Source organism: Schistocerca americana, chromosome 5, assembly GCF_021461395.2.
Source record: "Schistocerca americana isolate TAMUIC-IGC-003095 chromosome 5, iqSchAmer2.1, whole genome shotgun sequence".
In the NCBI taxonomy this organism is placed as follows: Eukaryota; Metazoa; Arthropoda; class Insecta; order Orthoptera; family Acrididae; genus Schistocerca; species Schistocerca americana.
Window position 1 is genome coordinate 649,300,507 of NC_060123.1, and position 72,089 is coordinate 649,372,595.

Genomic DNA, 72,089 nt, shown 5'->3' on the forward strand with positions numbered 1-72,089 from the left:
GTATGGTCATAAAATCGTAGAAAAATAGGTCTACAGAATCAAGCCTTAATTATAACGCGTCTCGAAATTTTTAAACACATACAGTGTCTCTTAATAATATGATAACTATAATTAGAGCTACATGGTATGTGCCCATGAAAAGTTACTATCCCCCCTTTCACATATTTTTCTTTCCATCTGTAGCAACAACAGTAATTCACCATCGCTATTACACTACCAACAAACGGTGAAACAGAACAAAAACTCTTGATATTATAAACTTCAAACGCTGCAGAAAGCACACACGCACAGCGAAGTCCCGAAAACACGTGAAAATCCTGGTTTGATGTAGACAACATGAGCAGAACGCAATGCTCACTCCAGAGATATTTACTCTATGACAGATACCTACAACTGCGTGCCCAGCACGCTCTTACTCCAACACTATAATATTCTCAGACCAGAGATCTTATCGAGCCTATCAGAGACATTTATCGTTTATAGCATACTAGTTTCATTTTAATTTATTAATATTCTTATCTTATTCTGGCGCCACATACACGTGTGCCCCAGTATACTCCTTTCAATATGGACATGTAGAATGTTAATAACGTTTGCTTAATTTTGAAAGCTTTTAAGACTTTCCACATAAAAAATTCGGAGGCGTTACTTTTCAGCACACCCTAGAATAAATTTAAATTTACGAAGTCTTTTCTGAAGGCATTTGCCTGGAGGTAGGCTTGTACGGTAGTGAAAGTGAACGATAAACAGTTCAGGCGAGAAGAGAATAGATACTTTTCAGATATTTTTTCTCTAACAAAGCGCTGATGATTTCCTCCTGTAACGTCTTTTTTACTTGACAGAAACACACTGGTCCAATGGATGGTTTATTGAGATCATGTGTGACAGGAGGCGGGCGGGGGCGGGCAAAAACATTGCTTTTATGTCACATTGTTGAATTTCTGAGTCATAGGGATGCTTGAGGCGTTGTTTAACAATACAGTTGCACGGCGTGTTAGATTTTTTGAACTCAAGTACTTTTTAACAGCGGGAACAAAAGAACCAAATGACATTTTTTGAAACAAATTACCGTTCATTCACGGACTTTTTTGAGCTTTGTAACAAAGACGATCAGTTTGGCTTTAGGAAAGGCAAAGGCACCAGAGAGGCAATTCTGACGTTGCGGTTGATAATGGAAGCAAGACTAAAGAAAAATCGAGACACGTTCATAGGATTTGTCGACCTGGATAAAGGCTTAGACATTGTAAAATGGCTCAAGATATTCGAAATTCAGAGAAAAATGGGGTTAAGCTATAGGGAGATGCTGGTAATATACAATGTGTACAAGAGCCTAGAGGGAATAAGAAGAGTGGACGACCAATAACGAAGTGCTCGAATTAAAAAGTGTGTAAGACAGGGATGTAGTCTTTCGCCCCTACTGTTCAATCTGTAGATCGAAGAAGCAATGGTGGAAATAAAAGAATGGTTCAGGAGTGGAATTAAAATTCGGGGTGGAAGGATATCAGTGACACGATTCGCTGATGACATTGCTCTCTTTAGTAAAAGTGAGGAAGAGTTACATGGTCTACTGAATGGAATGAACAGTCTGCTGAGTAAAGAATATAGACAGAGAGTAAATCGAAGAAAGACAAAAGTAATGAGAAGTAGCAGAAATGAGAACAGTAAGAAACTTACCGTCAGGCTTGATGGTCACGAAGTAGATGAAGTCAAGGAATTCTGCTACCTAGGCAGCAAAATAACCAATGACGGACGGAGGAAGGAGGACATCAAAAGCAGACTAACACTGGCAAAGAGGGCATACCTGGGCAAGAGAAGTCTACTAGTATCAAACATAGGGCTCAATTTGAAGAAGAAATTTCTGAGAATATTCGTTTGGACTTCAGCAGTGTATTGTAGTGAAACATGGACTGTGGGAAAACCAGAACGGATGAGAATCGAAGCATTTGAAATATTGTGCTACAGACGAATGTTGAAAATTAGGTGGACTGATAAGGTAAGGAATGAAGAGGTTCTGCGCAGAATCGGAGAGAAAAGGAAAATGTGGAGAACACTGACAATTAGAAGGGACAGGATGATAGGCCATCAGTTAAGACTTAAGAGAATGACTTCCATGGTACTAGAGAAAGCTTCAGAGGGCAAAAAATATGGAGGAAGATAGAGATGGGGCTACATCCAACAAATAATTGAAAACGTGACGCCATCTGTCAGCAAGATAACTGTGCGCGTCACAAGGCGAGATTAGTTCAAATGGTTCAAATGGCTCTGAGCACTATGGGACTTAACTTCTGAGGTCATCAGTCCCCTAGAACTTGGAACTACTTAAACCTAACTAACCTAAGGACATCACACACATCCATGCACGAGGCAGGATTCGAACCTGCGACCGTAGCGGTCGCGCGGTTCCAGACTGTAATGCCTAGAACCGCTCGACCACCCCGACCGGCGGCGAGATTAGTGCTACAGTGGTTTCAGGGATCATGATGGTTAACTTAAGTTAATGTCTTGGTCACCAGATTCCCCTGATCTTAATCCGATGGAACACATTTGGGACACTATCGGGCACCAGTCCCGTGCCTCAGACCACCGGCCCGTGATATACGGAAGTGCTACTCGCACTTGCTGTAGTGCAGTGGACTGTAGTGTTTCCAAGTTATTGCTATGTTAGTGACAATTTGTGAACAGTGACCAAGAGAGCCACGGAAATGGAAACACACCACCGCATCACAACGAGGCTGACACGCCAGAAGAACAAAGTGAGTGACTGTTACAACACATTTTCGTGCAAACTTCAGTCCAGCTTCCAAAGTGACATCGCCTCTTACTAAGTTTTCTCTTTTTCCAGAGGGTGACCACAGCATTTACGAAAAGACTATGTAATATCAGTATGACCTTATTGTAAAGTTGTTTTTGTAATGCTATTTAGCCTGAAGATGAGGTATTCCCTCGAAACATATCGCTAAATAAAAAAGTAATACAATAGTTGACAAAGTTTGTGACTGGTAGGGGTAATTTAAAAAAAAACATTTACATATTTCTTGAGACAGTCACGGTCGAAAAATAGTCAAAATGGCTTCAAATTATTGTATACAAATTAATTATACGGTGGCTTTCCCAATTGGACACTGTCTCTTCAATATCTCATGGATAATGCAGTCAACAATGAATATGTAACCGTTTGGCTGTACATGTAGCAACAGAAAGTTCATAACAACACAGTAGGTTACGAAATAATACCGAACAAAGAAATCAATGATTAATACTCGTACTTTGAGTAGAATGTAATTGTTATGAACATTTGCTGAATCAAGTAAGCAGCTGTTGGTTTCCTATAGATTGACAATGCCGAAATATGACCATGCTAGCACACAATAGTATTAGTACAATAGATACAGATATGACATATGTGAATTTAATTTATTCTTTTCTTTGATTTCAGATTGCCAGAATTACTTTAATTTGCCTCCAGTCAACTAATAATAATGACTTTGCCTCTAAATATTATCGAACAACAGTCTCAACTTATTGAGGCTCCATTACTTATTACTTTCAATTATCTCTTAACAAGAAAAACAAAACTGGCAGTGATAGTATTTTAATACTTTTAATTTAATTGTTTAAACAACGACACTAGGGTATCGAATAACTGGAAAGAATGGGACCCTAAGTACGTGACAATGACTGGAGATAATGACAAGATCAGACACCTACAGTTTTTACGTACAACGCTTATTTACTTTTTGTTTGGCTGTTTCAATCTATACTAGATGTAGTCTCTTTAAGTTATTAAATTGATTTTTAAGACGTTTTTCCATGCATCTCTGTCCGCTGCTGTCTTCTGCCAGTTGAATCCCGCAACTTTCCTGAGTTCCTTATCCCAGCGATCAGGTGGTCTCCCTGGTGGTCTTCGTTTTTCTCTGAGACTCCACTTTAAAACTGATTTTGTCCATCCTTCGTCCGTGCAATATGTCCTGCCCACTGCCATTTTACGGTCTTAGCTAGTTCTATAATATTCTTTATTCATGTTATTGCTCTTATGTCTTCACTTTTCTGGCGATATTTCTTAACGAGACCTTACATTGACCTTTCCATAGCTCTCTGAGCAGTTCTAAGTTTCCTTTTGAAAAATTCATTTAAAGTCCAAGTTTCACACCCGTACGTTAAAACCGGAGGGCACACTGATCAAAAACTGTCTTCTTTAAGTAGAATGGCATGTTATAGTTGAAAACTGTTGCATTCCTTCCGTAAGCCCTCCAACCCAGTTTAATTCGAAGAACAATTTCAGGTTTCAGATCCCCTTTTGTGTCAATTAATTGCCCCAGATAAACATATTCTGTAACATTGTTGAGGATGCTGCCGTTCAGTGTTACTTGTCTTGCAGCTACCCACTTATCATGAATAATCTTAGTTTTTGAGTGATTTATTTTAAGTCGAACTTCCTGACAACGATCTGTTAAGTCTTATTATTGAAATTAAAAGTCTTATAATTGAAATAAAAATCAATGAGAATGTCGCTGGGTAATGCCTCAAAAAGTCTGTAACGTGAATGAAAATGAAACGACCTTACAGTTCTTTACAGGTGTTAAGCCGCTGTTTTCGCTGTCGCCGAGAATACTTCCATTGTTCCATGTGTAAGTAGGCTGTTTAGGTTTTTTTATTTTGGTAACGCCACGTAGCGCTCTGTATGAAAATCACTGGCTGTGCTGTGTGCAGTCTGTGGCTAGTTTGCATTGTTGTCTGCCATTGTAGTGTTGGGCAGCTGGATGTGAACAGCGCGTAGCCTTGCGCAGTTGGAGGTGAGCCGCCAGCTGTGGTGGATGTGGGGAGAGATGGCGGAGTTTTGAAATTTGTAAGACTGGACGTCATGAACTGCTATATACATTATGACTTTTGAACACTATTGAGGTAAATACATTGTCTGTTCTCTATCAAAATCTTTCATTTGCTAACTATGCCTATTAGTAGTTAGTGCCTTCAGTAGTTTGAATCTTTTATTTAGCTGGCAGTAGTGGCGCTCGCTGTATTGCAGTAGTTCGAGTAACGAAGATTTTTGGTGAGGGAAGTGATTTGTGAAACGTATAGGTTAATGTTAATCAGGGCCATTCTTTTGTAGGGATTTTTGAAAGTCAGATTGCGTTGCGCTAAAAATATTGTATGTCAGTTTAAGCACAGTCATGTAGAATTGTTCTAAGGAGACGTTTCATACATGTAATATTGCGGGCACACCTTTATTCGCAGTGACGAATTATGGGGCAGGATCCTGATGTTATTGGGGCCTCTTACACCTCCCTATACTCGTCACGCTACTGGTGCCTTGTTAATAGCAACAGCACCACACATATGCCCGACAGTGCGCGCCACTTGTGTGTGTTCGCTCTTAACATCTCACAGCCAAATTATGTCTCTTCCGCGCTCTGCTCTGGTGTTACACTCGCTTCCAGAGACAGCGCTCCTACACAAGTCTTAACTCTCCGCCAACTATATTGCTTTTGCTAACTTTCCCTAACGACATTAGCTCAGAATAAGTACGTCATACTACAAAATAATTTATCCAGGTTACAGCACATATCACATTTGTAATTAACACGTTGTGTCTAACGATTTACAGAATAAAACAAGTACGTCTTCTTTATAATAAACTTAATGGACAAAAATTTTAGATAGCACATCTGTATTACACTGACGTGACAAAAGTCATGGGGTTTCGACACTCACATGTACAGATGGAGGTAGTGAAACGGCAGTGCTTTGGAGGAGCTGTCATTTCTACACAGGAGATTCGTGTGAAAAGATTTCTAAAGCGATTATGGCACACGGCGAAAATTTACAGACATTGAACACGGGATGGGGGTTGGAATGACACGCACAGAACATTCCATTTCGGAAACTGTTGGCGAATTCAGTATTCCGAGATCTACAGTGTCAAGAGTGTGCCGAGAATACGAAAACCTCTCATCACGGGCAAGTCCCGACAGTCTTCACTTAACGACCGAGAGCAGTGGAGTTTGCGTAGAGTTGCCAGTGCTAACAGACAAGCAACACTGCGGGAAATAACCGAAGAACTCAGTGCAGGGCGTACGACGAACGTATCCGTTAGGACAGTGTGGTAAAATTTGGTGTTAATGAGCTATGGCAGCAGACGACCGTCGCGAGTGCCTTTACTAACAGTACGACATCGCCTGCAGAGCGTCTCCTGGACTCGTGACCATATCGGTTGGATCCTAGACAACTGGAAAACCGTGGCCTGGTCACATGAGTGCCGATTTCAGTTACTAAGAGCTGATGGTAGGGTTGGAGTATGCTGCAGATCCTACGAAGCCATGGGCCCAAATTGTCATGGAAGCTGATAGTGGCTCCTTAACATGGATTGGACTGGGTCCTCTTGTTAAACTGAACAAATCACTGACTGGAAATGGCTATGTTCGGCTAGTTGGAGACCATATGCAGCCATTCGACGATGGAATGTTTGTGGATGACAATGCGACATATCACCAGACCACAACTGTTTGCATCGAGCGAATGATTTGGCTGCCCAGATCGTCCGACATGAATCAGTTCGCGCACAGAATTCTGCACCGGCAACACTTTCTAGTTGTAGAAGGGTATAGGCAGCACGGCTAAATAGTTATACAGGGGCTTCCAACGAGTTGTTTACTTCACGCCACATCGAGCAAAAAAAAAAAAAAAAAAATGGTTCAAATGGCTCTGAGCACTATGGGACTGAATTGCTGAGGTCATCAGTTCCCTAGAACTTAGAACTACTTAAACCTAACTAATCTAAGGACATCACACACACCCATGCCCGAGGCAGGATTCGAACCTGCGACCGTAGCGGTCACGCGGTTTCAGACTGAAGCGCCTTTAACCGCACGGCCACACCGGCCGGCTATACCGAGCAAAAGGAACACGATATTAGCAAGTGTCGCATGACTTTTATCACTCCAGAGAACAGTGTCACACATCATCCTTCAACCATTTTCCACAGATACTCACGACAGCAGCATGTGGACAGACGATGAATTCTACCGTTTCCTAGATGCTCGTTCCCAGGTGTCAGGTCATAAAAATCTGCTGTTTGTAAGAGTCGCTTATGGCAGTATCGGACTTTGTCGTCGTTAGAATAAGTCCCCATTCGTCTCAGCGTCATGTGCTCACAACGACTCCAGACCGAGCGATGTGGCGCACCGGTTAGCACTCTGGACTCGCATTTGGGCGGACACGGTTCATACCCGCGTCCGGTCATCCTGGTTTGGGTTTCCCGTGATTTACCTAAATCGATTCAGGCAAATGCCGGAATGGTTCCTTTGAAAGCGCACGACCGACTTCCTTCCCCATGCTTCCCTAGTCCGATGGGACCGATGACCTCGCTATTTGGCCCCCTCCCCCATATCAACCAACCAACCAACGCCTCCAGACGTCAGTCAGTCTCGCGGTGGGCAGTGATCATTGTAAAATGGGCCTTGGGTGAATAAATTACTAATGCTAATGCTTGTCTGTAACCTGGGACTTTAACTATTGTGTTTCCATCTGCAGCTGTTTATTGGACAGGAATCAATGCCATCGAGATCGGTACCGTGTAATGGGGGAACGTTGGAACTTTCACGATCGGAATTTCTTTTGTGGATGGCACATGAAATTTGTAACAGCAATGCGGTGGTCCACTAGAAAAGCCTGATACTGATCCACAAGGCCTCTAGACCATAGTGTTCATCACGAATATTTTGACACCTTCAGAATATTGTCTGCATTAACAAGGTACCGTAAGCATGCTCATGTCATTGGACCCATACACTGTACGTAGCTGTCGATCATTGTCACGTTGTGTGTGCTCAGTAACGCTGTAAGAGGCATAAGCTCTCAGTTGGTCAGAGGAATTTAATCCACTGTTTTCAGGTTTCTTCAACCCAGATACTGCGAGTGATTAGGAAGTGCCAACTATTCCATATGTTTCTCATGTTGTCTGTGTTGTATACGGCTTTCTGCACAATGGTAAGGAGAGGTGAGCTACAGAATGGTGCGGCAACTGCCGTTGTAGGAGTGCTGGACACGAGCAGAAATGATTAGCGAACAAGTTATCACAGTAGACAGAAGATCTGCTTTAATTTGTTTTTCTCCAAGTGTACGAAGACTCATTACAGAAAATGCACCAAGAAACAGAGTCTTGCTATCCTAGTGTCAACTAGAATGAGGCTTGCTGTTCTGAGATGTAGTGCAGAGGCCCCAAGTGCAAGTGAACAGAGCAGTGCTATATATGGCGCAGAGGGCGAAGTCCAGAGCCGCTGGAGGTGTGGCGCAGCGGGCGCGCAGCATTGGGTCCGACAGATCCTGCGTGACTGCTGTCAGCACGTACCGGAAGCGTACAGTTCTTTTGTTGACTGTGACATGTGGGGTGGTATCAATACGCGATACCACATTCTGTTACTATCACCAAGGATTGTGACCTTCTGACAGAATAGCTTATTCATCTGCTGCGTTTTCTCTCGAGATCGAAATCATTAAAAATCAGTTTTAGTTTCTTGACATTTCATGCTCGTAGTGAACTGCTCTTCTGCAGTACAAGTCTTAGCAAGTTTAATGAAGTGTTGGAATGAAACGGTGGGCGTTTTGCTACCAAAATGAAGAGTTTCTTTTGTGCTGAGGTACAATCAGTTACTCACTTTTCCCATTGACGGCCAGAGATATGGATATAAATTCCGTGAAATGCTACCTCGTCTATCTTTCTTACATATGTTTTTAGAAACGTGATGTATCTTTTTTGTACAATGGACGTTTAATTAGTAATGCAATTTTTTTCTCTATCAGTTTCGGCTGAAAAAACGCGGTATTTGTTGTGGTACATCGCGGAATATTCAAGCTTCAGCCCTTATGGTTTCGTGATATTCCTGTACGGGTAGCGCTATCGCAGCCTTCAAAATCGCGTCTGTAATGCAGGTGCATTGCAAGCAGATGGCTGTAACTGGGTTTCATTTGGCGGTAAGCGAGAGCATTGCAGGTATACACAGGCGCTTGCAGAATGTCCACGGAGACCTGGCAGTGATGAAGACAAGGTGTGTCTTTGGGAGAAGCGCCTGCCATCATCGCAGCGCGGTCGCGCAAATCTGTCAGATCTTGTCAGGAAATTGAAGAAATGACTTCAGCGTGTTCGTCGCCACAAAAATTCAAACTAAACTCTTCTGCATGACAACGCGAGGCTTCTGACAAGTCCGCGCACCCGAGAGGGTTTCACAAAACCTCACTGTACTGTTCTTCCTCATCCACCCTACAACCCGGATCTCGCGTCCTAAGACTTCCATCTGCTGAGCCCGATGAAGATGCACTCCGCGAGAAGCAGTAGATGGCTGATGGGGAGGTTGTTGATGTAACAGGGTGTTGGCTCCGACGTCAACCAGCAGAGTGGTACCATGCGGTCACTCAGGCCCTCCCAGTTAAGTGGAGTAAGGCCGTCGCACTGAACGGAAATTGTGTTGAAAAATAGGGTTTTGTAGCAAGCAGAGTGGGGAATAATATAGTATGTAATGACAATAATAATAAGCCTCCTTTCAGAATAAAATGTTGCATTACTTATTGGACGCCCCTCTTAATTACATCTTAAATTTTCCACTTTTGTTTTCCCACTATTTCAGTATCAACTGATGGTTCAAGTTTACGTTTCCCTAAGATATCCGCATCGGACGTGTGTGTAGCGATCTCTTCTCTTGGAGCGGGTCACACCGGGTAATTACTCACGGAGCCAAGGCTAACACGATGCCTAAGCTTGTCCGCGTCCTAACCCAGTCCGCGGCTGAATGAGAAATGAGTCCTTCAGGTCGTTAACAGCGCCTTCTGCGCCTCTCGCTGTACCTAAATGGCCTCTTTGTCGCCGGGACAATTAGGCACGGAAATTACTGAGAAGGCTGTAGGTGGAATAATGCACGCGGCGCGCAGAGGAGTATTATCAGTTAGCCGGGGCTTTTCGGTGAAGGCAGACAGGCGCGGAAGGATTGTTTTGTGCCCGACCGGCTTACAAGATTTGGCGCTATCTCGGCAAGGCCCACGCCTCTACTCCCGATTGCATCTCTATTAGCCTGTAATTTAAGCGAGGAGGCGTTCGGCATTATGTATTCCACAGCTGCCCGCCCGGCACGAGAAACAATAGGCGTCCGCGTGCCACTAACCCATATTTATAACATCCCACTGCGTCCTCAGTCGCTCACTGACTCCGCTGTCACGTGTGGGACAGATTGGCAACATCTGCGCGCTTTTGCCTCAGTTTGCTTTCTTGTTTAGATGTCAAGAGATGTTTCACGCAACCGGTTTTTGCCTGTTTGGCGGATCGGATCAATCTCCTTCACTACAATATCCCTGATACAGTTTGTCGCAAGAGTCACCAGGCTCGTTTTGTCCATCGAGAACATCTCTCTGTGTTTCTCCTACTCAGATTCCAGGCATCCTAAACTGATAGGATCATACCCAGTTGTCACTATTTGCATTTCACGACAAAAAACTTGTGTTATTACTGTTTAAAATTAATTTTAATCAGTTACAGTGTGTACAGGTGAGATATGGGAGGGACGCCTGCTGTAGGGCAGTAAATATAAGGGACAGTCAAATGAAAACCAGACACTTGCCACAAAGGGACCATGGAATGTTTCCATTCAGCAATAATCACGACATGCGTTAAGACATTTATACCGCTGGGAAACGAGACGATCAATTCGTGTTTCGCAGAATGCTGTCAGCCGCTTACAGACTCACAACCACACCCACTCTTGCACTTCCTCATACGACTGAGACCGACACCCACGCGTCTCCTTCTTCAGATCGCCAAAGAGAAAAGATATGAAAATAATTAGAATAAATAATGAAAGGCATCTCCTAACATTACAGGAAAATTATCATATATGCAAAACAAAGGCTGAAAGAAACAACAACTAAATGAAACTTCCTGGCAGATTAAAACTGTGTGCCCGACCGAGACTCGAACTCGGGACCTTTGCCTTTCGCGGGCAAGTGCTCTACCAACTTTTTTTTTTTTTTTTAATTTCATTTTTGTTCGTTTTCGTTCGTTGCATCTGATCGGGGCGGACGTTGTAAGACACCGTTTTAAGTTCGTTGTTGATCTATAAACTCAGTTTTTTATTACAGAGGGCGGCTAACTCTCTGACCGAGCACGCTGAGCTGCCGTGCCGGCTATCCTGGGGGATGTTTCCAGAATGAGATTTTCACTCTGCAGCGGAGTGTGCACTGATATGAAACTTCCTGGCTGATTAAAACTGTGTGCCCGACCGACCGAGACCCGAACTCAGGACCTTTGCCTTTCGCGGGCAAGTGCTCTACCAACTGAGCTACCGAAGCACGACTCACGCCCGGTACTCACAGCTTTTACTTCTGCCAGTACCTCGTCTCCTGCCTTCCAAACTTTACAGAAGCTCTCCTGCGAAACTTGCAGAACTAGCGCTCCTGAAAGAATGGATATTGCGGAGACATGGCTTAGCCACAGCCTGGGGGATGTTTCCAGAATGAGAGAAAATCTCATTCTGGAATATTATACCTATCTGTTCTCTATTCAATTCTCTTCTTTCCTTCTTTCTAAATGTTTAATTCCGTTTCGTTTATTAATTTCTCACTTGATTTTGTGTTAGTTATAAGTTTTTCTAATGCTGCACAAAAAAGGATATCAAATGGATGTAAACAAATAGAGCCCGCCTCCACGTGGCGGGACACGGGCAACGGTGTCAGTGGGGACGGGAGCCGTAAATATGACTAACAACTCACTGTTTACACTGATTGATCATGTAATAGACAGAAATCCCAACAAATGATTACACATGTGATTCCTCTCATAAGTATATACACGAAAATATAATAATAATAATTATTATTATTTTAAAAAAGTAATAAAAATAAAATAGATAATTTTAAAAAATCTCTCTCCCTCTCTAACACACACACACACACACACACACACACACACACACACACACACACATACACACACACACACATTGGCAAAATAGTTGAATGCAGAAAACTGAGAATGTTGGTAGGACTTAGAAAAACAAATGAAACTCTGTATTTAAAAAATGGCAGTTACAGTGATGTGTAACGTAAACAGTAAACTGAAAGTAAACTGTAAGATGTCCTCCTAGTTGCCAGATGAGAAAAAGCAGTTTGCTTAGATGCAATGAATTAGAAGTTACCTGCAAGTACCTTTCCATTTCATAAAAAAAACGTTAAGGAACTGTATTTAAATCTATAACCTAGATGTGAAACCATAACCTACCTGTAAAAATGGACAAATCACGTAATGTTTCAGGACACCCACTGAAGATGCATTGTAAAAAAGGCGAAACGCGTCTGGGTGCATAAATAAAAATAAAAACTTCGATGTGCAGCATGCAAAAAAGGCATTTTCTTTGAAACAACTGCAATTTATATGTGAAAATCGTACGGTCAAAGAGTTGGCTTATAAGGAGGATGTTACAGTGTTTCCTAAAAAATCGCTGAAGCGTAGCCATCGTCCGACAGGCAGAATGGGGCGGGCGTTGTCGTGCAACCGGATGATTCTGGCCAACAGCATTTCTCGGCGTTTTGACTTTATGGCGCACCACAGTTTCCGATAAGTCTCTTCACAGCATTGCGCACTGATTGTGTGCTCGACGAGCAGAGGACCCCTGCAGTCGAAGAACAAGATCATCATGACCTTACCGGATCTTGCCTCTCCCCTTTGCTGTCGGGCTGTTGGACGGAATCATCCTGTTGCACGACAACGCCTGCCCCCCCCCCCCCCCACACTGCCATTAGGACGAAGGCTTCGCTCTACCGATTTGGTTGGGAAACACTGCAACATCCTCGGAACAGCACCGATGCATTACCGTGTGATTTTCACATTTTTGGTAACTTGAAGAAAGACATGCGTGGACGTCGGTTTCACTCGACGAGGAAGTGCAAGAGAGGGTGCAGTTGCAGATCTGTCAGTGCCTGTTCGGTTTTCATTTGACTACCCCTCGTATTTGTTGACGTAGCTCGGTATAGTAGTAGGTGTAGTCTTCATTAATACCAGAAAATAATCTGCTGACGAAAATTTGTGTTGAATGTAACAATGCATGCTGTATCGTTAGTTGCCGATGAAAAGGGAAAAATGCTGTCAATAGGAACGAATTGTACGAGAGTGAGTGCAGCCCTTATTTAAGTTATAGGCAACTAGCCACACTGTAACAAAAACTAAATAAATGTTTCCCCGTGTTAACGTTGCCAGATCTCCAGACAGAAAAGTCTTCCGCTCACAACTAACAGTGAGTTTCTACATACTCTATTAAGTGCAAACACATAAGTTTTCACACAAATGAGATACATCGCTACCAGTTAAACAGAATTGGCGGAGTCTGTTCGCTCAAGTTTGATGCTAGCAGAGAAACAAACACCGAAGAGCCGAAGAAACTGGTACACCTGGCTAATATCACGTAAGGCCCCCGCGACCATGCAAAAATGGCGGAAGACGACGCAGCATGGACTAGACTAATCTCTGAAGTAGTGCTGGAGGGAACTGACACCATGAATCCTGTAGGACTGTCCATAAATCCGTAAAAGTAAGAGGGGGTGGATCAGTACGTTGCAAGGCATACCAGATATGCTCTATAATATTCATGTGCGGGGGGTTTGGTGGCCAGCAGAAGTGTTTAAACTAAGAAGAGTGTTCCTGGAGCCATTTTGTAGCAATTCTGGACTTGTGAGGTGTTGCGTTGTCCTGCTGGAATTGTCCAAGTCCGTCGGAATGCACAATGGACATGATTGAATGCAGGAGACCAGACAGCATGGTTACGTGCGTGCCACCTGTCAGAGTCGTATCTAGACGTATCATGGTCCCATATCACTCCAGCTGCACACGGCCCACACCATTACAGTGCCTCCACCAGCTGACATTCAGGGTCCATGTATTCATGACGTTGTCTCCAAACCCTCACACGTCCATCCGCTCGATAAAATTTGAAATGAGACTCGTCCAACTAGACAATATGTTTCCAGTCACTAACAATCTAACGTCGGTGTTGACGGGCCTAGGCGAGGCGTGAAGCTTTGTGTCGTACAGTCATAAAGGGTACATGAGTGGGCCTTCGGCTCCGAAAGCCCATATCGGTGATGTTTCGTTGAATGGCTCGTACGCTGACATTTGTTGATGGCCCAGCGATGAAATCTGCAGCAATTTACGAAAGGGCTGCACTTCTGTCACGTTGCACCATTCTCTTCAGTCATCGTTGGTCCCGATCTAACAACTGCGCCGGACACTTGTTGTCTTATATAGGCGTTGCCGACCGCAGCGCCGTATTCTGCCTGTTTACATATCTCTGTATATGAAAACGGACGCCTATATCAGTGTCTTTGGCGTTTGAGTTTAATATGAGGGGCGTTCAATTAGTAACACAACACTTTTTGTTTCTCGGCCAGTTTCTGTAGAAAAAATCACAACGAGATGACGGAAACCTGTCCAATCGCCTGTGTGCCATTCGGTCGCACACACCGTCAGGAAATTGAAAAAAAAACAAAAAAAAACAAAAAAAAAAACGCCTTCAGCGTGTTCGTTGCCTTAGAAATGCAAACTAATCACAACTCTCCGCACCCGAGAGGAGCTCACAAAACTTCATTGGACTCTTCTTCCTCACCCACCCTAAAGCTCGGATCTCGCACTTTCCGACTCCCATCTGTGTGACCCAACGAAGGAGGAACTCGACTGGAAGCAGTACGTTGATGACGGTGAGGCTGCTGATGCAGCAAGACGTTGGCTCCAACGTCGACCAGTAGAGTAGTACCATGCGGGCATGCAGGCCTCCCAGTAAGGCGGGATTCACACACTTCGTGAACTCACCGGTCCTTATAATCCACGTGATGTACAGTCATATATTATAGTGATATATTACAATACAATAAGGAGAATAGCATAAAACTGGAAAAAAATTAAAGGTTGGCTTTTGAATAGTATGTATTGTATACCACACGTAATACATCATAGCGTTTAGTAGCAGGAACAGTAGTATATACATAAAATCAGAATACTTTTTCTGGAATTTGTTAGGTTATTGTGTAGTCAGAATATGTGCCATAAAGATGCAATTTGAGCATTGTTTGGCGAAGTTAACCGACTGCTCAACAATGCATGCGCGATGTCCAGCAAGTACAATGGAATATACAGGGTGCCCCAGAAAGGGGTTTATACTGTTTGAATTTTAATAACTTGTGCAAAAATGACAAAAACTGTAATTTTTTAAACTCACTTAGATGGTCACGATATTACTGATGATGTTTTACTGTTAAAAACCTGCAGAACGGCCTCCATCGGTAACAATACAGCGTCTTCGACGCTGCGGTACAGATCGACACATATGTGCCATTGGAATGAATTAATAATCAGTAACCGTGGCCTCACTTATGTCATCCAGCGTCCATGATTTTGTGACGTAGACGTTCTCCTCCAGAGTTCTCAACAGAGAGAAGTCTGACGGTGTTAGATCGGGAGATCTGGGCGGCAACTCAAACCGGCCTATCCGTCTCACAACAAATGTTTCTTACATGAATTGTGGCATGTCACGATGAAATTGTAGCGGGGCACCGTACTGTTAAATGAAATGATCTTCATCTCGGTACAGTTGCTAAACACCTGGCGCAGTTCCTTCCTGAAACATGGTAAGGTACTTTACACCCGCCACTGTTCCTTCACAAAAAAATACCCTCCAAGTACTCAGACAGGCACACCATACCACGCTGATAATCCAGGAAGATAAACAATTTGTTCTGCCGTAACAGGCAGATATCTCCTTCCCAGCACTCACAGTTATGACGATTGATGGTTCCATTCAGTTTAAACGTTGCGCATGAGACCAAACAATGACATCATTCAACTGTTCATTATGGCAAATCTGTTCATAAAATTGAAGGCGCCATTCCGGGTCGCCCTCATTCATCGCGCGAAGCTTCCAGGGAATTAAGTGTTTCCACCTTGCTTGCTTTAAAATGCGGTCACAACCTAATTTTCTTACCCGTGATTGATGCGCAGCTTGTTGGGTATATCGTGAAAGCTTGTACCACTGCATCTCTTTCGTCCGCTACAGATTTCTTCCTAAAGTACCATTCCTTCTTCAGATCACGCACACTTCCTTCCCACTCAATTTTGTCGCATAATTTCTTCATTGTTACACGTGACGGTGGTGCTGTATCAAACTCTGCCCGCCATCGTCTCTGTTCTTCTTTCATGTTTACACATTGTCAATAACACTTTAAAATCCACTTTCTTTCCTCCAAGAACAATTTCCAGTCCTTGTTATTTACGTATAGTTACCGCCACTGAAATTAAACAAAATAAAAACAAAGAATGGCTACACACGATAGTCATGAGAGAACTATATAATGGCAGTTGGATCATGTCATCTCTTCTTCTCTATGTGTAAAAGGCAGTGTCCTCTCTGACTGACTCATCATCGCCCAGACCAAACTGCTATGGATAGAAACTTGAAATCGGGCGAAGGTGGTGATCTTATACGGGAGGTGTTGTTTAAGAAGAGATTTTTCAAAATTCCAACCCTAATGGGGTGGAATAGAGGATGAAGGGTTTTTTTGAGAAATGTCGCTGTTAAGGCAATTTTGAAGGTAGAAATTGGCATTTGGATCTCGGTCAGAAGAAAAGAAATACATGTTTCAGCATTTTTGGAAATTTAGCCTTATCGGGGTGAAATAGTGGGTGAAAGCTTTTACGAAAATATATCATTATTAAAGAACTACTAAAGTATTTTAAAACTACGTCTATGAACATGGTAGTTGAATTCTCGGTTACAAATAAAAAAATACGTATTGCAGTGGTTTTGGAAATTGACCCCTAACGGGGAGAAATAGGGGATCAGATTTTTGATGAAAATATTTTATTATTAAAGCATTTTTAAAACTAAATCTATGAAAATTTTAATTTGACTTCTCAGTTACAAATAAAAAAATACGTGTTTCACTGTTTTTGAAATTCAGCCCCTATGGCGGTGAACAGGGGATGAAAGTTTTCATGAAACCATTTCACTGAGCAGTACTTTTGAAGATGAATCTATGACAATTTGTGATTGTTTTCTTTGTTGTAAAATAAAATATACGCATGTCACTGTTTTTGGAAATTCAACCCTACAGGGGCGAAACAGAGGGTGAAACATTTTATGAAAATACAGGGTGTTTCCAAATGAATATATGAGTTTTAAGACTTTGTTGCATTTGTTACATTCAACTTTCAATTACAAATAATGCATCAAATTAAAGAGCAACTCAAACAGTTTTTCCTACGTGTATTCAGTGTGAGCACCATTCATCCCACATCGAATCGATAGGCGAGTTCTTCCCAAACTTTGATCAGTGTGTCTGGTGTAATTGTTGCGACAACGCTGCTTCTGAAGTCGGGTAGTTCAGTTGGTAGCGGAGGCACATACATGCGATTCTTTATAAACACACAAAGGTAAAAATCGCATGGCGTCAGGGAGTGTGTGAACGTGGAGGTAATGAAAAACAAGCCCTTGACATCCGGCCCCTTGCCACAATCCAGCGGTCGGATGCAGCATCGTTTAACCAATCGCTTATTGAGTTACGTCAGTGAGGCGGTGCACCATCTTGCTGACAAATGAAGTTCTGTAGTTTAGCTTCTTCGAGCTGAGAAAGACCCATAGCGCATCAAGATGAGAAACAACACTTACAGTTGATTCCAGACTGAAGCGCCTAGAACCGCTCGGCAGTTTGGAGAGGGTGTGGATCTTATATTGTAGGCATTTTTTCAGAAGGGATTGTCCGAAATTCCACTCTTAAGAGGGTCAAAGAGGGGATGAAAGGATTTTCGGGAGTATGTTGCTATTGAGCGAATTTTGAAGCTAGAACTACGAAAACTGATATTTCGTTTCTCAGTCAGAAATTCCAACCACTATGACGGTAAAATAGTGGGCAACAGTTTTTTTTAAATAAATAATTACTAAAGAACTGCTAAAGGATTTTTAAGGTTACATAAATGAAAATTTTTGTTTGACTTCTTGGTTAGAATTAAAAATCTATGTGTTTCAGTGTTTCTGGAAATTCAACCCCTAATGGAGTGCAATGGGGGGTGAAAATTATTAAGAAAATATTTTGTTATATCAAAAAAATTTAAAGCTAAATTTATGAAAACTGGTATTTCACTTCTCGGTTACATATAAATAAAGATTTACTAGGTAATGAAAATTGCTATGGAAAGATCTTCACGAGAACGCAAAAGGCATGATTAACAAAAACTTTGGACTCCAGCTAGCAGAATCGCTTTTAGGTCAGAAGTACATTTGGAAAAAAACCATGCTTATATGGCCTTAATCAGTGTGAAAAACTTGGAAGGTGCTGCAGTTTATGAACATCGTAAAAGGTCTATTAAATGAAAGCAAAAAACAATCTCTGCGGGCCATAGATTCTATGCGAGCGAAGCAGCGGGCGTTGAGGCAGTCATTAATTCGTTCTCCGTTACTTGTATTAAGCTTCAAACAGTTTAATCCCTTTTGTGGGACACCCAGCCCTTCGAAAGCAAGGAAAAGACAAATAGTGTAAACTGTTTCTATCGACTCAAACTTAGATTGTTCTTCTTCGCAGTCACTTCAAGAAACTATACACGATAGTGAAAAATCTTAAATTTTAACCCGCGAGGAAGTGACGAAATTCTTAACCCTACATCGTGCTGCGTTGACTTGGTGGTATAAGCGATACAGCTGGCTGAAACATTGCGACGCCATATGCTGATAACTGCGACAAGCCTGCCCTCGGCCTTAGGGAACACCTGCCGGTGTGACGTTTGTTCGCCTTGGAAGCGCAGCCACACCTTTGAACTTACAGCTAATTCAGTGTGACGCAACTCGTTTGCATCGATGAGAAGGACCCCGCCTCAACAACATTGTAACCGACAGTGAAAAAGAATTTCAGAGGGGAATAAAAATCTGAAGGAAGTCTAAATATCGAGCAAATCTAGGCACTTCTTGGAAAAACACAATGTCCACACAGTAATTATTTTGGATACTATAGGATTCTTCCTAATCTTCGTAACAATGTGTTACACCTAGTTGACGGAAGTTTTTTCACCTTGAGTTTCTTTCTAAGGCTCATCAGACTAAATCTGTATGTGTATCACTAATTGGCACTATGTGGTTTGATCGCATTGCACGTTTGTATTGTTGATTAGCTTCCAAATAACTAACAGGACTAAGCTAACGAAATTATCTTGATAACCGAATGTTACTTCCAATAATACTTTTTATTTTAGTTCAAAACACAAATATAATGTACCATGTTCCGAAACCAATCACACACAGCAGTTAATCATTGTTTACTCACGTAAGACCATTGCGAGAATGTAAATTTTCACACACAGCAATATTAGCAATGTGTGGGTGAAATTTAATAAAGTTTCTAAAATTAATTTTATTCTTTATGAAATTTGTGCAGTAACACTGGTTACGAAATCTCTCCACAGTTTGACTATTGCTGGTCAAATTCATTTAATTTAATCTCATGTTATAGGGCATTATGTCTGGAAATGAGACAGTAAAAGTAGTAGATGAGTTTTGCTATTTGCGTAACAGAAGAAATGATGAAGGCAGAAGTGGAGACGATATAGAATGAAGACTGGCAACAAAAATAAAAGCATTTTTGAAACAGAGGAAAAGTGTGAACATCGGATATTAGTTGAAGTGTTAGAAAGTAGTTTCTGAAGGTGTAGAGTGTAGTATTATAAGGAAGTGAAATGTTGGCGATAAAGAGCTCAGGCAAGAAGAGAATAGAAGTTTTTGAAATGTTGTGCTGTAGAAGAATGCTGAAGATTATATGGGCAGATATAATTCTTATTATTGAGGAAGTAATGGATAAAACTGAGTAAAAAACTTATGGCGTAACCTGACTAAAAGGCACAACATATCCCGAGACATCAACGAAATGTCAGTTTGGTAACGGAGGAAAGTGTGGTAGTAAAAGTTCAAGGGGGGGGGAGCAAGACTTCGATAAAGTAAAAGGGTTCATACGGATGTAGGTCGCCGTAGATGCATGAAGATGAACAAGCTTGCACAGATAGACTAGTATGGAAAGCTGCGTGAAATCAGTTATCGGTCTCCAGCAATAGCTTGTGTGTCATTAATTACTCTTTAGTTACCAGAAACTTTGCTGGAAACGAAGTATTCCGATGTAGCACCCTGAGCAAACAGTCCTGAATCCTAAAAAGAACTGCAAACACGTTTCCTTCGGCTGAGACCGGCAGCCACGTTTGACTTTTAACGCTCTACTCACGCTATGCGCAAGCATTCGTTATCTTCCAAATGTCTCGAAAGTGCTTCCCCTTTTCGCACACACTTATTCAAAGATCTTAATACCTGTCCAAGCCACAGAAATATCGCCTAAATCTTTCTGTAGCAGTCACAACGTGCATACTATAAAGAACCTCCTTATGGGCCACTGCTTACTGGCACAGTGCCACATGCCGAGCGCGACATATAAATCTACGCAACTATTTGGCGCTCCTTGTCATCTGGTCGTTGTGTAGTCACTGTGAAAAAGCTCCATCATCATTACAAGACACTTGGTTGTGATAGAAATCCTTCCTGGCAGCTACGCTTGTAAATCTCATCTTTTAATTCATGAGAGTTCGTTACACAGGTACTGCCCTTCACGCCGAATTCTAGCGAAGGTTTGGCTTTCTACCTGGCCGCACTCTTCCACAAAGGTCACTCCGTAAGTTGAAAGAAAGCCAGCACGTCAACGAGGTGTTGGTGACGCTGATTTGACTGCGAAGAACGGAGGCCTTGACTAACAGCACATAAATTTATATATTTAGTTCAGTACGTTTCTGCACACTGCTATTTAACTACCAAGAACCTTAATCTGATCCTGGCAGACGGGTTTAATGAATCACACCAGGATGACAACATCACTACTCTGCGTCCATCGCTCAGTCCATCTTCAGTACGAAAATAATCGTCATTTACAGACAATACAACAAAGTTTTCATACTGTTTTTTTCACACCTAGATTGTATTAGATACACTACTCGTTTTAGAGACACATAGGGGGGAGCAAACTACAGAATATACATTTTACGTAATACTTAAATTTAATGGCGATTCAGAAAAACTCGAGCGAAACGGCCATTAAATATATGGAAAGAATAAAAAAGCTGAAACATATTTTCATTTAAAATTAATAGATTCGTATTTACATTTATTCTGCGGGGCATTAAACAGTTCTTTACTACTGTAGGCACGTATTGTGAAAAGTAAACGGTTTACGGTGTTTCCGTATACTGATCATACTTTAGGTATACTGAAATAGTGTCGGCACTTTCATTTTCCGATTTTCATTACGCGTTATCTCAGATATTGTTAAGGATATGGCTTTGAAATTTCTACCCTACGTTACCTATTGTATGGTTAGTCTAAGTAAAACTAATCACAGATAAGCCAGACGCCAGACTGAGATTTTGCGGAAGAACCCTCAGAAAATGCAGTCCACACTCAAAGGAGTTTGCTTACAAACCCCTTTTCGACCAATACTTGAATATTGCTCGTCAGTCTTGGATCCATACCAGATACAGTTGGTTGAGGAAGTAGAGAATATCCAAAGAAGACTAGCGCGTTTCGTTACAGGTTGAAACCATGAAAGTGTCACGACGATGCTCAGCCACTACAGTGGCAACACCACAAGGGGTGCGTTCTGCATCAAGGTGTGGCTTTACAGTTAAAAGTTCCGAGAGCATAGGTTTCCTAGAAGAGTGAACCAATGTATTGTTCCTTCCTACGAACCAGGTGTAGAAGTATGAAACCGGAATTTCCGTATAGATGGTGCTAGCTGTCAGCGTAGGGCCTGTGAGACCGCGTCTGCAGCGCCGTCTGCTTCCTGTAACGGCTGACGACGAATGTCAACACACAGTAACCCAAATTACATACATCGGTATCTGTTTCAAACCCGTGAACATGTCAAGTTTTGCGCCTGCGAACCACGATTTGCGGACAGCATTGGTTTCCTGTTACTATTTGAAGGAAACTGCTGCAGAATCGCATCGAATGTTGTCGGAGCTTTTGGCGAACATGCTCTTGGCAAAGCACAGTTTCTCTAGCGGTCCAAAAAATTCAAAAGTGGTGATTTTGATGTGAGAAACGACGAGCGCGGGAAACCACCGAAAAAGTTCGAAGACAACGAATTGTAGGCCTTATTGGACGAAGATGAAATTTAAACTCAGCAGAAACTCGTGGAACAATTGAATCAGACACAGCAAGCCATTTCTCTTCGGTTGAAAACTATGGGAATTGTGCAGAAAGTGGGAAAATGGATTCCACATGAACTGAGTGAAAGACAGCAAGCAAATCGAAAGACCACTTGTGAAATGATACTCGCCGGATACAAAAGAAAGTCGTTTCTGCATCGCATAGTGACAGGTGAGGAAAAATGGATATATTTTGAGAATCCTAAGCGTCGTAAATCATGGGTGAAACCAGGCAAACCATTGGCATCTACTGCAAGACCAAATCGCTTTGAAAAGAAGACAATACCCTGTGTTTGGTGTGTTCAAAAGGATGTCATCTAATATTAGCTGCCAAAAGCTGGCGAAACCGTTAACACTGATGACTACAACAGCAAATGATCGACTTAAATCGAACATTACGTGAAAAACGACCGGAATATGGAAAAACGGAACACAAAGTCATATTGCTCCATGATAACGCCCCATCATAAACAAAACGCGTCAGGGGAACGATCGAGGCATTCAGCTGGGAAATACTAGGGCATGCGGCTTATTCTCCAGACTTGTCTCCGTCCTTTTATCATCTGTTTGCATTGCATCACTGATACACGCTCTCACTGAACAACGCTTCAGGTCGTATGAAAATGTACGAAAATGGCTCGTTCGCTTCAAAAGAACTGGTTTTCTTTTTTCGTTTTTTTTTCGTTGCATTCACAGCCTGCCAGAGAGGTGGGAGAAATGTATAAATAGCAGTGGAGATTATTTTGAATAAGATATTGTTTATCATTTCCAAACAGCAGACGTGTAATTATTGCAACCAAGTTTAGCTTCCATACTTCTACACCTAGTATATCCGCGGAAAGTCCACGAAGGTAAAATTAGAGAGACTGGAGCTCACATGGAGGCTTAGTAGCAGTCTTTGCTTCCGCAACACTATTCGCGACTGGAACAGGGAAAGTAGGAAGTGACAGTGGTAAGCTAAGTGAAGTGTCGGCAGAAGTGCCAACACCGTGTTGTTTGAGGAAGCCGAAATGCACGCTATAAGCTCACGCAGGATGGTGTGAGGTCTGAAACAGGATACGTAATGAATGCTATAAAGAAAAGTACGTAGCTTCTGGAATACTTAACTTCAATCCATCATTTGTATACATCGTTCTTGACGGTATGGTATAAAGAATATAAACTGTAATGGCGCCTTGCTAGGTCGTAGCCATTAACTTAGCTGAAGGCTATTCTAACTATCTTCTCTGCAAATAAGCGAGGCTTCGTCAGTGTTGCATCGCTAGCAAAGTCGTCCGTACAACTGGGGCGAGTGCTAGTAAGTCTCTCGAGACCTGCCGTGTGGTAGCGCTCGGTCTGCGATCACTGGCAGTGGCGACACGCGGGTCCGACATGTACTAATGGACCGCGGCTGATTTAAAGCTACCACCTAGCAAGTGTGGTGTCTGGCGGTGACACCACACTAAGTATCCTCCGCCACACACCGTTAGGTGGTTTGCGGAGTGTAGATGTAGATCTTGACTGATCTCCAACGGAAGCATGATCACGACGAAGTTCTCTAAATCAAATGTAAACATCAGTTGCAATTCATTTCTGAAGGTGATTGTTTACCGAAGTTGGACGAATGTAGGATTGCCTATTTTCTATTATATTTTTTAGTCTGCAGCTTTAATCCAACACACCACAATGGATTTCCCTGGTAAGTGAATGTCAGTCAAAAGCTACACATCACCGTCGTCCTACGCATCTCTTTGAAAAAGAGTTGGGGGACCTAAATGCTGGTTATCATTAAAGATTGCTGAGTGGTCTTCTCCTTAATCGTCGATATAAATGTGTCAAGTAATTTTTATTCATATCATACACGCTGGCGACATTATTGCGTTGAGTGGTAACAACATTGCTATTAGTTAAGCTCTTGTTATTAAAATACCACACCAGCGATCCTCATCCGACTTTATTTATTTATTTATTTATTTTTTGCCGCGCGGGATTAGCCGAGCGGTCTTGGGCGCTGCAGTCAGGGACTGTGCGGCTGGTTCCGGCATGGACTGGTAGAAGTCCATGCCTCCCTCGGGCATAGGTGTGTGTGTTTGTCCTTAGGATAATTTAGGTTACGTAGTGTGTGAGCTTAGGGACTGATGACCTTAGCAGTTAAGTCTCATAAGATTTCACACACATTTGAACCCTTTTTTTATTTTTTTGGGCGTGCCAGTTTTTTAAAAGTAAACCCATTCAGCCTGAAAATCGTATGTGAATGAGTTGTTTATAGATGTCGATGCTGGTGCTTAAGTGGAAAAACTTTCACAACAGTGGAAAAGGCTGTAATAGGCAGTCGCCGGAAAATTCAACGAAAAAAAAGAGAAATACAACAACCTTCAAACTCGAAAGTACTGTCATGTGCTTGCCGCCGCTGTGGTAACAGCTCGGCATAGAGTCGTTGTGTCGCTGTTCCATTGCGCCTGATGAACCTACAGACCAAGCACAATCGGCCAATTCTGCATAAGGAAACCTATCCATGCTTGGCCCGCCCGGCTAGCCGCGCGGTCTAAGGCGCTGCTTCCCGAGCGGGAAGGCCTGCCAGTCCCCGGCAGGAATCGGCGCGGCGGATTAGCGTCGAGGTCTGGTGTGCCGGCCAGCATGTGCATGGTTTTTAAGGCGGTTTTACATCTGCCTCGGCGAATGCGGGCTGGTTTCCCTTACTCCACCTCAGTTACACTATGTCGGCGATTGCTGCGCCAACACTGTCTCCACGTACGCGTACACCATAATTACTCTACCACGCAATATTTGGGGTTACAGTCGTCTGGTATGTGGCGTTTCAAGGGAGGGGGGGGGGGGGTCCACTGGGGACCGAACCGCACAATAAGTCTGAGTTCGGTGTGGGACGATGGTGGGGTGGGTGGATTGCAGTGACTTGTTGTGGGATTGTGAACCACTGAGGGCTACGGCGGGACGAAGCCTCTCCGTCGCCCTAGGTTCCACGTTTAATACACAATACAATCCATACTTGATATAAGTAATGAAAACTGCACCAGTCACTTGTTTGAATATGTGTTTTTCTGCCCCTCTTGCGTTTTTTCGAAGTTAGACTGCAATGGGAAAATCGGCCAAATGAGTTTTTGAGGGTTTTAAAATGCTAATGTTAAAAATGATTTTCTTTTGTTTATTTACTTAAAAGTATTGTGCCTCCACCATTATACAGAATATCACATACATTCAAATCATCACTTATGCTGTTTCTTTACAAAACATGATGCAAAGATATTATGACACTATGGCTTCACAAAGCGTTTGTACACAGACTTGCTACAGTGGTTTGAATTACGTTGTGTGTATATACAGGGTGTTTCAAAAATGACAGGTATATTTGAAACGGCAATAAAAACTAAACGAGCAGCGATAGAAATACACCGTTTGTTGCAATATGCTTGGGACAACAGTACATTTTCAGGCAGACAAACTTTCGAAATTACTGTAGTTACAATTTTCAACAACAGATGGCGCTGCGGTCTGGGAAACTCTATAGTACGATATTTTCCACATATCCACCATGCGTAGCAATAATATGGCGTAGTCTCTGAATGAAATTACCCGAAACCTTTGACAACGTGTCTGGCGGAATGGCTTCACATGCAGATGAGATGAACTGCTTCAGCTGCTCAATTGTTTCTGGATTCTGGCGGTACACCTGGTCTTTCAAGTGTCCCCACAGATAGAAGTCATAGGGGTTCATGTCTGGCGAATAGGGAGGCCAATCCACGCCGCCTTCTGTATGTTTCGGATAGCCCAAAGCAATCACACGATCATCGAAATATTCATTCAGGAAATTAAAGACGTCGGCCGTGCGATGTGACCGGGCACCATCTTGCATAAACCACGAGGTGTTCGCAGTGTCGTCTAAGGCAGTTTGTACTGCCACAAATTCACGAAGAATGTCCAGGTAGCGTGATGCAGTAATCGTTTTGGATCTGAAAAATGGACCAATGATTCCTTTGGAAGAAATGGCGGCCCAGACCAGTACTTTTTGAGGATGCAGGGACGATGGGACTGCAACATGGGGCTTTTCGGTTCCCCATATGCGCCAGTTCTGTTTATTGACGAAGCCGTCCAGGTAAAAATAAGCTTCGTCAGTAAACCAAATGCTGCCCACATGCTTATCGCCGTCATCAATCCTGTGCACTATATCGTTAGCGAATGTCTCTCGTGCAGCAATGGTAGCGGCGCTGACGGGTTGCCGCATTTGAATTTTGTATGGATAGAGGTGTAAACTCTGGCGCATGAGACGATACGTGGACGTTGGCGTCATTTGGACCGCAGCTGCAACACGGCGAACGGAAACCCGAGGCTGCTGTTGGATCACCTGCTGCACTAGCTGCGCGTTGCCCTCTGTGGTTGCCGTACGCGGTTCATCCGTCACGTTCCCAGTCCGTTGAAATTTTTCAAACAGATCCTTTATTGTATCGCTTTTCGGTCCTTTGGTTACATCAAACCTCCGTTGAAAACTTCGTCTTGTTGCAACAACACTGTGTTCTAGGCGGTGGAATTCCAACACCAGAAAAATTCTCTGTTCTAAGGAATAAACCATGTTGTCTACAGCACACTTGCACGTTGTGAACAGCACACGCTTACAGCAGAAAGACGACGTACAGAATGGCGCACCCACAGACTGCGTTGTCTTCTATATCCTTCACATCACTTGCAGTGCCATCTGTTGTTGAAAATTGTAACTACTGTAATTTCGAAAGTTTGTCCGCCTGAAAATGTACTGTTGTCCCAAGCATATTGCAACAAATGGCGTATTTCTATCGCTGCTCGTTTAGTTTTTATTGCCGTTTCAAATATACCGGTCATTTTTGAAACACCCTGTATATAAGGTTCTATATAATGAAATGTACTTTTTTTTACATCTATTGACTTATATATTATCGATTAGAATTTTTTCCTAATGAGGAAACTTACATATTTATGAAACATGTGCCTGTTATCAGATGCAGGAGAAACATTTGAAGAAATTAACTGATTCACTGTTTAGCTTTCACTGAGAATTTTTTCTCCTTGCCTTTTTTGGTGCATAAAAATTTTAAGCTTCCCCATTACATCCGCTGGACGACATTTTTGGAGGTGGTGGAGTAGCTTAAGATCTTCTTCTATGTTTCCGAATGGCTGTCCAGTATTGTTTATGTTTGTTGCTGTTGCTGATTTTGTAAACTGAGTGTGTGTGTGTGTGTGTGTGTGTGTGTGTGTGTGTGTGTGTGTGTGTGTGTGTGTGTGTAATAGTTCATGCGTTCGGTGTATCTGATTTGTAAATTCGTGCCATTTTGTCCTATGTCGCAGCTTGAATAAGTTTTACATGTTATTTTCCATATTCCTGCGTCTGAGAATTTATCTTTTTTATTGTTTACGATGTGGACTAATTTCCGTTGTAGTTTGATGTTCGTGGAGAAAGCTACTTTCACTTTATATGACCTAAGTAGGTTTTCTATTTTTTGAGAAATGCTAGCCATTCATTTGATTGAGTTGTTGGTTCCTTCTAAAGAATCAGGTATTTGTTTCTTTTTTGTTGTTTGTCTCTGCATACTGTCTGTCATTGAGCTGGGGAAGTCATTGGCCACTACACTTTGCTTAATAATGTGTAGTTCTTTCTCCCAGTCCTCTTTGTTCATCGGGATTTTGTTTTTTTGTGTGCATCATCGTTTTGTATGCAGCTTTCTTGTGTACTTCTTGGTGATATGATGTGGCAGGGATTGTGGTGTTGGAGGTTGTCTTCTTTCTATATCTTTTGAAATTGTACATGCTGCTTTTGTTTTCTATGCACAATTCTAGAAAATTATTACAATTTTTTTCAGTATTCACCGGTGAAATTTATTTTCCTGTGTAGATTTTAATTAAGTTTATGATGCTGTTGGTGCCTTTGGTGTCACCTTTGAAATGAGAATAAATTCGCTAAACGCGCTGTGCTAAGCGGTCAAAAAGTAAGTAACTGGTACAGTTCTTATTGTTTTAAATGAGTAGTTGCAGGCTTTCCCAAAACATCTAATATAATGAACGAAATTAATCTGTCTATACTACTGTACATCATTATTAGCGTATAACTAATTTTCGATGACTATGCGGCAGAACTTGTGTGTCACGACAAAGGTTGAAAATTCGAACGATGTCTCTGTGCTGTCAGTCAGATCCGCGGGCAACCTTTTTTGCTGATAACCCTTCTTGCCGTAAAGTGAGAAGTCACGCAAGGTGTGGTTCAAATGGACTATGGGACTTAACATCTGAGGTTATCAGTCTCCTAGAACTTAGAACTACTTAAACCTAACAAACCTAAGGACATCACACACATCCATGCCCGAGGTAGGGTTCGAATCTGCGACCGTAGCGGTCGCGCGATTACAGACTGCAGCGCCTGGAACCGCTCGGCCACAGCGGCCGGCACGCAAAGTATAACAGTAAGATTTTGTTCACAGCTGTCTGTCAGCAGCTGCAGAATATTTCAGCAAAGATAAGAAGTCAGTCGTCAGCTGCATAATAAAACCTTCATTTGGTTCAGTTTTCCGGTTTCAACAATATAAGCTATCCTCTTCAGAAGTGAAGCAGACTCAAATCATTTGCAAGCCAACGTCAAAATAAGAATCGGACGCTAGTGTCCTTTTTTACAGAATCAATAAAACAGTGTGAACTCGCTAAAGATATACAGTGAAGAGCCAAAGAAACTCTTACACCTGTCTAATTACGTGTAGGGCCCCCGCGAGCACGCAAACGTGTCGCAACACGACGTGGCATGGACTCGACTAATGCCTGATATTGTGCTGGAGGGAACTGACACCATGAATCCTTCAGGGCTGTCCATAAATCCGTAAGAGTACGAAGGGGAAGGGGGGGGGGGTGATCTCATCTGAACAGCACGTTGCAAGGCACTCAAGGTATGCTCTATAATGTTCATGTGTGGGGAGTTTGGTGGCCAGCGGAAGTGTTTAAACTCAGAAGAATGCTCCTGGAGCCCTGTAGCAGTTCTGCACGTGTAGCGTGCCGCATTGTCCTGCTGGAATTGCCTAATTCCGTCGGAATGCAGAATAGACATGAATGGATGCAGGTGATCAGACAGGACGCTTATGTACGTATCACCTGTCAGAGTAGTGTCTAGACGTATGAGGGGTTCCATATCACTCGAACTGCACACGCCCCACACCATTACAAAGCCTCCACCAGGTTGGACAGTCCCCTGACGATATGCAGGACCCATGGATTTATGAGGCTGTCTCCATAGTCCTACACACAATTTGAAACGAGACTCCGACCAGGCAACATGTTTCCAGTCACCAAAAAAAATGGTTCAAATGGCTCTGAGCACTATGGGACTCAACATCTTAGGTCATCAGTCCCCTAGAACTTACAACTACTTAAACCTAACTAAACTAAGGACATCACACACATCCATGCCCGAGGCAGGATTCGAACCTCCGACCGTAGCAGTCCCGCGGTTCCGGACTGAGCGCCTGAACCGCTAGACCACCGCGGCCGGCCCAGTCACCAAAAGTCCAATGTCGGCGTTCATGGGCCCAGGCGAGGCGTAAAGCTTTATATCGTATAGTCATCAAGGGTACACGCGTGGGCCTTCGGCTCCGAAAGCCCATATCGGTGATGTTTTGTTGAATGGTTCGTTCAAAAATGGTTCAAATGGCTCTGAGCACTATGGGACTCAACTGCTGTGGTCATAAGTCCCCTAGAACTTAGAACTAATTAAACCTAACTAACCTAAGGACATCACACACATCCATGCCCGAGGCAGGATTCGAACCTGCGACCGTAGCAGCCCCGCGGTTCCGGACTGCGCGCCTATAACCACTAGACCACCGCGGCCGGCTAATGGTTCGTACTCTGACACTTATTAGTAGCCCTGCACCGAAATCTACAGCAATTTGCGGAGGGGTTGCACTTCTGTCACGTTGTACGATTCTCTTCAGTTGTCATTGATTCCGTTCTTGCAGGATCTTTTTCAGCCGCAGCACTGTCGGAGATTCGATGCGTTACCAGTTTCCTGATGTTCACAGTACGTTCGTGAAACGGTCGTACTGGAAAATCCCCATTCCATCTTTACAACGGAGATGCTGTGTCATCGCTCGTGCGCCGACTGTAACACCACCTTCAAACTCACTTAAATCTTGATAAGCTGCCATTGTAGCAGTATTAACCGATCTAACATCTGCCGCTGTCGTTTGTTGGCTTATATAGGCGTTGCCGACTGCAGCGCCGTATTCTGCCTGTTTACATATCTCTGTATTTGAATACGCATGCCTATACAAGTGTTTTTAGAGCTCCAGTGTATGATATGCGTTTGCTAATCATCGAACATATCATATATTTGTAGCGATGTCACACTGTTTTATTGCTTCTATGTCAAAGGACAGTGTCTTCCGATTCGTATTTTGACTTAGGCTTGCCAATGATTTGGACCTGTTTCACGTCTGAGGATGACAGTTTAAATTGGTGAAACCGGTAAAGTGAACCAAAAGGTTTTCTTGTGCAGCTGACAACTGACTTTTTATCTTTGTTGATCTAATTGTAAGATTGAAATGACCCTTTGGGGCTTTTAATAAACTGAACAGAGTTCACAATCCGCATTCTCCTGTTTGTGATTGGAGACACAACAGACTTCAGTGAGGTGCACTCAGAACGTAGGTTTACTCTTACCTCCTACACATGTGGCTGCACGTAGCAATTTTTTACGGTCAAAAGTGTTTGAGAAAGGGATTTCTGGTCACAGAAACACTGTTGTAGCCACGCAGATGGTGCAAAAACGATATTGAGCGTTTTACATCTCTTATGACTCAAATGCAACTTCCTCTTTAACCTAGTTTTCGACCCTTATCTATACCCTACAATTATCCTGCAACTGTTTGACCATTGTTTTCAACCAATGCAGAAGTGCGGTAACTTGACTTCTACCAGTCCATACCAATTTCAAGGAAAAATAAAGAAAGTTGTGAGGGAATCGTCACTTCAAGTGGTTTGTGAAGTGATCCTTATCTTTTATTGATAGTTCGTAATTTGATGAAGTGTAGTGTGGAAAAGCACAGTTATTAAATGAAGTCCGTAACTTGAATGCTGTGTAAAGAGAGAGCCAAGAAGTAACAGTAATCATAGGCCAACAAATCCGTAGGGTGTGGTCTTTAAAACCACAGGGAAAAATTAAATTATTGCAGTAAAGCATGAGTTTTAAGAAAACAGGCGTTACATCTTCCCGGGAATTAGGCATTCCATCTGTAGTTTGGAAGAAAGCAACATAAACATTTAACTGTATTTCCTGCCCAGATTCCTCGTGAAAGTACATCACAGTTTACGTAGAATAGTACTGTCTGCAACTAGGAAAATTGAAGTAAAAGAGACGTTCATTGCTCATTCCGGAAAAGATAATGGCTCTGAAAGACATGCCATGTGCAGCCAAGAAAATCGTTGGTCGTCTGTCGATTAACAAGAAATGTCGCTCATGCATGAAAACACATTTTAAACGTAAACTCATATCTTTTCATCGGTACAGATGACTTGTTCTGCAGGTGAATTTTTAATGACCGAAAAGTATCATTTGTACTATTAAAAAAGAAGAATATGCGTACTTTTGTTTTTAAATTTATGTCTCAGTTGCAACTTGTATATCATAATATGACTCAAGAGTTTATCTCGTTTTTAGGTATGTTTCGCTATTAGCAAGAGTAGTATGAGATACTGAAATGTTAATCTTTGTTGTTAAATTTAACCAAGTGTGGTATTTAGTTCGCCTTAAGTGACAAATACACAGCAATACAAACAAATAAATGTCTAATGACATTTTCGAAGTAATGCCTCCTGCATCATTGAAATAAAAATTATTGCAATGATCTTTGTAACATGGTGCACTATTGGATTTTGGTTTTTAGTATATATATCATTTTTGAATTTTGGATTTTAGTGTATGTATCACGTTTTACTTGTAAGTACAAAATAAATATACACAAATCGTTTTAACCTTAACGTTCGAGAATAAGTGACGTTAGTGTTAGATACAATGAAGAGGAGTGGAGAATATAGACTTATGTCGTCTCATGCTTTGACTGATGTGAGAGAATAAATGAAGAAGCCCTGAACAACTTTCGAGGATTAAATATATTCATTTACGAAGGTAAATTCAAGCTGATATACCCGCCTGAATATTATTCAGGCTACCTGAGAGGGAAACATGATACCTTGGCAGGCGATGGAAAAATTCATACGAAAAAAAAGTTCCACTGACATGTTCTCCTTTTCGAAATGTTTCAGTGATAACTATATCATAATTTTTTGTTTGTTGTTGTTCGTATGTAGTAATTGTTATTTATATCATATTATTAACTGATAGCTATTTGTAAAAATTTTCAATAGCACGCAACGCATTTGCAACTAATAATAAATATTTTCGGGAATTCAAAAATTTTCAACAGTCCTTAATAAACTTCAAATAGTTGACAGAAAACCTCAAAATATTTGTGCATTTCTAGGAAGATATGTTGCAAGGCTCGTTTTCTGTATCTCTAAGTTACTTTATGACATCTCGTGCCACGTATCCGCCTTACTGCTACACACCTCTTGTTCCAGTGTACCCTATAGATAAAACATTCTGAAGGTGTAGAGTCCGGAGGTCGTGATGTTTAATGTGGTACGAACATGACAATATTCAGTGATCAGGGAAAGCGCAGCAGAGATACTGTCTCTCAAGTACGGTAAGATCTGGAGGGTTTTCATCATAATAGTATTTCATTAAATTCCGTGTGACTCAAAACCCCAGTGGTGTTTGTAACATATAGCTTGAGAATATCAGGTTGCCTAATGACTTCTCCGCAGTGGAATTCCCATGCCTACACGTGATTAAAATGACTCTTCCATTGACAACCTGCACCTAGGGATTTCCTTAAAACGAGGTATCGTGTTGTGAGCTTACTCCACTTCAGTTTAGCACATGAAACCAATAATTCCTCTCGGGTTGCTAATATAATGAATCACAACTTGGGTTCCATAAATGATTTATTCTCAAAAACATGTAGAGTGAAAAAAATTGTATAAATATGAAGTACACAATGTCGTAGTCTACCCTAAATGTAATTTCAAGATGGCAGAACATATGTTTGACTTTCTTTAGGCAATGCTCCCTTTGTTAGATGACGAAGTTGGGTGATACTGATTAGCAGTGGCAAACAGAAGACCCACACCCCGACTGGCACTTTCAGAAAAATCTCATTGCACAAACACATGGAACCCAACACATTTACTGTGGTTGTTCACCTATCCGCTGAAACGGAGTGCACATTTCGCCTATTGAAGTACGGACAGCAATGGTATGTCATTGATAACCTGCTCGTTGGGAATTTGGCTGCTGTGCAGGTGATGTACGTGTCGTATCTGCAGTTGTCTGCCTACTCCTGGGGATGAAATTACCTCATTACAAGACAGAATACGAGTCAAAATTTCTGTTTGCTCACTAGCCAGGAATAGAAATTCCTTCAACTCCAGTATTCTTCCGTAAAGAAGCACGTCAATGTGTGTCAGACTGCACGGAGATGTAAAGAATCTTCCCTCGAATAAACATATCTGTTCACAGAGAAAGACCTTTATGCGCTCCCTGTGCAGCAAGCAGCGTGTCTCAAAGCCTAGCCGCCAGTTCTTCACTGTGGCTCTCGCCAATTAGGTTTGTATGTCCATCCCAGGTGGGAAGTGTCTCTGTTCGATCTCCGGGGGAAGTGCCTTCAATCGATCCCCTCAGGGAAGTGCGTCTCGACGCCACACATACGCTTCTTCCTAGACATGCGACGTCTACGTCTGCGTCAGGCGGCGAATGGCAATGGTCATTACAAAAACATTACCTCCGGCTGCGTGGATCCTGAATCTGGTAGCAAATTGCCTCAAGCTAGTAATACTTTCACAAGATTTCCTTGAAGTTTCCATTTCCCCTCCTACATCCTTAGCACTCAACCAATCAAATTTGCGCCTCTGCTTTATGGTGGGAACTGTTCCCCAGCACTTCCCGCGAAAAGACTCCTCGAAAGTCACCTTACGACCGTTGTATGTGACCCCGCACATTCCTGTGCACTAAACGATGTCTTTTTGCCTTGTTCCACCACCGACGCTCTTTTTCCAGGCACACTATTCCGAATGTTTTTTTTCGCACAATAAGAGTGCAATCTCACCTGCACTGTCCACACTACGTGGATTCTGCGGCATCCAGCATTGTAAACGTCCGCCTCCTCACTCTGCTCTCTCTCAGAGCAGTAAATGTCCACGTCTGCAGACCGCAGCAAGTCTCTTCCGATATCCTCTTTAGCCGATAGTGGCTTCTGGGGAACATTTCCCTTCCTGTCACTGCTCAGCTCTAATTAACTCCCAGACGTGCAGTACTACTGAAAGTGTTAGTATGTTGCGCTAGCCAGTATCAGCCAAAGCAATGATTAATAAACTGATTGCGCATCGTCAACAGAGATTAAATATAAATCGAAAAGAATTTACAGAACATTAAATAGACGGGGTAAGATCTTCTCGCCTTACAAGACCAATGCCTTCCAGTTGTTAAATTTACATATTAAAAAATGTGCAAGTTACTATGCCCCGTTATTCATTGTAAAATAGAGACTGTGCACCTCTAGCTTTTAGTTTTGCAGTCATCGTAAAGTCGTTCTACAAGATGGTGCAGATAAAGGAAATTCAGTGAAATTACAGATACGAAGAACTGAAATGGACTTAACCTTTTATTTACAATAAAAAATACAGTGAAAAATACATTTACGGAAGATGCTGAAAGTGACCCCCTGCAACATCAATACACAACTGTACACTTCTAAGCTTATTCAAATACACCCAGCAGAAAGTTCGGATATCGATGCCGGGAATTTTCGCGCGGCTGATGTTGTCTTTCAGTTCCTGTATTTTGTGTGGATTTGTTTCGTAGACCCTGCTCTTCAAGTATCCCCACAGGAAATCACGTGTTGTTAGATCCGGCAAACGTGCTGGCCATAACTGTTTGCTGACAGTTCGTCCCTCAGTGAAGACATCATGGACTCGTTCCAGGGATATCTTAAACATGTGGTATGTTCCCACTTGCTGGAAGAAGCACTATCGTCTTTTATATTCAGTGAGTTGTGCGCAAAATGTATCAAAAATTTGTATATATGCAATTTCATTGCGTGTTGTGTCAAAAAAAATACCGGTCCAATGATGCGAGTTCCTGTTACACCGCACCAAACACTGAGTTTTTCATCACACAGTGGTTTCTGACACCCAGTGTTAGCGTTCTTCTTTGTCCATTATCTCGTGTTCTATGAATTCACATGACGGGAAGATGAAACCATGATTAATCACCCATGATGTAAAGGAGAGGGTCTAACAAACCATCGTTGATGTTATTCAAAATATACGTGCAGTAATTCACACGTTTCAGGGTGTCATCCTTCCGTAACTGCTCCACAACCGTCTCACGGTATGGCTTCAAACTAAGACTTTTCACTATCCGCTGGCAACTCCTCCTACTTAAATGCGCCTGTTGGACCAGTTTACGTGTAGACTCCTTTGGGCTCTGAATAATTATTCGGCGAAAGTCTTCAGTAACTTCTGGTGTGTGAACTGGAGGAATTCTTTGTCGTTTTACATTTTGTTACAGATCGACAGGTGCGCCAAATTTTAATTCAGACTCTGTACTGCTCTCTTTGCTGGTAGTTCTCTATCCGGATACTTGTCACCGAAAATTTCGCAAGTTTCCTTAATCGAACCTGTTTTCACATATGGTTACACAATTTCAATTCTTTCTTCTCTCGAGAAATTCATTTTGCAGACCGCAAAGAGGAAATAAATTGATGAAATGAAATAAATTGAAATGTTGACAGATGAATGCTGACAATCGATTACTGCATAAAGCTGTCCAGTGCGGTAGCTGTTTACTCAATTTCAGCACACGAAATATTGCTTTCGCGTTCTAAAGGCAGGCGGGCTACTTTTCACTGCGCCACGCTGTGGAACGGAAACAATCCAGAATAGAGCGCATAACTGTACGGACGTGTTTTTGCATTAACTGCCTATTAAAGCAACCTCCTGGGATATTGACCACCCCACCGGCGACGTGCAGTTGAAACGTAGGTAAGTTAGACGCAAACCGCGCTACGCATTCCTCTTTTTATGGGGAACTAATGGTGTGTAAACGAGAAGCGACTTCCAGGACTCCGAAGTGACGCGCTTACGTAAGACTGGTCCGCGGCGGAATGCAAACGCTCGTGTAATTAGCGGCGCATCGGCGACTGCCGCTGCCCGCGGCCCGAACATGCGGTCGTCCTCGGCTGATAGCGCAGCTGTGGCCGAGCCGGGCCGGGCCGGGCCGGGCCGGGCCGCTGCACCGGACGGCCTCCAGGCCCACACCTGGACTCCAGCTCCGGTCTCCGGCCGCTCCAGTTTCTCTCCTCTCGTGTCCTGTCCCTCTGCTCACCTCACCTCAGCGCAGCGACGTCGCCGCGTGCCTGACACACGTGCACGGTGTCGTCGGACGTATGCGACACAATTCGAGTCACGAACAGCTGCCAAGATGAGCAGCTCAGAAGCAGAGGTCCTTGATGTAGCGAAGCAGCTTAAATCACTTAATAAAGACAAGTCTTCTGGTCCAGATTGAATATCAATTAGGTTCCTTTCAGAGATCTCTGAAATTCCACCGCACTTAGCAGTCATACACAACGTGTCCGGAAATTCCCGTTAGACACTTCCAGGACTTGTACAGGGGAGTGGGTACATGATATTTTGTATGGGAATCCACGTCCGGAAATGTCATCCGACGACGGGGTAGCAGTGGAGATACTATCGAAGACAGTGCCGTCAAAGCAGAGTTACTAAAAACAGCCTTCCGAAATGCTTTCACAAAAGAAGACGAAATAAATATTCCAGAATTCGAATCAAGAATAGCTGCCAACATGAGTAGCGTAGAAGTAGTTATCCTCGGAGTAGTGAAGCAACTTAAATCACTTAATAAAAGCAAGTCTTCTGGTCCAGACTGAAAACCAATTAGGTTCCTTTCGTAGTATGCTGGTGCAATAGCTCCATTCTTAACAATCATATACAACCGTTCGCTCGACGAAAGATTAGTACCCAAAGGCTGGAAAGTTGCAAAGGACACACCAATATTCAAGAAAGGTAGTCGAAGTAATCCACTAAATTACAGGCCGATATCATTAACGTCAATATGCAGTAGGATTTTGGAACATATATTGTGTTTGAACATTATGAATTACCTCGACGAAAGCGGTCTATTGACACACAGTCAACACGGATTTAGAAAACATCACTGTTGTGAAACACAACTATATCTTTACTCGCACGAAGTGTTGAGTGCTGTCAGCAAGGGATTTCAAACTGATTCCGTATTTCTGGATTTCCGAAAGGCTTTTGACACTGTTCCACACAAGCGGCTTGTAGTGAAACAGCGTGCCTATGGAATATCGTCTTAGTTACGTGACTAGGTTCGTTATTTCCTGTCAGAGAGGTCACAGTTCGTAATAACTGACGAAAGTCATCGAGTAAAGCAGAAGTGATTTCTGGCGTTCTCCAAGGCAGTGTTATAGGCCCTTTGCTGCTCCTTATCTATATAATTCGGGAGACAATCTGACCAACCGTCTTAGGTTGTTTGCAGTAGATGCTTTCGTTTATCGTCTAGTAAACTCACCAGGGGATAGAAATAAATTGCAAAATGATTTAGAAAAGATGAATGTATTGACCCTAAATAAAAGGGTGAGGTCATTCATATGAGTGCTAAAGGGAATCCGTTAAACTTCGGTTACACGATAAATCAGTTAAATCTAAAGGGCGTAAATTAAACTAAATATTTAGAAATTACAATTAAGAACAAATTAAATTGGAAAGAACACATAGTAAATGTTGTGGGGAAGGCTAACCAAAGACTTCGCTTTATTGGGAGGACACTTAGAAAAAGTAACAAATTTACTGGGGAGACTGCCTACACTACGCTTGTCCGTCCTCTTTTAGAATACTGCTGCTCGGTGTGGGATCCTTACCAGATAGGGTTGACGGACTACATAGAGAAACGTCAAAGAAGGGTAGCACGTTTTATATTATCGCGGAATAGGGGAGAGAGTGTCACTGAAATGATACAGGGTTTGGGATGGACATCATTAAAACAAGGACGTTTTTCGTTGAGGAGGAATCTTCTCACGAAATTCCAATCACCAGCTTTCTCCTCCGAATGCAAAAATATTTTGTTGGTGCTGGCCTACATAGGGAGAAACGATCACCATGATAAAATAAGGGGAATCAGAGCTCGTACGGAAATATATAGGTGTTTGTTAGTTCCGCGCGCTATACGCGATTGCAATAATAGAGAATTGTGAAGGTGGTTTGATGAACCCTCTGCCAGGGACTTAAATGTGATTTGCAGAGTATCCATGTAGATGTAGAGCGTTCAAGTTATACGCGACGGGGCCTGTAAATGTATGCACTCGTATCTACAGGGTGATTCCGTGATGATGTTACAAACGTTCAAGGATCATGTACAAGGGTAAATGTAGGCTAATATTCAGAAAAAAAACAAAACACCTTGAACGACTAGAGACAGGACATTCATATTCATAGGACATGTGTATTAGTATGTTCTGCAGAAATGAATAGTGTTACAGCCACCTCGGGTCAGCATGTGTCCTGTTGCCTAGTAGGCACAGGGTCCGCCATGGGTCTTGATAACTTGTACCATGCGTGATGGCATCGAAGCGTATAAGGCGCGAATGGCGTCCTATGGTATAGTCGTCCACGCTGCATTCGACTGATTCCAAAGTTCATCTGTGGTGGTTGGCATTGGGTCACAGTGCTACACCCGTCGTTTCACCAAATTCCACACATTTTCGACTGGCGACAGGTCTGGTAAAATGGCCGGCCAGGGTAAAAGGCTGACATATTGTGACACCAAGAAGGCACATGCTCATGCAGCAATATGTGGTTGTGCATCGCCTTGCTGAAAAATGGCGTCTGGGGTGCTGAGCAGAAAGGGTATGGCAACGGGAAGCAGGATGTCATTCACGAAAGTCACACTGGTCACAGTATCCTGGACGCGCACCAACTGCGATTTTTGTACCGAATAGCGTCCCACACCAAAGGACCTTGAGTAGGCGCTATATGTCTTGTACGAATGCAATCACTGTAATGCCGATCCCCCATCATCGGCGAAACAATACGCGGCCATCAGTGTCAAACAAACAGAAGGTGGATTCGTCCGGGAACACTATCTGATGACATTCCTGACCCCAGTGACGTCGTTCCGTACATCATCGACGTTTTTGCACATTCGTCAAAGGCAGGAGGATAAGTGGAAGACGCGCATGTAATCCATGCCGTAATAAACGGCGACGTGTACGATGTTCCACTGATGCGCCAGAGCCGAGGGGGACACAGATCCGTCCTGCAACACCATTCGGATGAGGTGTCAATCTTCTCGGGGTGTGATCTGGGTGGTGCGACCAGACCCCATCTCGTCTTGTTCACTGCCTACCGTGAACCATCCTGCACACACCCATTGTACTGCTGAAACACTTCGGCCCACAGGAGCAACAATTTCCCATGTGGATGCAGGACATTCTCTCATGCCAATAATTCGCCCTCTTTTAAACTCACTGATTTGGCAGTACAGTTCGTGCACACGTCTGCGAAGCATCCTGAAGGTCTGCTCAAGTCACACTGATCCATTAAATTCGGTTTATAGCGACAACGAGAGCCGCAGACACATTTAACAGATATGTTGTGTTGCACCGCGATATCGATGTTGACCTCTCAGCATTGTTGCGTCTCGCGTTGGTGCTGTTTGTAGGGTTCCAAATGGTTCAAATGGCTCTGAGCACTATGGGACTCAACATCTTAGGTCATAAGTCCCCTAGAACTTAGAACTACTTAAACCTAACTAACCTAAGGACATCACACACACCCATGCCCGAGGCAGGATTCGTACCTGCGACCGTAGCAGTCCCGCGGTTCCGGACTGCAGCGCCAGAACCGCACGGCCTGTAGGGTTCCGCCCTTTGTTGGGGGCCAGACTGTATCGTTTAGTTGGTATGGTTGCGGTTGTTTGTCTTCTTCTCGTGATGACCGGCGCCACTCGGTTTTGTAAGCGTTGCCTGTCCGCGAGTGGCAGTAGCGGCGGTTTTCGATATGTAGTAACTGTTGCCCTATCTTTGGGGTCGTTGTTTTTCCGGGTCGTGTGAGTGGGCCAGTTCGGTAGGGGACTCAGGAGGAGCCAGGTCCGCGCAGGGCCAGAACACGCTGGGACCTCTGGCGGCACCGGATGGAAGGGCTGTGGTCACGGGGGTGCACGACCTCGTCGTAAACCAGGTCCTGCAGGCTTTAAGATGAGTGCATTTCAATTCAAGTGGAGAAACCTCCACCATTGCGACATCTCGCGATTCGCCAGTGACTTGGGTTCGTGTTGCTGCTCGTAGTGTCGCCGAGGCGAAGAGCAGCAAGTGGAGTGCTTGGGGAAAGTGGGATTAGCTTTCCTCGATTTCATATTACTATTTTCTGCGTTCAGCTTGTTACAATTTGTTAAGTTCAACCAGCGGTACTTTTCCTGCCTCGTGGCCGCTAACGCTCCAGTTACCTTCCCTGGGGGTTAGTGTATGTAACGGCAGTGTCCGTCTCCACACCTTGCCGCTGCTGTTCCGTAAGGCGTGTAGTTTTGACAGCTATCTTGATTGTAGGCCGGTTGGTGATTTTCTACTGTGGTGGTAGTGATTCCTTTCTTGTTGCGAGCGCTCTAAGCACTGTTTTCTGGGGGCATAGTACAGTCCGCCAGTTCCGGCTTTGGCGTGTTGCTCCATTCTTGCATTTGGTTTATTGGACGTCAGGTAGCTTGAGCAAGATTATCATTAGTCTTTCGTTAGTCTGCCACTAGTCTGAGTTACCATCTCGTGAAGTGTATGCAACTCTTGGCTGCGTATCTCATCGCTCGCGAAAGTGTTTGTTGCTGGACCTTCTCGGAGATCGATTCCTGGAGCACCGTCTGTAACTGGTCCTTGTGTTTTATTATTGTATTATTTATTACCATACGTTGTAATGTCTACATTAAAGGTTATATATGTCTAGTTAATAGTTCCAGTCACCTTCTGAAATAAATGTAGGAGTGTAACGGTTGTGTTACAAGGTTGCCATCATCTTATTTCACCCATTTGGTGATCAGTTGCTTGTTTCTTTTAATTAACCTTTGCTTGTGTTTGCTGTTTTTCAACAGGTTACTAAATTTTTTTATATAATTGCCGTTCCTGGTGTGTAAGACCTTCAGCTGTGATTGTGGTTATTTCCTTTGAAAAAATCATTCGATATTTGTATTTTAGCAGTAAGCCTTAACATCTTATTTACTGCCATTCCTGGCGCCTGATACCTTCTGCTGTGTTCGTGGTCACTTATCTTTCAATATTTCAATACCCATAAGTTGTAATTGCAGTGAGTTGTTAAACATTTTTAATTTATTGGCCTTCTTGGCGTGTAAGGCTTTCAGCCGTGATCACAGTGGCTTGTTTTTTTTTTTTTTTTAACATTATCTGTTTCTGTATTTTATGGTGATTTGCTAAATTAAAATGTTCAAATGTGTGTGAAATTTTATGGGACTTAACTGCTAAGGTCATCAGTCCCTAAGCTTACACACTACTTAACCTAAATTATCCTAAGGACAAACACACACACCCATGCCCGGGAGAGGACTCGAACCTCCGCCGGGATCAGCCGCTTAGTCCATGACTGCAGCGCCTAAGACCGCTCGGCTAATCCCGCGCGGCGATTTGCTAAATTGTAACCCACTGAAAACACTATTATTTACACAGTTCTTTATTCCTTCATTAATAACGTGTGGTATTTTTTATTTATTGTTGAGTCTGGAATTATTGTTTTAAACATAAATGTGTGTAACTGTAAAACGCAACCAATAGTAACCGATTACGGCCCCGTCCACAATCGTAACCGAATCCTGCCTTCCCCTGACTACCACGTTTCAACCTCGAACCCGCAGGCCGACACGGTTCAAATGCTAATCATATCGGCAGAACATACATGTTCTGTGAATGTGCATATTCTATCTCTACTCGTTCAAGGTGTTCTGTTTTTCCTGAACATCAGTGTATCAGTTTGAGGTACGGGTCTCTGTTCCGGAAACGATCGAATCGAAAGTTACTAGCGACGTTGAAATAGACATACCGGTATTGCTGTTGCTAAGATTTTAAGGTAGGCAACTCTCAGAAGTGTAGCAAAACAAATAAAAATATCTGGTAAACATGGATTCTAAAACGCATATCTTTAGAGCTATGCGCACTTCTCCAATAGAGGAGATATGTTTCAGACTAGCGAAGGTGAACAAGTTCTCATAGCTCCTCAGTTTCGTATTTAGAGCCCAAGTTTATGAGATACATTTTCTTGTTTTACTCTCTGCTACCTCCTCTGAAAGTTGCATGCCTACATTCTTAGCAACAGCAGCACCGGTACATGACAGGGCCATCAGAACGGTTTTCGCGGCTAACTTCCGACTCGTTCGTTTCCGGTACGTTTATTCGGTACATTTATCCGTCTTCATCATCCTTGAAAGTTTGTGCCATCATTACGGAATCTCCTTGTATATACCTACATTTATAGATTGTTGGCCTCTATAAAAAATGGTTCAAATGCCTCTGAGCACTATGGGACTCAACATCTTAGGTCATAAGTCCCCTAGAACTTAGGATTACTTAAACCTAACTAACCTAAAGACATCACACACACCCATGCCCGAGGCAGGATTCGAACCTGCGACCGTAGCAGTCCCACGGTTCCAGACTGCAGCGCCAGAACCGCACGGCCACCGCGGCCGGCTGGCCTCTATAACTAAGGCACTCTGTAGCGTGACTGGATGAAGTTTCAGGACATGGCTTCGTATTTAAAATATTGTGTACTCGCTCCCCTCTACGGGTACTAGAAGTTTGCGGATTTCCGAACACCCTGTACAACCGCCCTCTCGTCGAGAGGTCTGCACATGAAGACTGGAAAGCTGCACAGGTGACACCAATACTCAAGAAAGGAAATAGGAATAATGCGATGAATTTCAAACCCGTATCACTGACGCCGATTTTCAGTAAGTTTCTGAACCACACATTGTGCTCGAACATTTACCTCGAGGAAAACGATCTGTTGCCACCAGTCAGCACGGACTGAGGGAATATCATTCTTACAATTAATAAAATGTTCCGGGCTATTATGCCAAGGTCGAATGGATTTCACATCTACATTTGCCAAGAATGCCCGCAAACCGCTGGAAAAAGCAGGAATTTATAGGATTCCGTGTAGTTGTGGGGAGGCGCACGTGGGTACTACAGAGAGAACGGTAAAAAAACTACTAGAAGAGTGCAAGGGCAACTGCAGAAGGGGAAGACGACAGATGAGCTGTTGCGGGACATGCTTTGCAGCCAGGAGACGACCACTTTCATTTTGACAGGACTCAAGTACTGGTAGCCACAAGCGGATACGATGAACCCATAGAGATTGTAAAACACGCTTGTAATTCCAGTAGGAAGGAGGACGGCGTGAAACTGAATGTCATCTGGATTTCGGTGTTGAAGAAGATCCGTACCGGTCTTCCACCATTGGGTGATAGCAAAAGCCTGTGGCGTAAAGATAACTGTGCGGCACATTTTACTAGACTGTGTTTTATTTTCGTGCCAGAGGGCAGAGGCAGATTTGCCGGCAGATCTTCTCTCTATTTTAAGTTACATTGGATATGGTTAGAGTTTTAAGATTTTGTGATATGTCCAACTTGTTTCCGCAGATTTTAGGTAAATGGTGTTAATGTGTTAATAGAGTGACTGGCTCACCCACATTTTTTGTAAGTGGTCAGCCAGTCATTTTCCCCTGTACTTCTCATTTACCTCTTCTGAGATTCTACTTATGTTTTAATTTCATATATAGTACCTTCCACCCTTCTCCGTTGTATTTTGGCCTGTGAGATAGAGTTCAAAAATGGTTCAAATGGCTCTGAGCACTATGGGACTTAACTGCTCAGGTCATCAGTCCCCTAGAACTTAGAACTACTTAAACCTAACTAACCTAATGACATCACACACATCCATGCCCGAGGCAGGATTCGAACCTGCGACCGTAGCGGTCGCGCGGCTCCAGACAGTAGCCCCTAGAACTGCTCGGCCACTCCGGCCGGCTCAGATGGAGTGATTATGTGAGTTAACGCTTGTGACATGGGAGTGGCAAATGGTTCAAATGGCTCTGAGCACTATGGGACTCAACTGCTGAGGTCATTAGTCCCCTAGAACTTAGAACTAGTTAAACCTAACTAACCTAAGGACATCACAAACATCCATGCCCGAGGCAGGATTCGAACCTGCGACCGTAGCGGTCTCGCGGTTCCAGACTGCAGCGCCTTTAACCGCACGGCCACTTCGGCCGGCGACATGGGAGTGAGTGATGAGTGTTATTTTATAGGTTTTCTCCTCACTATGTGACAATAGTTTTAGTCCTTTTACCAGATTGTTTCTTATATATTTTTTAGTATGTGTAAGGGCGCTGATAACCTCGGCGCTGAGCGCCCGTAAGCTCCATAAACACTCTCGACAACAGACAACAGCGCTCGGGTATTCAGGTCATGTGACATCATGCAAGTGCGCGGCAACAAGCGTAAACAGAAGTTTGCTACAGTCAGTAGCGAGCGAGGATGCGAATCGGACATTGAAAGAAGCTACGACCCCCTTGAAAATATCCTCCGCGGAAGGGGGCGGAACGGTGGGTTAAATATGACATCCATTCGACGACGGCATAACAGCCCGGAATATTTTATTAATTATGACATTTCTGGCACCTCAAAGTTTACATTGTACAATGCCGTTCTTGTGAAACACAATTACCTCTTTCTTCTCACGAAGTTATGAGTGCTATCGATAGGCGATCAATGGAACGAGTATGTGAGAACTGGGGTAGGGAATGCGAATGGTCGATTTCGGTTTGTTGGGAGAATTTTAGGAAAGAGTGGCTCACCTGTAAAGATGACCGCATACAGGACACTGGTGAGACCTATTCTTGAGTGCTGCTCCAGTGTTTGGGATCCGTACCAGGTCGGATTAAAGCAAGACATTGAAGGAGTTCAGAGGCAGGCTAAGAGATTTGTTACCGGTAACACGTAAGTGTTAGAGAGATGCTTCTGGAACTCAAATGGGAATCATGCAGGGAAGGTGAAGTTGTTTTCGAGGAACACTATTGAGAAAATTTAGAGAACCGGCATTTGAAGCTAACTGCCGAACGATTCTACTGCCGCCAAAATACATTGCGCGTAAGGACCGTGAAGATAACGTATCAGGCGTTAGGGCTCATACGGAGACATGTAGACAGTCTTTTTCCCTCGCGCTATTTGCGATTGGAACAAGAAAGGAAATGACTAGTAGTGGTACAGGGTACCCTCCGCTACGCACCGCACGGTGGCTTGCGGAGTATCTACACTACTGGCCATTAATATTGCTACACCGCGAAGATGACGTGCTACAGACGCGAAATTTAACCGACGGGAAGAAGATGCTGTGATATGCAAATGATTAGCTTTTCAGAGCATTCACACAAGGTTGGCGCCGGTGGCGACACCTACAACGTGCTGACATGAGGAATGTTTCCAACCGATTTCTCGTACACAAACAGCAGTTGACCGGCGTTGCCTGGTGAAACGTTGATGTGATGCCTCCTGTAAGGAGGAGAAATGCGTACCATCACGTTTCCGACTTTGATAAAGGTCGGATTGTAGCCTATCGCGGTTGCGGTTTATCGTATCGCGACATTGCTGCTCGCGTTGGTCGAGATCCAATGACTGTTAGCAGAATATGGAATCGATGGGTTCAGGAGGGTAATACGGCACGCCGTGCTGGATCCCAACGGCCTCGTATGACTAGCAGTCGAGATGACAGGCATCTTATCGGCATGGCTGTAACGGATCGTGCAGCCACGTCTCGATCCCTGAGCCAACAGATGGGGACGTTTGCAAGACAACAACCATCTGCACGAAGAGTTCGACGACGTTTGCAGCAGCATGGACTATCAGCTAGGAGACCATGGCTGTGGTTACCCTTGACGCTGCATCACAGACAGGAGCGTCTGCGACGGCGTACTCAACGACGAACCCGGGTGCGCGAATAGCAAAACGTCATTTTTTCGGATGAATCCAGGTTCTGTTTACAGAATCATGATGGTCGCATCCGTGTTTGGCGACATCGCGGTGAACGCACATTGGAAGCGTGTATTCGTAATCGCCATACTGGCGTATCACCCGGCCTGATGGTATGGGGTGCCATTGGTTACACGTCTCGGTCACCTCTTGTTCGCATTGAAGGCACTTTGAACAGTGGACGTCACATATCAGATGTGTTACGACCCGTGGCTGTACCCTTCATTTGATGCCTGCGAAACCCTACATTTCAGCAAGATAATGCAAGACCGCATGTTGCAGGTACTTTACGGGCCTTTCTGGATACAGAAAATGTTCGACTGCTGCCCTGGCCAGCACATTCTGCAGATCTCTCACCAATTGAAAACGTCTGGTCAATGGTGGCCGAGCAACTGGCTCGTCACAATACGCCAGTCACTACTCTTAATGAACTGTGGTATCGTGTTGAAGCTGCATGGGCAGCTATACCTGTACACGCCATCCAAGCTCTGTTTGACTCAATAGCCAGGCGTATCAAGGCCGTTATTGCGGCCAGAGGTGGTTTTTCTGGGTATTGATTTCTCAGGATCTACAGGGTGAAAAGTATTTAAACCGACAAACTCTGGGAGGTTGTAGAGGACATCAAAACAAATATTTTTCCCTAATGTCATTTTTTCCTTCGAGAATTATTTAAACCGGTGGAAGTCGTATTACGCTCTTCAGTTGATAGAGGCCGTATTACGATCTTCAGTAGTTAGAGGGCGTATTACGCTCTTCAGTTGTAGGCAACTGCTGTCCACCAGTGTAGTAGTGCATTGTCTCTGTTTACTTATGGAGCGATACACCTGGGGTGAGTACACTGATATGGTTGGTGCGTAGTACGTAGCGCACCAGAACGGACGGGCTGCACAGCGGGTTTATCAACAACAATATCCTAATCGCCGTATCCCGCATCATACGACCTTTGCTGCTGTGTACCAACAGCTGCGTGAGACCGGGTCATTTAGCAGATTACCTGGACAGGGACGCCGTCGCACGGTAAGAACGCTGCAATTTGAGGAAGCTGTCTTGCAGCATGTGGAGCGGGATCCTTCAATCAGCACTCGTGCAATTGCACGTCACATGGGGACGAATCAGACGAATGTAAGAACAGTCCTTCGAGAGCAGTTGTTACGTCCATTTCACTTACAGCGTGTCCACAACCTGGAACCAGTTGATTATCCACCCAGAGCACAGTTTTCGCAGTGGTACCTGGAACAGTGTGAAATGCATCCTACATTTCCATCCTCTGTGTTGTTTACCGATGAAGCAACGTTCGGGCGTGATGGAGTCTTCAACATGCACAATTCGCATGTTTGGAGTGAGGATAACCCACATGCCACAGCTACTAGCGCTCATCAAGTGCGGTTCTTCGTTAATGTGTGGGTCGGTGTTGTTGGAGACTGTTTAATTGGACCGTATCTGCTACCTGGTTGTTGTCTCTTGGTCATAAAAAAAATGGAAAAGTGTTTGTTGGTTTAATTAATTTGCTGTCAGAGAAATCTTCCTCTACCGGTTTAAATAGTCCTCATAGGAAAAAATGACATTAGGGAAAAATATTTGTTTTGATGTCGCCTACAACCTCCCAGAGTTTGTCGGTTTAAATACTTCTCACCCTGTATGCACCCAAATAGCGTGAAAATGTAATCACATGTCAGTTATAGTATAATATGTTTGTCCAATGAATACCCGTTTATAATCTGCATTTCTTCTTGATGTAGCAATTTTAATAGCCAGTAGTGTATGTCGATGTAGATTTAGAAGAAATGCCATTAGTTGCTGAAGAAAAGAAAGAACGGAAATGCGAGAGAAATTTCTAGTGAACCAGCACCAGAAGTTTTACCTGAAGTACTAGCTGAACAAAAGAAATGATAGAACTGGTGTAGCTTTGCCAGTCCAGTCGACTAGTGGCAATGTCCGTGTGAATGTGTACGTGAAACATCGAAAGAGGGCATCGACTGCCAACCGCGAAACCTCCATTGTGAATGGGATGTATCCAAGTTAACAGAAATTACAACTGGAATGAGACTTTCACTCTGCAGCGGAGTGTGCGCTGATATGAAACTTCCTGGCAGATTAAAACTGTGTGCCCGACCGAGACTCGAACTCGGGACCTTTGCAAGGTTTCGCAGGAGAGCTTCTGTAAAGTTTGGAAGGTAGGAGACGAGGTACTGGCAGAAGTAAAGCTGTGAGTACCGGACGTGAGTCGTGCTGCGGTAGCTCAGATGGTAGAGCACTTGCCCGCGAAGGGCAAAGGTCCTGAGTTCGAGTCTCGGTCGGGCACACAGTTTTAATCTGCCAGGAAGTTTCGTATCAGCGCACACTCCGCTGCAGAGTGAAAGTCTCATTCTGGAAACAATCCCCAGGCTGTGGCTAAGCCATGTCTCCGCAATATCCTTTCTTTCAGGAGTGCTAGTTCTGCAAGGTTCGCAGGAGAGCTTCTGTAAAGTTTGGAAGGTGGGAGACGAGGTACTGGCAGAAGTAAAGCTGTGAGTACCGGACGTGAGTCGTGCTTCGGTAGCTCAGATGGTAGAGCACTTGCCCGCGAAAGGCAAAGGTCCCGAGTTCGAGTCTCGGTCGGGCACACAGTTTTAATCTGCCAGGAAGTTTCAGAAATCACAACTGACTCTCCTCTAACGTAAAAGCAAAGCCAGAAACGGAAGAGACTACTACAGTCATACTCACGGAAAAATGTAGGTTGGTAATTAAGTTTAATCAAAGAAAATTCTATCAAATTACAAACAATATAGTCACCAAACCAAAAGGAAAACACTCTAAAAGAACCAGTCGATTAATAAAGAGCTGATTTTGCTTTATCTAACGGCAACCCGTGCACGTGCACGTGCTCAGCTGACAACATTTATTTAATGATCGTGAAATATGCTGAGTATGGTAGACAAAATATTTACATTTAATATGAATTAATTCGGAAAAGCAAACAAAATGCTGCGTATTACATTTAAAAACCCGGGCCTTCCACGTAAACAATGTTTCTGCGTGAAGTCACATTGACGTTATTTGCATCACACATGTCTTACCTCCTAGCACACATTAGAAAATAATTTTTCTATACGCAGTACGTAATGCAGCCATATCTTTAAAGAAACGGGACGTCAAAATCGCAATAATGGTATACGACGTGCGAAGACGATAATATACGGACACAAGTAAACATAAAACAGATCTTCAGTAAGCGTGTTGTACTAAATGCGAGAATTAAAAGCTACATTAGTTACTGCCAAACTCATGAGTGCAAAACCCATCATTTCTGTTATGTTTAAAAAATAATCATATTATTATTCATTTTGATTTGTCAGCGAAAGGTTGATCAAGAGGCAACTTAACGTAACAAAGCGTAGTGAAATGGTTTGCTCTTATTTGCTGAAATCACTGAAAGGACGAGCGCGAAACTATCTTAAACGGCGGCAATTATTCGAATGCGCTCTCACAATAACGTGATTTACATTTTTTACGATAAATTTGTGTACCTGACGTTCTTTAATTGAAAATTCACACATTATGGCGAAACTCGACGGTATGTATCAAGGAATTTATCAGAACAATCACTGTTTAGGTATACTGATGTAGGACGAAACGCAGAGCATTGGGTTTCAAATAGATAACTATGCAGAATGTTAACGTACTTCCGGTCTTGTGCAGCCGGATGTAAACGGGCAGCAAATAAAACCCCACACCTTGATCTTACTTATTCTTTCTTTCCATTTGTTCTAGCCCCTAACTCTTGAGTAACTTCTCAGTTGGCCATTCCTCTCAAAAACAGATCTTGGAAGTACGAAGTTCAAATGGTTCAAATGGCTCTGAGCACTATGGGACTAAACATCTGTGGTCATCAGTCCCCTAGAACTTAGAACTACTTAAACCTAACTAACCTAAGGACATCACACACATCCATGCCCGAGGCAGGATTCGAACCTGCGACCGTAGCAGTCGCACGGTTCCAGACTGAGCGCCTAGAACCGCTAGACCACCGCGGCCGGCGAAGTAGGAAGTACTTAAGTCTTCCCACAAACACATCACATAACATTAAACCTGATGTTTTGTGGACGGTCGTAACTGCGCTGTGAAGTGGACTGGGACTGTCACCATAGGTTGTCTGTTTTGCGCCCACGTGTCCACACATCGCTACCTGATCTGCTGCCCAGGGGAAAATAAACATTAATGGCTTGACGAAAGAAAACTCAGACACTTAGCTTCAGTGGGGAATTGAGCGTACTTAACGGCGACAGACAAAAATTTGAACCAGATTGGACTCGAACCCGGATTTTCCGCATTCACCGCCTTAACTACCTCAGTTATCCGAGGACGTTCCCCAGCCGACCCAAATCTCCATATGCCGCACGCTATAGAGTACCCCTCCCCTCCCCCCCCCCCCCAATCCATTTATACACCGGCACCAGCCACGTGAGAGTGGCGCCAGTAGCCCTACTGTGAGGATGCATATCAGATTTGCTTTAAACAGGCGCTGAAACGGTCGTGAGCATTAGTTACCTTTGGGACTGGTCGTGGTGATTTGATGTTCGTCAAGAATTCCTTCAATGCGACAAAGACGCCAGTGTCAATACCTCATTGAGTTTGAACGAGGTCGTGTAATAGGGCTACTAGAAACTGGATGTTCCTTCCGTATTACTGCAGAAAGACTTGATAGGAATTTAGCCAATGTACATGACTGCTGGCAGGGGAGGTCACGGGAATGTACTGTCGCATGAAGACCGAGCTGCGGACGGCCACGTGTTACTATCGAGAGGGACCCGTCGTTTTCGGCTTTAGGCTGTGGGACATCGTACTGCATCTGAACCAGCAAAATGAGCAACATTTGGGCCCCCATAGACACATCGAATTCTTAAAAATCGGGTACTTCAGTTCCGAGCCAGGCTCCCTGTAGCGGGCATTCCGCTGAACCCAATCAATCGCCATTTGAGACTTCAGTGGTCTCATGTGAGAATTCATGGAGCGTAGGTTGGAGGTATGTTGTGTTTTCTGATGAAAGCTGGTTCTCCCTCGGTGTCACTGAGGGCCGTGTGTTGGTTAGAAGGAGGGGCTGCAACCAACCTGTCTGGGTGCTAGACACACTGGACCTACACCTGGACATATGGTGTGTGGCGCGATTTCAGATGACAGCAGAAGCACACTCGTGGTTATTCCACGGACCCTGACTGCAAATTCGTACGTCAGTCTGGTGATTCCAACTGTTGTACTGCCATTCAAGAACTGCATTCCAGGGGCGGTTTTCCAACACGATAACGCTTGCCCCCATACCGCTGTTGTAACCCAACAGAGTGACGATATATTGCCGAGGCCTGCTCGATCACCTGATCAGTCTCCAGTCGAGAGGATATGGGGCATCATCTGATGACAACTTCAGCATAATTCACAAACAACATTAAACGTCCCTGTATTGACCGATCAAGGGCAACAGGCTTGGAACTCCATCACTCAAACTGACATAGGCCGCCTGTACAACACAATGCACGCATCTTCGCATGCTTGCATTCTGGCGGTTACATCGGTTATTAATGTACCAGCATTTCACATTTGCAATTACTTATATTGCTCGTACTACATTATCTTCTGACCTTGCAACCTTAATCTTTAAGTCTTTGAATAATTCTTTGAAGACTATCCTTAACAATTTCTTGTTTTTCTTTCTCTCTAATGGAATTTGTTATAACATTAGTAGCGTCTGTAAAAAGCACCAAATGTCTTTGGTGCACGTTAAACTGAAAGTCATTCCCATATACAGGAATGTATCAAAAATCGAACTCCTTGGGATTCTCTCCGTGATTTCTCTCCGTCATTAAATTCTCTCTCCTTCCAATATTCTTTGCATTATTCAGCACAACTTTTTCATTTTGCTTGTTAAGAATTATTCAAGCTGTTATTTGTAAAGCCATCGAATCCATAAGACTTAAGATTTTTTAAGAGAAAGTCAAGTAACCCGAACAATAACAAAAAACAAAAACTGGTGACATTTTATTGCTTAAGGCTTTCTGTATTTGCTGATTGAATGTATAGATACCATTCACAGTAGAGAATCCAAACTGTGATGTGTTAAGTAAATTGGTTCTCCTTGAAAATGAGACTACCCTTTAGAATACCCTAGAAAAAAGACATTAGTAAGGAAAGTGGATGTTAATTATGTAAGTCTCTCTTCACATCTTCCATATAAAGAGATATAACAATAGGATATTTTAAACACTCTGGAAAATTTTCCTGTGTGAGTGACGCGTCACATATGTCACTTGGGACACTGCTTTTGATGTTAGACTATCGCGCTACCTCTCCCTCTGCTACATCTACTTCTCCATTTGACCGCTGCCTTCCCGCCCCTCCATTTTTCTTCATCTCGTAAGCAGTCACTCTCCCTTGCTGAATTTCTGGATTCCGTGGTCAGCACATTCTACCGCCTACTTGGTATTTACATCATTAACTTCCATGCGACCTCGTCATCCCACTCACATAAATAAGTCATCATTAATGAAACTACATTTTACAGATATGACCATAACCCAAAAGGACGTTCTCTGACAAAAGGAAAACCGAATATAGCGAAAGTTGGCAATATCACACACGCGAAATACACAGACATACGTTAAGTCAGAACAACATAAATAGAAGTTATTAGTACAATATTTAGTCGTAGCCGGCCGGGGTGGTCTAGCGGTTCTAGGCGCTCAGTCCGGAACCACGCGACTGCTACGGTCGCAGGTTCGAATCCTGCCTCGGGCATGGATGTGTGTGATGTCCGTAGGTTAGTTAGGTTTAAGTATTTCTAAGTTCTAGGGGACTGATGACCACAGATGTTAAGTCCCATAGTGCTCAGAGCCATTTGAACCAGTTAGTCGTAATTCACCTCAGGAAATGTGTAGTACTGCAGTTCAAAATAAAACTCTGCAAAATGCAGCAGTGCCAAACGCAAAAGTGTATGGATGAAATGCACCAAGATGTGAAATCATACGAAAATGCAGCAAGTAAAGCTTCAGAAACGAACTATTTTTAGATCTAGAACCAAAACGAAAATTATAAGTATGTTCAAATCGAGACCATTACCGGAGTTTTAAGCGACTGAAACGAATAGCATGTGGCAGAATAATACGCATTTTTAATCCTGGCAAAGAAGTATTTGAAATGTTTTAAACATGTTAGCACTTTTTGTGTAGTGGGTCCTGGATATGGGATCTAAACTAAAATAACCTCCGACCGAACAGGCCCCGGAAGGCCCAACGTTACCGACTGGCCGCCGTGTCATCCTCCGCCCACAGGCGTTACTGGATGCGGATATGGAGGGGCATGTGGTCAGGACACCGCTCTCCCAGGTGTATGCCGTTTTACGAGACCGGAGCCGCTACTTCTCAGTCAATTAGCTCCTCAAATAAAATGGCTCTGAGCACTATGGGACTTAACATCTCAGGTCATCATTTCCCTAGAACTTAGAACTACGTAAACCTAACTAACCTAAGGACATCAGACACATCCATGCCCGAAGCAGGATTCGAACCTGCGACCGTAGCGGTCGTGGGGTTCCAGACTGAAGCGCCTAGAACCGCTCGGCCACACCGGCCGGCAGTTAGCTCCTCAGTTTGGCTCACAAGGGCTGAGTGCACCCTGCTTGCCAACAGCGCTAGACAAACCAGATGGTCACGCAGCCAAGTGCTAGCCCATCCTTCCGTGGTCGGACGGGAACCGGTGTTACCACTGCGGCAAGGCCGTTGGCTCTGGATGTGGGGTGCCTGATTATATTTTATCATCGTTATAAATATTACAATTTAATTTCTTATTGTTATGGTTTGGCATATTTATCTACGTAAATAGTCCATTATTTTAAATAGGAAGCTATCGTTTGTATCTATTTCTTAATATTTCTAATTCTTGGCTAATTTTGTTGTTTTAAGTTATTACGCTCTGTGCAGAGTGGTGTTAAATGCTATATGCATGTGTATGATGGGATGTTATGATTGGTTGTCCATTTTTTTGTCATTGTATATGTGTGCTCTACATATGTTGACCTCATGTTTATACTGGTTGTTGGTGATTCTGAAATCAAGATAATGTGTGCCTTGCTCTATTCTGAATACTGTGTTTTTATGGAAATAAAGTAATCTGCCAACCTACTCTTTGGTACCTGTAGTTGTTCGCCAATGACATATTTCCAGTAATGTGCTATGTTAGCTTAAATATATTTTTCTTCAAAGCACTATTTTATAAGTGGTTCAGAAACACATCTAGCAAGGACCCTGCTGTATTATTTTTCTTGATAAGTCGCTCTTTCTGCTGAAAACCGTTTTTTTAAATCAGAAAACCGAAACCGCCTTGGAAGAAGGAACACATCAGCATCTTGAGCCGGTAACCATGAAATTTTTATGAGTAAATTAAGTACGTAGCAGTATTTTTGTAGCATGTCACTGACTTATCACGGGTTTACAGTTTTTATATTAACTAATTTTTTGGAAGAGTTACATATGTTTGTCATCGCTTGGCACACTTGTACACAAGTTTCTTGCCTCAAATTAGACAGACCTGTTTTCAAATGTGTGAAACCGTTTATAAATTTCGTTCAACAATTGATGAATTCATTTCACACATGATGTGCTTTCTCTCATAACTCTTTTGGCTATAAATAATGTACCGAACAATAGTATCGGTTTGACATTGAACTACGTGGCTTAGTTGGAGAAGCGGAATCCAGGATGAGCGTCGTTGAAATATCCATTTGGATATCCAGATTTAGGGTTTACGAGCTTTCCCGAAACAGTTGAAAGCGAATCCCGGGATGGTTCGTTCGTTATCCGGTCAGACTTAATGACCCTTGACCAGTGACCTCTTCGTCCATGGGACTCCTTCCTTTATCAGTTTCATTATTAACACAAAAGCGCTTTGTTATGGTTACCATCTGTGAACTTTGTAAGAATAACGAAAAGTCGAAGAAGCCGAAGAATGTTTATCTTCACGGGATGTCTGTAGTAGCGGCTAGTCGCGAACACTGATAAATCATAGACTGTCCAGTCTTACTAATGTGACCACTTGTCAGAAGCCTGACAGTTGCGAGACGCACAGCAAGAGAATCGGTGAGATTCTGGAAGGTATCGGCAGGGATGTGGAGCTAAGTCGACTCCAGTGCCGTGTCCAGCTGCGCTAGGTTCCTCGGTTGAGGATCCATGGCACGAACAGCCCTACTGAGGTGGGCCCACAGATCCTCGATTGCTTTTAAATCCGGGGAGTTTTGTGAACAGAAGAGTTCGGTAAACTGTAAACTCGTCCCGGTGCTGGCTCTGAGCACTATGGGACTTAACATCTGAGGTCATCAGTCCCCTAGAACTTAGAACTACTTAAACCTAACTAACCTAAGGACATCACACACATCCATGCCCGAGGCAGGATTCGAACCTGCGACCGTAGCGGTCACGCGGTTCCAAACTGACGCGCTTAGAACCGCACGGCCACACCGGCCGGCGTCCCGGTGCTCTCAGAACCGCGCACGTAAACTGCGAGCTGCGTGACACGTTGCATTATCCTGCTGGCAGATGCCATCGCGCTGAGGAAAAAACAAACTGCATGTAGGGATGGACACTGTCCCTATGGATAGATGCATACGTCTCTTGATCCATTGTGCCTTCCAGAAGGACGAGATCATTTAGGGAATTCCCTTCAGCCTTGACCTTTCCGACTGTTGTTACACGGTGTTTGCTTTCAGACGTTTCACGCTGTACACGATAGAGCATAAAACGTCATTCATCTGAAAGGGTTACCTGTTGCCACTCATTGCACGTCCAGCTGCGATGCTGGCGTGCAAATTCGCGCCTTGTCGCCGGTGAATAACAGTCAGGATGGGTGCAATGGGTGCATGAACCAGATATCTGCTGCGAGGACACATACGCACCAACGTTGGCTGAACGGTCGTTGAGGAGACACTGTTGCAACCCCTTGGTTTATATGGGCGGTCAGTTGTTCAAATGTTGCACATCTATTCGACAGCACACATCTCCGCAGCTGCCATTCACCCCTGTTATCTATAGCCCGAAAGATTGGAAATTTGTGGTAAGATCCTATGGGACCAAACTGCTGAGGTTATCGGTCCCTAACCTTACACACTACTTAATCTAGCTTAATCTAACTTCCGTTAAGGACAACACACCCATGACCGAGGGAGGGCACGAACTTCTGACGGGGGTGGGGGGGGGGGGGGGAGAGGGGAGGGGAGAGGCACCGAACCGTGACAGGGCGCCTTTGACCGTACGACTTACCCCGCGCAGCTATCTATAGCCCGTGGTGTACCGTAGCTGCCTTGGCGGCGGTTTTGGATAGCGCCATTTGGCCATTCAAGGTATATTTTGACCACGGCGATACGCGATCAGTTAACAGGCGTAGCCGTTTCCGAAATGCTTCCACTCTTGGTTCGAAAGCCAATGACGGTGCCCTTTTGGACATAAGATACATACCTCCGTTTCCGCTTTACGACTACGACAGTACTATTTTCCGTGTCCCTTCAACTCACTGTATATGTTCTCCACTGCTAGTGCTGACTTAGGCGGTGGTCACATTAATGTGGATGGACCACGTATAATCTTGGCTTATTGTCCTGAATAGGATGAAAATACGTAGAAGAAATCTTAAAATTATTGTATGTGATGGTTTCTGAGTTTACTTTTATAATACTAACACAATTACATTTAGTATAAATATTACATGATAAGATGAACCGATATGACAGATAGTAATGAGAGTAATGTCTGAAAGTAACGAAGGAGAGGAAAATGACAGGTAAATAGGAAAAATTTTACACTGAAGTCCTAGCTAGTCACTGAAGAGCAGAGAGTCGAGTAAAATCCTGAGGTATTCTAATCACTTTTTTATCTCAAGTATTTTCAAATCCAAGGCCCTATAATACACACATCAAAAAAAGTTTTGCATCACCTCAGTTCCGAAAGTTCGGGTATCTGTACAGAAAATTGGAATACAAATCAACATAAACATCATTTCCTCCCTTTTTATTGCTCATGAAACCCACAAATTGCATGTTGTACCACCGTATTGCGAGATCTTCAGAAGTGGTGGTCGAGATTGCTGCACACACTGGTACCTCTAATTCCCAGTAGCACGTCCTCTTGCACTGATGTATGCCTATATTCGTTGTGGCATACTATCCACAAGTTCATCAAGGCACTGTTGGTCCTGATTGTCCCACTCCTCAAGGGCGATTCGACGTAGATCCCTCAGAGTGGTTGGTGGGTCATGTCGCCCATAAACAGCCCTTTTCAATCTATCCCAGGCATGTTCGATAGGGTTCATGTCTGGAGAACATGCTGGCCATCCTAGTCGAGCGATATCGTTATCCTGAAGGAAGTCATTCACAAGATGTGCACAATGGGGGCGCGAATTGTCGTCTATGAAGACGAATGCGTCATCAATATTCTGCCGATATGGTTGCACTATCGGTAGGAGGATGGCATTCACGTTTCGTACAGCCGTTACGGCGCCTTCCATGACCACCAGCGGCGTACGTCGGCCCCATGTAATGGCACCACAAAAGAGCAGGGAACCTCCACCTTGCTGCACTCACTGGATAGTTTGTCTAAGGCATTCAGGCTGATCGGATTGCCTCCAAACACGTCTCCGACTACTGTCTGGTAGAAGGCATATGCGACACTCATCGGTGAAGAGAATGTGATGCCAATCCTGAGCGGTCCATTCGGCATGTTGTCGGGCCCATCTGCACCGTGCTGCATGGTCTCGTGGTGGCAAAGATGGACCTCGCCATGGACGCGTGGAGTGAAGTTGCGTATCATGCAGCCTATTGCACACAGTTTGAGTCATAACACAACGTCCTGTGGCTGCACGAAAAGCGTTATTCAACATGATGGCGTTGTTGTCAAGATTCCTCCGAGCCATAATCCGTAGGTAGCGGTCATCCACTGCAGTAGTAGCCCTTGGGTGGCCTGAGCGAAGCATGTCATCGACAGTTCCTGTCTCTCTGTATCTCCTCCATGTCAGTACAACATTGTTTTGGTTCACTCCGAGACGCCTGGACACTTCCCTTGTTGAGAACGCTTCCTGGCACAAAGTAACAATGCGGACGCGATCGAACCGCGGTATTGACCGTCTAGACATGGTTGAACTACAGACAACACGAGCCGTGTACCTCGTTCCTGGTGTAATGACTCAAACTGATTAAGTGTCTGGACCCCTCCACCTAATAGGCGCTGCTCATGCTTGGTTGTTTACATCTTTAGGCGGATATAGTGACATCTCTGAACAGTCAAAGGGACTGTGTCTGTGGTGCAAAATCCACAGTCAACGTGTACCTTCAGAAGTTCTGGGAACCGGGGTGATGCAAAACTTTTTTTTAATGTTTGTATGAAGATCACTAATTTATATTTCGAGATAATCTGTCATTTACAAGAAATATTGTCGCTGAAACACTTGTGTTTCAATTAAACCCTATAACATGGACCAGAATACGATAAAACTCAAAGATATGAATGTATCTGTAATTAGGTTAATATCAGCATCCAACAAGCCCCACGAAGTGCTGCCATCTTCTCGTGAAAAGGGTGGAAATCATGAATTTCACTTCATTACAGACGTACAAACTACAGTTAATTATAATTTTTTTGGAATAAATTCTCTGTGTGTTTTCTATGAGCAATCCTTATATAATTAATAAGTATAAAAGTAACGGACCATAAGTTACCCGCTGTTGACAAGCGACTGGTCTCTCAATTACTACTGTTCACGTAATAATAAACGTTATTATCACGTCACTGAATGATGCATGAGTGCCAGTAATTGTGGCCCGCAGGAGAGTAAGCGATTAACGCGTCCCGCAATAAAGCACAAGCCTGACTTAATCACCGCTCCTCTGAGATCCTCAGACAGATATCGGCGCAGTTTCGGCCTGTGTCTCAAGGAGTACGCACGGAAGAAATCTAATTATTACTTTTACGTAATTCTTCGCGAGAAACTGGATTCGCTGTCTCATTTCCTTGTACCACTTTCTTATTATTCTGGAGGCTGGAAGGTTACCGTCTCGTTAAGCCACAGCGGCCGTTTGTTATGTACAGAGCCGCGGAGGCGGAGATCACCTGTTCCATTGACAGGAACCAGTTCACGCTTCCGAATGGTGGAATACGTACCTAGGGGATGTATCCAGACCTTCACTGCCAGATATATTGTCCGATAAATAAAGAGGAATCAAAACTGACTTCGAAAGTTGTCGACGTGGCGTCGACAAACAACAACTTGCGGCACAATTCGTGTTAGGAGTCATTTTTACTCTTCATCCATAGCGAAGATCATTGTGAAAAGTGAGTGTTCGAGAGCACAATATTTTTTTAAGTCCTTATATGTAGCACAGCTAAGCCAAACAAGAATTTCAATCGCATTGCAAAGGTTTTATCTTTCTAAGGTAGCCGTTCAGCATTGTCTGGGATATGACCTTTTCGCATATCTGAGTTTTCGTTCCAGTGCTGATATGACAAACCGATCCTTGTGACAGTAATTTGATATGCACACAAAAACTGCCTATAAAAGCCATTGATTAATTGAAATACGTGCTGCGCATGCAAACTTCCGCATCAAAGAACGAAGCCTGGTTTTTACCGAGATGTCAGCTCTTCTCCAGACTCGTCTTCTTACCAAAGCAGTATTAATCATGTTCATACCTGTCGAAATGATAATATCACACAGAACTACCGAAAGTAAGTCGACGTCTTATTTCTTTGCCGGCCGAAGTGGCCGTGCGGTTAAAGGCGCTGCAGTCTGGAGCCGCAAGACCGCTACGGTCGCAGGTTCGAATCCTGCCTCGGGCATGGATGTTTGTGATGTCCTTAGGTTAGTTAGGTTTAATTAGTTCTAAGTTCTAGGGGACTAATGACCTCAGCAGTTGAGTCCCATAGTGCTCAGAGCCATTTGAATTTGAACCTTATTTCTTTGTCTGATCAAAAATGGTGTAGTATCAGTATTGTCACATATATTTTTATTTATTTATTTAATTTGATCCTGATCAGAATAGGGGCTGAAGGCCTTCTCTAACATCCGACCAGGGTTTCACACATACACTACCTTTTTTACGTCATAGTTTCCTCAGAAATAACAATAATTTTAATATGACAAATAGTAATAAAACAACCTGAGTTTTGTAGAGACGATGTGAATAAATTGTACTTAGAGCTAATAAAGTTAAGGCTGGCAATATTTCTACTACTGGTAGCTCAGTGACAACAACAACAACAACGACGACGACGACGACGACGATAATAATAATAATAATAATAATAATATCTATGGTGGCAGATATAAAAGAATTTACAGGTGTACGAAGTAAATATTTTGTGCTAAGCGAGTTCTGGGGGATGGAAAGTTAAGGAGACTGCGCCCGCTAAGAATACTGGGAAATGTGTAAAATGTGGTTGAAAGAATGTAAAGGGGTAACGAGTGTGTACAGGGACAATGGTAGTCATTGTTGTTGCTTCAGTAGATAGGTCATTATCCGTCTTTTGAAACTAGAAATGTTATTCACTTCTCTGATACAATGAGGTAAGTTATTCCATAGTCGGCTTCCTGGTACTGAAAAGGATTAGGGAGAGGGGCTGAGTGATGGAGTGGGACAGAAATGCTTTTGGTGTGAAATGAATTGCTGTTCCTGCCACGTTGTCCAGAAGTGTCGAGGAGAGATATGAGGGACAGTGTATGTTGATGAGACAAAAATGGAGGCAAAGCGTACCGGAATCTCTGCGCTTGTCTGCACACTGCCAGGATAGCTGTTCATATGATGGTGAAAAACGATCAGATTGTCGAACGTCAAGTTATATCAAATAAAGGGTAATGCTAAACAAGTTCTAGGCACTGTGAGCTTTCCTGAGAAAGTCCTTGCAGGATAACATCGCTGTAATCGATAATTGGATGTATAAGTGGTTGTAGAGTTTTCTTTTTCATTTCAAGAGGGAAGAGCGTTCTTTTATATTTTTATAGGGTATCGAGAGTTTCTGATGCCTTCTTGGTTCAAATGGTTCAAATGGCTCTGAGCACTATGGGACTCAACTTCTGAGGTCATTAGTCCCCTAGAACTTAGAACTAGTTAAACCTAACTAACCTAAGGACATCACACACATCCATGCCCGAGGCAGGATTCGAACCTGCGACCGTAGCGGTCTTGCGGTTCCAGACTGCAGCGCCTTTAACCGCACGGCCACTTCGGCCGGCGATGCCTTCTTGCACACTGCTGTTACGTGGTCAGTCAAATTTAGACTTTTATCTATTATTACTCATAGACTGTTTACTGAGGGAGAGAATTTGATATTTGTTCCTCTTACGATTAAAGATGGTAGGAATTTCCGATATTTCTGACTAATGAGCCTAGAAAGACCAACCAGTTCCGCTTGTTTTAACCCTATATATAAGTGATCAAAACGAAAGCCATGCCCTATTCTGAAATTCGCTATGGATGTTTATATCTCCTCTTACCTTATATTAACCAAAGACTTCATTCCTAGGGCCCAGGCGTGAATTGGGAGGACACCTAAGAACATTCCTCTTCCTCCTTTCCCTCGGGTTTTAAGGTGCCCTTGGTATAAATTCCAGCCGAGACGAAGCGCTTTGGTCAATTGACTGAAAATACTTCAAATATTTTGCTAAAGCGCTCTTCAGGAACTGTCTAGACCTTAGTTTGAGTGTCTGAGGGAAACCACACAAAATCTGTGTTTCAGCAGACAAAGAGAAATTATAAAGACAAAAAAGTGGATTTCCTCTGCTTTCATTGAAAACTAGTTATTGAAATGTCACGAATATAATTCAGTTCAAGGATTAACACGTGCTTATATCTCCTAAGCAATGTTACAAGGAAACATTTCGTCAAAACTTCCTTACTTGTTCGTTCGCTTTATGTCGCTAAGAATGATTTTCAAGAGACTTTATTAAATATTGCATTCGTATTTCACCTGGCTAAAATTGTTTGGGATGGACTAGTACAAAGAGTATGATTTGCATGGTGGAGAAAACAGGTTTCTTTCTTTTTCCAGTGGCGGCAGTTGTATAACCATATGGGTGATTACTCTGAGGAATCTTGCCTGAAACGATGATGATAATGATGAGGAGGACATAAACTATAGCAGCACTTAGTATGCCAAACAAGAAATAAGTAAGAGAGATGAGTTGAGAACAACAAAAATAAAGAAACTGAAAAGAAGAGTAAGCCAGTGTCATCAGAAGCCTTTTAAGATACAGTATTTTGTCCGACTGGCAAAAGATGCAGTGTGCACCTTTTTAATTATAGCGCTACATAAACGTCTTCCGTCGCCTCTGAAGTATATAAAGAAACATTAACAGATTCCATAACCCTGTCCAAGCTCAGAGAGGACTCACTTCCAAAGTCTTATCAACGTATGTATTCCCTCGTTTCTCTTCTCGTCCTTAACACCCTAATGCATACCATAATCATCCATTACCATCAGCGTAGAATCCTTTCTGCTTCAGTCCATCACTCAGCCGCTTCCTCCAAGTCATTTTCCGTAGCAGGAACCCTATTCTGGAATGATCTCCCTCAATGTCTCAGAGAACTGAATAACATCTGCGGCTTCAAATACAGTTATTCACTTGTATAATGAAGCCATCATAATGTCTACTTTGTTCCTGTATGCACTCGTTACTCCGTTACATTCTTTTTTCCAACCAGATCGTTCTCATTTGCCAATGCTCTTTGCTCGTGCAAGCTACCTAAGTTTTCCTCCCTCAGATCTTGCTACGTCAGAAAATATCATTTTTGTGCACCTACAAATACTTTTTGTGTCTGCCGCTGTCACTATTATCTGTTATTATTTGCAAATAAGGCCGTTAAAACTACGCAGAGTACTTAGAGGTGGGTATGTACCTTCCTTTGTGCCCATATTTCTTTCATTCTATTCCCGTGGGCTTCCTTTCGCTCTTCGGACCAAGTTGTCCCAGTCTTCTCCAACGGTTTTTCCTCTTGGTCAGCTTGTCGTTTTTGAATTTTGGGCGTGAAGATTTCGCGGTTTTGGACATTTTCTGGAGTATTTCATGCCAATTTCACCTCAGTTTTGATTTCGCCAACCCATTCCATCGTGTCCAGTTTGGCTTTGCCCCTGTTGTCAAATTATTATTCTTTTTATTATTATCATTATTATTAGTGACAGCGGTAACTGCAGCAGTAGTAGAAGTACTGCTATTATTAACTTCATTTGTTGCTAGCCAGTACTGTTTACGAGGGTGGTCAGAAAAGTTTCCGGTCTAACAAAGAAATAAGCCTTTTTTTTCTTCAAATTCATTTTTATTTCTCAACATAATCTCCTTGTAAGTGTTCTTCTGTCAGCGATGCTCCCATCTCCTTAGCCCGTCCCAGTAATAATGTCTTTCACTGCAAAATAATTGTTTACGAAGGTGATGGCCTCTTCATTCGACTAAACTTTCTGTCCTCCGAACTCACATTTTAGCCGAAGGAACAAAAAAGTCTGCTGGGGCTAGGTCTGGTGAATAAGGTGGGCAGGCAAGCGCTTGAAACCGCAATTCGTGGATTTTCGCCATGGCAACGCCTGAGATGTGAGACGACACAGAGTGAGCTTCCTCATCGCTGTATTTTCAATCATTATGTGATAAACACGTTCTTTAGATACGCTCATAGCATCTGCTGTCTCTCTCACCTTTATTCGACGGTTTTGTAGCAACATTTGGCGAACATGAAGAATGTTATCGCCAGTGGTTGCAGATTTTGGCCGCCTGGAACGTTTATCGTCACACAAGCTGGTACGCCCACGTTGAAATTCAGCTGCCCATGATTTCACGTTGTTAAACGATGGTGGAGAGTCCCTCTACACAGCATACAAATCGTTTTTAAGTTGCGTAGGCGTACTACCTTTCAAAAACAGAAATCTGCCGGACGCTGTGGCCGATCGGTTCTAGGCGCATCAGTCCGGAACCGCCCTGCTGCTACGGTCGCAGGTTCGAATCCTGCCTCGGGCATGGATGTGTGTAATGTCCTCAAGTTAGTTAGGTTTAAGTAGTTCTAAGTCTAGGGGACAGATGACCTCAGATGTTAAGTCCCTTAGTGCTCAGAGACATTTGAACCATTTGAACAGAAATCTATTGGCTGCTCGATACTCGATTTTGTCCATTTTCACAGGAACTCTCCTACCAATTCACTAAAACGGCTGTCAGAAAAAAACTGCGTGTCCAAAATGGCTGAAGTTTTGGTGTGTGCCTTACTGTGCATGCGCAAACAAATTTCCCAACTTTTTTTGACAGATGTTGCCATCTTCATGTTAATGTCGGAAAATTTTCAGACCACCCTCGTATTCACACTCTCTCCAGTACATTCAGATCATTCGTAGTTATATTAATACTATTTTATTACTATTTGTCATACTGAAATCAATATTATTTCTCAGGTAACTACGATCTAAAACACTCTACGTATGAAACATTGGTACGAAGAAAAAAAGGGGCCTAAAGGTGCTAATCTGATCAGGTTAAATGTGTAAATAAATAAAAAGTATTCACAGAAAGATTACACAGCATGATTGTCCTTCAGAAACCGAATTTGAGAGTTGTCTGTTTTTGAGAAGGTCGTTTTATGCCTCGTATAAATGGAACCATCTACTAGCACGTATCGGTATTCGACAACGGCAGGATCGTGGCAGCAGTCTATCGTTTAGACATGTTGCAGCTCGCATTCGTCAGGATACTATGGCTGTCATGCGAATAGGATATCCAAATACCATGCAGGATCACAGTGGACGCACGCAACATGTGCCCGAGAGAACAGACATATCGTTCTCTCGGCCGTGCAGTGTTGCAAAATCACACCGCGTACTTTGAGTCAGAAAATGGGCTTGTTTGCACAAGGACATGACGATCACCTCTGTTTGGCCTAGCCGGTAATTTGGACAATAGCCGTATGACGTCGTATGAGGGTAGTGGCGGTACCTCATCTTTGCACTCTGATATTATTCTTCTACAATATACCCCAAGACAATATATTGCTATTGTGACCCTGACTCACGTAGACACAGAGAGCGTTTGACTGTTAGCCTCGCGAGCACGTTGTTTAGATCTCTAAACATCTGGCCACGGGTTGGCAACAGACTGGCTTGCCGCCACACACCAGCCACTACGACTCGTGTACTCTCGTGTAGAATTGAAAGCCGTGCGGAATGACCATGTCCACATCTGTCGTCCACGCTCAGTTGGACTCAGGTCCCAGTCGGATTAGAATAATTTTTGCTGCTGCTCTGTCTCCTAAATCACCTCCACCTGTAATCATGTATTCTTCCTTTTATACGCTGAGGTAAAAAGACGTGGGATACAATATAACAAAATTTTACTAATTGTGAGTATAGCACTACAATTGGATAACAAAAGTCATGGGATGCCATCCAGTATCGCGTAGCGCCTCTTTTTGCCCGGCCTAGTGCAGCAACTCGACGTGACATGGGCTCAACAAATCGTTACAAGTCTTTGCAAGTATCATTGAGCCATGCTGTCTCTACAGCCATCCCTAATTTCAACAGTGTTGCCGATGCAGGATTTTGTGCAGGAACTGACCTTTGGATTACGTCTCATAAAAGTTCTATAGGAGTCATGTCGGACGATCTGGGTGGCCAAATTATTCGCTCGAACTCTCCAGAATGTTCTTCAAACCTATCGCAAAAAATTTACGCCCACTGACGTGGCGCCGGCCGCGGTGGTCTCGCGGTTCTAGGCGCTCAGTCCGGAACCGTGCGACTGCTACGGTCGCAGGTTCGAATCCTGCCTCGGGTATGGATGTGTGTGATGTCCTTAGGTTAGTTAGGTTTAAGTAGTTCTAAGTTCTAGGAGACTGATGACCACAGATGTTAAGTCCCATAGTGCTCAGAGCCATTTGAACCATTTTTGAACTGACGTGGCGCATCGTCATCTATAAACATCTCATCGTTGTTTGGGGAACATGGTATAATTAACAAGAATAAGTAAATTGAATTCAACTAAACTTCATAAAATCTGTTAACAATCAGTACTCAACTCCTCCAAATGCCGCCCACTGCTAGCCGTTTCAACGGACGCAGGAAGGCGCGCCGATTTTCAGAACCTCCTCGCCGGTCGACAGCATACGACCGAACTGCAGATTAGGCCCCTTGCGGACCCCCGCTCAGGGAGATTCCTTTCGCGACGAGCAGTTAACGCCCCATACCACGGAGCCGCTGCTCGCCTCGCTTACGCTCATGTCGCGGTCTGCGTGCTGTCCCTCTAGCACCTGCAGGGAAGTCGCTTCCTGATGCCCCGACTGCCAGCTCTCCACGAGAGCCCATCCAGCCACTTAAACCCACGCGAACAGCCCACTTTTCCCCTTTCCCTCTAGAGGGAGACACTGAAGCCTTCAATTGAGGCAACGGCGCCACCGCCAGAAAACGGAGGGCGACTGCTTCACGCTACGCACTGCGGCGCGTTTTTCAAAGCTAACTTTAATACGGCTCACTGCTAAGTTTGTAAACTGTTCACGTGCTACCGTGGTTAAAGTATATCGTCCATGGCAAAATGGTGGTATTCCAATCTTGACAGGGGAGAAAGATGGCCGCATAGGTATGTACGGGCGAACAGACGTGCAACAGTTGAGCAACTGACCACCCGGATTAACCAAGGGCTATCAAAAATGTCTTCTAAACGACTATTCAGCTAACGTCGTTGTGTATGCGCCTCCGCTGGAGGCGCCTGTTTCAAGCGCACATCGTGACTGCAGTTCATCGGCTACGAAGTCCGAAATTTGCAGGCCAATACCGCATCTAGACATCGGCTGACTGGCGACATGTGACCTTTTCAGATGAAACACGTTATATGGTCCATCAGAGATGGAGCCGTTGGCGTGTACGGCATAAAACGTCCGAAAGCAAATACCCTGCAGCTATCGTCGGAACTGTCAATGCCGACTGAGGGAGCGTTGTGATCTGGGGAATATTTCTGTGGCATTCCCTGGGAGATCTCGTATTCTGGAAAGCGCAATGGATCAACGAAAGTACGCAACTATTCTTGGCGACTATGTCCACCCCTACAAGCACTTCGTTTTTCCTCGGCACGATGGCATTTACCAGCAGGACAATGCAACGTATGACACAGCTCGCGGTGTACGTGCGTGGTTCGGAGAATGCCAGGATGAGCTGACTGTTCTCCCCTGTCCACCAAACTCCCCGGGTTTGAACCCAATCGCGAATCTATGCGACCACCTCAGTCGGACTGTTCACGCCATGGATTCTCAACCGAGAAATCCACCGCAGCATGTCTCCACTTCCCTGTCGGTACCCTGACTCTCTTCCTGCACGTCTTGTAGCGGTCCCCAGTGTAAAAGGTGTTTGTTCAGGCTTTTGACAAGTGGTCACTTTAATGAGACTGGACAGCGTAGCTTGTCATAGGTGGTGTTCACGAATCGTCAGAAGAGTAAACGCTTTTGGCAAATGCCTCGTCTCCTAGACCTGTAGAGCGGGGAACTAAATGACTCACGTGCAACGAAAACAATAATTTATGAAAGAAGTGTAATTGTATCATTTGCAGAAAAAAATGAAATGCCAGTGCAATGGTTCAAACTGTTTGTTACCCTTTCATCTGGCCAAAAGTGAAAACGGTAACCATCGCATTCCTATTGGAAATTTAGAAAAAATACAGTTACTTGTAGTGCCGCCTGTGTAATACTAATACAACAAGTGGTTTAATTGCTGAAACGAGCTCTTGAATTCAGCTTTAAATGAGAGAAACTGTAAGTATCGGCTCCACATAGCGTAGTGCGTAATTACAGAACACTCGGCTGCTTGATCGTGCGAGGTGGCGCTGTGGTTAGCACAATGAACTTGCATATGGGAGGATGACGGTTCAAATCCGCATCCGACCATCCAGATTCAGGTTTTCCGTGATTCTCCCTAAATCGTTTTCCAGTAAAGGCAGTAAGGGCAGAGTTAATTTTCTTCCCGACCCTTCCAACATTTCGAGCTTGGGTCCATTTCTAATGACCAGGATGTCGATGGGACATTAAAGCTAATTTTCCTTCCTTTTTCTGTTTTCAACTGTCTGCTGTATCTCACGTGATTTAGATGTTAGTTTCAAATTTTAAAATGACAGAGATAGGAGCTTGCATGGTTTGTATATATTTATGGTGTAAGCTATGCTGTACATGCACGAACAGCTGAATCTTCGTTATTTGCTATCCTTTCTGGTGCTGCAATTTTATCGGCCAAAATTGCACATTGACTCAACCCAAACACAGTTTCAGCAAGTTTTTCTGTAAGGTAAGGTGTTCCCTATTAAGATGCTATTAACCGCAGTGACTGCCATTCGTTTTCATAGCTTCGTAGTTCGCTCACGAGACCTCCAAAACACTAAGAGCACAAATGAGTAATAGCCGCCTCGCTAAAAAAAACTACCGGTGCACACTTCAGGTGTGTAGTAAATATGGTAAGCGCTTTTTATAATGTAATGGAAATTTGGTAGTGAAACATTACGCTGTAGCCGCTTAGGCGTTTAGAAGTAAGTGCTTAAAAACATACTTCGAATTTCGTTATACTTTACCACCAAACAGTGTTGATTTACAGGCAGCAGGTGTCGGTTCGACGCACATTTGGCAACCTTTCGAATTTTGTCGGATATTTTAAGGCAAGGTTAATGTATCGTTTCTGATTATAAATGCTGATAGAAGCACAGTTTGGAAACATGTGAGTGCCTACACTCTTCGCTACCCTGACTGGATTCCGGCTTAATCATAACAGTGAAATTCTTTAATATGCCCGCCACAGCGGGCGAGGTCGCAGTATAACCTTCGGGAACGTCCGCCAGCTTACGTGACCGGAATTACTGAGATGCAGTCTCAGAACTCTTTCCGGGTGGTGTTCTTTTTACGCGGGTACTGTTTATTTCAGAATGCTGGGAATAATGCAAGCACTCGTAATTTTTCGCACTGAGTGCTGCTCTCAGTTAGCGATACGAATCGAACGAAGGAGACACGGAGCAAAATCTCGGAACTGATGGGGATGGCAAAGATCTCAAAGGAACCGTCGAGACATTCTCCTTAGGCAATTTAGGGAAACCACTAGCTGCAACGACTTTTCGGGGAGTAACTTTCTCTGAGGAACAATGTGTCTGAGAAAACTGCTAGAAAATTGCAAGGTAAGCCACAATCCCGCCTACAAACTTTAGTAGGTGGTAGTACGGATCGAAACAAGAAAAAAATTCTGGTAGACATGGGGTCTAGAATGCAAAACCTTAAGAGCCGTGAGCATTTGTTCATCGTTGACACTGTGAAACAAGTTTCTTTTACTGGAGACTCTTTGGTTTCCATATTTTTGGAGGAGACAGTATGGACCAAAACGGAAAAATATGGCCACTTGTTCATCTTTACTACTGCAACACATCTCTTCTAGTGCACAACTGATCACAGCTCTTAAGGTACGCATTATAGACCCCGAGTCTACTACATTTGTTTTATTGTTTTGTTCCACCTATGAAGGTTTTGAGGTGGAGTTCTGGTTCAGTCTGTGTTCAGAGAGTTTCAAGTGCCGTGTCCGGCGTTGCGCAGGCATCGACACCAGGGAGTCAGTCTGCAGTCACCGGACGATGCCGTGTCTCGTACCAAGGACTCTACCAGGTGGCGTATCGGTCTCAGCCGACCAAGACGAGTTATAAGGGGCCGTGGAAAGAAGTCTGAGAAGAACATTGCACCATGTAGCAATTCAGACTCCTGGGTCAGCAGCACCTGCTCGTTTAGCTGTACATACACTCAAACCTAAACTTTGCAAAGTAACGGTAGGGCACCCGCTGATCAATTTTGATACTGTTGCTAGATGTCAGTATTGCAACTGGCTACATCAAAATCTGTGCGTGGTGGAGAGGATGATCCTGAAATACTTTTTTTCCTGGTGAAGCGTGGTTGAATTTGTCCCATCTAGTCGTCGAAAACACATCGTATTGCTGTCCTAGATGCATCGGGAATATGTTCTCTTTCACTATCCTTTATGAAACACTCATAGCACTTCTCATAAGTTGTCAGATCTCTGAAGAAAGGGTGCATTATATTTTTTATATACTTGTCAGAAGTCGTCAAGGTTAGGTGCAAAATGGTTGATCTAATAATTCTTGTTGCACTGACTCCGCACCCTACTTCTGTTTCCACATCACATCGAGGCCCTTAGCGTCTCTGATGCTGATTTTCAGACCTTCAACGTTGATTGTTCTGTTGATTGATGTGCCCCAATAAACGCAGCCATGATTTAGCGAAAAAGAAGAGCGTTTCAGGATCGGTGTCTCCATCATGCACAGACTGCTATAGCCAGTTGTATGTAGCAGCGGTATCTGAATTGGCCTTCAGTGCACTACCTTTTCTTTGTGACAGCCTCAGTTTGATGTGACTCCGTAAACTTTCCCGGCCCAGTAATTGATGATATTCGTATCGGGTCTCCAGTAGGAACATATCGTCATCTCGATACAATATTTCAGCGGTCCAGATGGCCATCATCTTCAGGTGAGTAAGCCGCCGCATTATCACGCCGGAGTTTCCGGCGAGTTAGTGCGACGGCTTCCCCACCTGAAGATGGCGGCCAGGTAGACCGCCGAAATATTGTGTGAAGAGACGATATGTTTCTGCTGGAGACCCGACATGAATATCAATCTCAGTTTGGTTTGTGCGCAGCTCTGTGAGCTAATACTACTGATGCATTAGTTGAAATCCGCGCATTAAAGAAAATCTTTCAACTTTTTTTCTTTTAGACGGGTTGTCACTGAAGAAGTGTAAAGACAATTTATACTCGGATTCTCGTGTGCTAAAGACTTTGTCGACCTACTAAATTTATATGTACACGTTTTCTTCGGAGTAATAGGTGACTGACCAATCGGGACTCGGTGTACGAGAATTTACCGGAGTCATGTCCACACTGACTGCGATGTAGCACCGTAGCTGTTTTTAGGAGTTACTGTGGAAAACAGCAGGTCGGCCACAGTAATTGAAGACACGCCAAGGCGTTTGCTCGCTGGCTGCAGCACCAGGGCTGTTGATGCACTGAGATGGAGACCAGGTTGAGAATCACAATCCTGTCAACACAGCAGATAGACGAGGCTCTTGCAGGACAGGCCACAACACGGTTTCTACGAGAGCACGCTGAAAAGGAATATCTCCAGACGTATTATGTGAAAACTCTTAAAGCTTTTTAAATAAAACAACCATATGTCAACGTATATATTTCTCAACATAGTCACTCTGGCGTCGAACACATGATAGCGTCACTGTAAAATGTTTGACTTTGTTGCTGGAGCTACAACCTCACCTCTGCTTGCACTGTTTCATCACCATCAAACTGAAGTCCTCCAAAGTGTTCTTTAAGTTTTTGAAACATATAAAAACCAGATGGAGGCCAAACCGGGATTGTACGGAGCACGATCGACGACATGTTGCAGACGCCGCAGCGCTCGTGTGTGATCTGGCGTTGTCATGCTGAAGGAGGGGGTGCTTCACGTGTGGGCGAACGTTTGGAATCTGAAACTCGAATACAGCATGCTGTTTCTCACAGACAGACATAGTTACGTTACACGCTGCTATATTACACGCTACAATTCAGAGCCCTCTAGTGGTAGAGGTCTGCAAATATGTAGACATGAAGAACAAAGATGTAGCATGTT